The sequence below is a fragment of the Beta vulgaris genome, chromosome 4 (assembly GCF_026745355.1).
Source record: "Beta vulgaris subsp. vulgaris cultivar EL10 chromosome 4, EL10.2, whole genome shotgun sequence".
Taxonomy (NCBI): domain Eukaryota; kingdom Viridiplantae; phylum Streptophyta; class Magnoliopsida; order Caryophyllales; family Amaranthaceae; genus Beta; species Beta vulgaris.
Window position 1 is genome coordinate 36,383,598 of NC_079205.1, and position 72,089 is coordinate 36,455,686.

Sequence of the window (72,089 nt, forward strand, 5' to 3'; positions counted from 1 at the left end):
AACTTGCAATGCATACGACAGTAGGTACTCGAGACCAAATAATAATCTAATCTGTGAAACAAATTGAGAACCCATTACCAAAATTCTGAATTGAACATGATCAATTATCAAAGAAACTGATATTTTCGAACAATTAAAATAAAAATATACCAATTAAATTCTCTAAACGGTGAGCGGTGTTGAGCGAATCAAGGAGTGGGGTGATCGAATCTGACTGGAACGAATTAAGGAGAGAGGAAATCAATGAATCAAATCAAATCAAATAAATTGAGAAACGATTACCAGAATTATGAACTGAACATGATCAATTATCAAAGAGAACTAGTATTTTCGGACAATTAGAATCAAGACTAACCGATTAAATTCTCCTATTACCTGGAAGAATGACAAGATTGAACGCTGGTAACCGGAGGTGAGCGAATTCAGGCGTGGTAGTGAGCGAATTCAGGTGTGGTGGTGGTGAGCGAGTCTAAGTAAGGAGAGCGGTGTGTGCAGTAGTGTTGAACTGAAACCTAAGCAGCAGTAATAAAAATCAAGAGTTTAATCTCTTTGGCGGCTGATTAAAAATAATACAAAGTATATAAGAAATCATAATATTATATTAAAAATTACACTTAAATTATACTCTAAAAAATTACTTATCTTAAAGTGTTACTTAAAGAAAAAAAGTGTTACTGTTAAATGTTACCAATATGTATGTGTTACCTAAAGGTGTTACTATTTAAAAGTGTTACATCAAAATGTTACTCAATTAAAAAAGTGTTACTTCAAAATGTTACTTATTGAAAATGTGTTGCATTAAGTGTTACGAATTGATTAAGTGTTACCAAGGTGTTACATATATATTCGACAAAATTAAATTTTGAAAAGTGTTACCTCATACATGTTACCTTAGGCCAACTTTGTACTAGTGTTATTAACTAGCTATAATCTCAATTTTATACCTAATAAGATAAAAAATTAAGTGTAAAATTGGATTTTGGACATTACAACCTAACATAACTTGAGTATCCAATTACAAACAATCTTGAATTAACTCAAAGTTCCACACCACAATCCAAATATCCTTCAAACCATATAGTTCAAACTCGATTCAAATATTATAATCCAACTTTGAATTCAAACCATACAATCCAAACTTCTAAACTAACTATGAAATGCAACAACAAAATTCAACATAATCCAAATCCAAACAATTCAGTTCATACATACTATGAAATTCATAAATTATAATCAAGAAACTTCAAAAATGATTGGAAAGTGCAAGAGAAAGAAAGAAGACTTATGTATAGTGCGTAAATTCGCCTTCGAAATTCGGATTTCACACCTACAATCGAGCTTGAACTTCACGCTCCCCGGTTGTGTGCTAGGACTCCAACCCAAGGTTGTCTTCCGTCGAACTCGCGCACCCCCACACTAGCCTCGAAGTCTCACGCAATTCTCTGATTTTTTTCTCTCAAAATTCTGTGGAAATTCTTGCATAATATTTTCGGACCCCTCAATTGAGTATTTATACCCAATTTGCCGCCCACAATGAAGATTTTCGAACCAATTGGAGAGGAGAATTGGGCATCAAGTTTTCAGCCCTAAAACCACCTCTTTCCGGTTTGCGGCACCACTTGCGCGTTTGGTTTCGTTTGATTGGTCGCGAGTTGCAGGTGAGTTTTGTGATTGGTGGAGATGCGGTGGTGGAAGAGAGAGGAGGTGCGAAGAGGATTCGAAGAGGATTCAAAGAGGATGGGGTTTCCCCTGTTTTCTTCTTCTTTCTTTTCTTCCTTTCTTTATTCTGTCGTGCTGTTTTTCTTTCTTTTCTTTTCTTTTCTCTTTTTTTTTCTTTTCTTTTCTTTGGGATGATTTTGAAGATATGGAATTGGGCTTGGCTTTTTCTTCATTTTTTGGACCAAGCTTCATCATTAAACAAAAACATTATAATTAAGTAATATTAGTAATAAATAAAAACCTAGCATATTATATCTAATAGTACTAAAAATTTATTAAATGCATTAAAATAATAATATAAACGTACTTGTAATAATAAAATAAGGGGAAATAAATATATGAAATTATGCACTTATCACTTGGTCTCCCACACCTATACAAACTAGTTGCATATGCACGTGATGCGTGCATCGACAATCTTATGTAGTTATATATAATTGGACATGTTTTTTTTTATTTAAAATTATTTTGATAGTGATGTAAATTATTGAGGTTCTTTTGTAGATGTTATTATCTTTTTAAATTAAAGGTGAATGGTTTTTAACTGTTCAATACCGTCACTGTAAAATTTGGTCGATAATTTAATAATTTTCTTTTCAACGACTTTAGTATAGTTCTTTAACAATTATAAATGTTAATAAACCATACTGTTTGAACTTTGTAAATATGAAATATTATGTTATCATGATATATTGCCAACTTTTTTCGATTGAAGATTCTAATTGATTTCGTGAATTGATTGTGTCAATCTAGTTTTTCAAGTTATTAATCGTATTGCATATTTCATTTTTTACCTACTCATATGGCAAGTTTCATTGATTCTCATTTTCTAATTTTTTATATAAAAAAATTATTTTAAATTATTAGAGGGTATTTTAGTTACTTCAAAAGAGACTTCACACCTCCTCCCTTGGCTTATATAATAGAGATATATCAAAAGGCGTGTGAAAGAAAGCCTATGTGTCACGTGGCACTCTCCTCAAATTTCTAATGCAAATGTTTTATGTCTATGTAATTATGTATACTCTTCACTTTAAAAAAATGTGTAGGTGCAAGGTATCGAACACGTGACCTTTGAAACGAAAAGTAAGAGTTTAACCATCAATACACTATGACTTTATTGTCTAATGTTTCAAATAAAATATGATGAAGTCTTGTATAATTATAATTAACTAAAAAGACTTAAACAAGTATATACATCTCTAACACTCTTATTACATAACTTACAAGAGAATATTGGTTTCATATTTTCTTACCGCAATTCCTTTTAAGGTATTGTTTTCAAACTCAAACCTTTGAATTCTTTTTTACGACGACGTGAACTTTTCAATTTCTTAATGGACAAAAAATACGAAAAGTCGAAAAGTAGCAAAATAAATTATGAAATTTAAAAATAATAATATATTTGTTTATTGTAACTGACCCGAGCCTATCTAATTATAGTTCACTACTATCTCTATACCTCCGCCTACCTCTAGCGCACTGCCATCTTTGCTCTTTTTCCATCCCTCCCTCCCATTAAAATTTAATAATTGGAGATAGGTGAAACTTAATAATTAGAGATAGGTCAATCGAAACATTGAGGGGATTGAAGGTGCAACAAGAATAAATTGGAGAAAAAACACATTAATTCGAACGCAATTTAGCAGGTGAGTTTGAAATAATTTCAATTTTTTTTGCATGCGACATAAGCGCAAATTCGTAAATTTATTGGAGATTGTTACTGTTTTGGAATTATTGTTAACTGTAAAGTTTTTTTTTTTGTGTTAAAAAAACCGATCTGTATGAAATTGGTTCATGAAAAAATTAGTTTTTCGAATTGAAAAAATTAGTTTTTTGAATTCCAAATCTGTAAATTTATTGGAGATTGTTACTGTTTTGGAATTATTGTTAACTGTAAAGATTTTTTTTGTAAATATTTTGTTGTGAAAAACCCAATCTGTATGAAATTGGTTCATGAAAAAAATTAGTTTTTTCAAATTCTTATTGTGTGAAAAGATTTTTTTAAAAGTTTTTTTTTTTAAAATGAAATAGTTTTTGTGGAAAGAAATTTGTTTTTTCCAATTCTTATTCCATGAAAAGATTTTTTTTCTGAAGTTATAGTTCTATCTTTTTTGAAGTTAAACACTTTACTTGACACAAAAAAAACTAACACAAAAATCTCATTCGGTATTCTACTTACTCTTTTTGGGTAATTGTTTCTTTTTCAATTTGTAAAAATGCACGAAATATATAATCCCCTTCTACCTTCTTCTTACATAATGAAAATGTCACCCAACTTTTCTTTGTAAATTTTGTCAATAATGTTTTATTGAAGAATCATTTTTTTTGACGAATCATTTTTGTTAATTTAAAAATGATAAATGTTGAAAGTCGTTCTTACTGTATTTTTTTTGTTATTCCCTAATTTCACCAAAAACCAAAAAAAAAACCATTTCCAATTAAATATTAGTACATAAACGATTTGCAATCACACACTTTAGCTTGCAAATGCCCCTTTTTGATGATATTTAGTTGACGAAATTGGTCGATTGTAGTGGTGAATTATACTTTCCTTCTCCTACTGTCGTGAATGAGATCGGCACAAAACACATTATCTCTTTTTTTTGCTAAGTAAGATAAAGATTGATTGCACAAAAACGAATTAAAACCTAGCTACTTCATGACAATGCGAACCAACTAGGCTAAACCCCAAAGCCAAGAAGAGCAACACAGTTTAATCCATTACAAACTCACAAACCAATTCTGATCAACTCTAGACACCTTTGTGGCATAATAGCCATTATTCTTTGCCTAAGATTCTACTTGCACTAGGGACATCATAATTCCAGTAGGCATTATTCCTACTCTGCCAGATGAAATATATCGCAGCAGCTATACTAGCATACCATACAGTCTTTCTAAACTTAGTCTTCCTGCTTTGTTGAATTTATTGTTGCAAACGAGCCAGCTGACTAGTGACAGTTTTGATCCCCAGCCGCTCTTTAACAACTCCCATCAGTCTCTTACTGAAATCACACTTAAAAAACAAGTGTTCATGTGTTTCTACATCATTCTCACATATGCTGCAAGCATCTGAAGTGGCAACTCCAAATTGAGCTAGTTTTGCTTTGGTGTGAAGTCTAGTCTGGACATCTAACCAAGTAATATGTGAATCTGTGTTTTGGTGTACTTAGTCTATTCCACACCATATGATCCTAGTACACATGCTCCTGTTCCATAGATCCAATAATCTTATGGTACACTTGTTTAGTAGAGTATGTATTCATAGCATAAAACTCTACCCTACTAAAGTGTTGCTACAACAATTGCTTAGTTTCACTGATTTTCCTCCAATACCAGCTACCACTAGTCCTTGGAGTATAAGTCCACCGATCCCCATCTATCAAGCTAAGTACACTGCTTTTATCCACATTACCCACAGTTTTTCTTTATTTGTAGCCAAAGCCCACACATACTTGCATATACTAGCCACATTCCATATATGTACATTCCTCAAACCCCAGGCCACCATGAGTTTTGTCACAACACAGTTTCTTCTAAGCTATATTACCTGATTTAGTTGTATACACATTTCTAGACCAAAGGAAGGCTCTGCACATTCTTTCAACACCTTGTAAAACTTGTTTTGGCAGCACATAGCCCTGTGCCCAATATACATGTAAGCTCATGAGAACTGAATTAATCAGTTGGACTCTGGCTGTATAAGACAGGTGTCTTGAACTCCACACTTTAATTCTTGCAGCCATTTTCTCAATGAGAATCTCACACTGAGCATTAGAGATCCTTTTAGAACAGATTGGAACTCCTAAATATCTAAAAGGTAAATGACTCCTCTGCAGACCTGATACATTAACAATTCTCTGTATCTCATCATCATTCATAGCACAACAATAGATATCTGACTTACTCACATTTTCTTTCAATCCTGATGAATCAGAGAAAAGCTTGAAAGCTTGCAAAAGTAAGTATACTAATGAGAATTCACCCTTATCGCACAAAATCAAATCATCTGCAAAACATAGGTGCGTCAACTTGAGAGCTTGACATTTAGGATGAAAGTGAAACTGCATCATAGTACTCATCATCCCTAGTACTCTAGACAAGTACTCTATACAGATTACAAAAGGCAACGGAGACATAGGGTCTCCTTGCCTCAATCCTCTTGTTGATATGAAGTATCCTTTCATAGCACCATTAATCATCAAGGAAAATTTAGGTGTCGTGACACACTCCATTATCATCTCAATGAAATCATTAGGAAAGCCTAAGTGAGTGAGCATTTCTTGTAAAAAGCTCCAATCAACTATATCATAAGCTTTTTGTAGATCAAGCTTAATTACGCAACAAGACTTAGCAGATTTTCTACAATATTGCTTAAATATGTCCTGGACCACCATAATGTTATGAACAATATATCTTCTAAGCACAAATCCTCCCTGATTCTCAGCAATAACATCAGGTAGAGCACATCTCAATCTGCTACAAATAAGCTTGGTAATGCATTTATATAGTACATTACACATGAAATGGGCCTGGAATCACTTATAGTGGTAGGGCATTTACTCTTTCGAATAAGAGTAATCACAATGGAGTTCAGTTCTTTAAGTAACTTCTTGTGAGCAAAGAAGCCAAGAACTACAGCTGTCACATCTGTTCCAACTATCTCCCAGTTATCTTTATAAAATTGAGCCCCAAATCCATCTGGTCTAGGAGCTTTATTTCCAGGAATGGAGAATAAAGCTTGCTTCACTTCTTCAGCTGTATAGGGTGAATTCATAAAGAGCCTATGTTCATCCGTGATCAAAGGGCCACTTTTATTAATCTGTTGCATCACTTTCTTCCTATGAGCATGATTGGTACCTAGTAACTGTTGATAATAGGATAAAAATGCTTTATCCACACCATCAGCTTGATCCTACCAAACTCCTTGAGCATCTATGATTGCATAGACTTGGTTTTGCACTTTTCTAGCCTTGATGCTCTGATGAAATAATGTTGTATTCTCATCACCATTCTTGACTCAGTCTAACTTAGCCTTTTTGCCTAAGATATTAAGTGTAAATTTGATGATTCAAATGATAGTACTTGGTAGCATCAATCTCTGCATCTGCATGCTCAGTTTGACCGGGATGTTTATGCATTTCCTCCTGAGCTGCTACTGTTGGAACACAAGGTGAAACTCAAGAAGGGGGGGGGGTTGAATTGAGTGGTGAAATCTAAAATCTCTTTTATGGCTCAGTGCCTGGCACTGTGCCAAACACTCGTAAATCGCTGATTTGAGTTTTTACGAATAGTAAACTAAAAGTATGTGAGATTTCATACACAAACACGGAATATAACGTGGTTCAATCTCACCTCTGAGATCTACGTCCACACGAAATAAAACTCTTTATTTCTTTGAACCCTAAGATATCAAACTCTTGATACAATAAGATTCGCCTCACTACTAACCCTAGTAGTGACCCCCAACACTTAACTCTACGTGTTGACACTCTCTATAATGGTAAAATTACAGAAAGAAAACGATCCTCAATTATGAGCTTCTTAGTCAAGCAATTTTGAGGCCAATTACAATCGGATGAAAGTTACTTAATTTGACTCGCTCAGTGCTATGCTCAGTGTCGCAGGAAATAGTTTTCAGCTTTTAATAGACTCGATTTTTCTCTCTGAAAACGTGAGATCTAAAAGTGAATAATAAATCCCTTTTATAGAACTTGGATTGGACGACCATCCTTCCAAAGGATATATTTTAATTCCTTAATTCAAGGGATTTAATTCTCTTTTAGAAAATCAAACTTTATCTTTTTCCATCTTTATCTTAAGTCTCAAAAAGATATATTTTCCATAAAAGATTTTCATTTCAACTTCAAAAAGTGTTTTCCAAAATAAAATCTGATTTTATAAAACCTGTTCTAGTAAGATACGGTTTTATAAAATTCTTCGCAAAACACGTTTTCTTTAAAAATCGGTTTTATAAAAATCTTTTCAAAACACATTTTAAGTAAACACGTTAATTGAAAAAATCAGTTTTATAAAAATCTTTTCAAACACGTTTTGAGGAAGCGTGATTTTGTAAAATCTTTTTCTAAAACTCTTTTTAAAATACGTTTTTTATGGAAATATAATTTTTTGTAAAATTTTTTTTCTTTATTTTGAAAATTGATTTACTTTTTATATAGAGATATAATATTAATACAATTATTTATTTCCTTAACTCTAAGAAAATAATAATTATACTAATTTTATATTATCTATATTTCAACACATAGCATATCACTAAATTAGAGCATATTACATTTGAATACAAAGTAACTATTCTATGAAACTATATACTTGGACTTCATTTTTTATTCTTCTTTTCTTCAAAGTCTTCGTTTATTAATTTCTTTCTTCATGCATCTTTTGCAACTGTTACATACTTTCATACTATATTATATTATATCAATTTTCATCATCAAAACATAACATGTACATGCACAACAAAATCCCCCTTTTTGATGATGACAAACCATAAATATAATATTGTTAGATAAACATATGTTCCCCCTTAAAGTATGCATATTCTTTTGTTCCCCCTCAAAGAATGCATAGGTTATTCACCTTTTTAATACCTATCCGTACATCAGATTAATAGCATTCAATTATTCACTTGTCCCCACATGCTCATTTATATTCAATTCACATTATCTCAACCTAGGATATCATCAAAACTTAAGTCAATATTATATGCTTTCTTTTCCCCCTTTTGTCATTCTCAAAAAGTGACAAAAAGACAAAAAACATGCACATAATCAGAATAGATTCAAAATAACCCAATAGCTCAACCAATCAAGTTAGGGATGCTGGTGCTACAACCAATCACCAATTCACAATCATCAGAATAATCCAAAAGAGCATCCAAAAGTATCAAAAATAGTTTAACAAAAACCGACATGTATTCCAAAACCTACAAGGCATAGACAAAAGTACATAGCAGGACTAGGATAAAAGGAAAGTGTTTATGGTTTAGACATAAGCTGGCGATGTCGTTGTGTTGCAAGGGTATCACTGGCACGTTGACGGGCCAAGATCTGCTGCATCTGCTTCTTTAGATCACGAACTTCTTCTACCATCTTCAAACACCCTACACAAGCCTCCTTAGGTAAGAACCCCCGAAAATCTTTCTTGAGTAACTCACCATGCATTACACAAAAATCCAACTTACTGAGCATTCCAGCACTCATCACATCATTACAAGTTACTCCCTTAGAGTTTGGAGTTAACACATCAAACGCTTCAAAGATCTTAGTGAGCCACAAGCCATAAGGATAATACAGAGAAGTGTGATACAAGTTTTTCATGTGCAAGACCATAAGGTGAGGAAGGCTGATAGGTATATCATGAATTAAAAGCCACAGTAGGACCTGGTCCATGATAAGGCACTCTCCATGGTTTTCAATCCGGGGCAAAACAGATTTTGTGACCAGATTACGAAGAAGTTTATTTTGGGCTGATAGGTGCGAAACAGAGAAAATTTGGGCATGGGGCAAGGGTTGGTCGGACAATGTGCGACTGATGGTGGCGTTGTCAATCCCAGACAATAACGGCCACGATTGGTAGGGTAAATCCGAAAACCCACTAGAGGGCACTCCGAGAATTTAAGCCAGTTCAGTCACAGTGATAGTTATCACAGTATCATTAACAAACGAAGTTAAAACCAAATCCTCACTAACCGACATATTTTCATAAAATTGGTTTATCTCAGACTCATAAACTCCATCATTATAATCCATTAACTTCACCCATCCTTGAGTTTGTAATGCATCCATCAAAAATTTAAATTCCGGCCATTTAATCCAAGTGGTCGCAAAAACACGCCGGGTCAGAATCTTAATCGTAGAAGTTTTCGGCCGTTTAGAAGAAGAAGAAGATGGAGGCTTACCAGAATTCGCACTTTTTCGTTTGCGAGAGGAAGATGCTTCGGGAGCAGTAGCGGAAGTCGGTGACTTGGTCGACGGATTCTGGGTAGATCTGGTGACCGGTTTCCTCGGGGCAGGGACGTTTTTAGGAGGGGTTTTCTGGGTTGGGTTTTTGGAGGCGAACGTTTTGAACCGTCGGAAGGGTTTGGAGGTTGAAGATGGAGGAGGAAAGGGTTTCGATTGAGAAGGAGGTGGTGAAGGTTGTGGTGGAGGTGACGGTGGGGGGGACGGAATTTGTAGAGGAGATATCGGGGGTGTAGGAGTTGGTGAGGGAGTCGGAGAAGCTGAGGTTCCGAATGTTTTCTTGAGGAACCGCCGGTTAGCTACCATCTTTCTCCCCATTGTTGAAGCTTGAGGTTTAGGAAGGAGAGAGAAAATGGAAAGTGTTTAGGGTTTGAAGAAATTTGGGGGGACCGGTTTTTTTGAGAGGATGGGGAATGTTTTGTTTAGTTGGGTTTAGGCTAAAGTCCACTAAACACTTTGTAATTCCTTGCATATTTTTCAAAAAAAAATTTAAAACCAAATTTTCGAAATCATTTTAGTTTTATCAAAGCAAAATCAGTGGAGATTTTCTAAAACATGATACTTTTGTTGGAGTTTCTTATGGAATTTTTCTAAAGCAACTTAGGTGTCAGTTATCAGGACGGCATCAATAGCCTTTTCAGGAGTTTGGATTAAATCAAAAATCTGACTTAGTGTAGGTATAATCTTTCGAACTCTTGAGCATGTAAAGGGATCAAATAAGCACATAAATCAACTAAGCACTAGACATCAATCCCAAGGCTAATCTAAGTTTTTCAAATCTTTCACGAGCAAGTGGTTTAGTGAAAATATCAGCTATTTGGTCCTCTGTACAAATAAATTCAAGGGCTATGTTACCTTTTTCTACATGATCATGTAAAAAATGATATCTAATTTCTATATGTTTAGTACGTGAATGTTGAACAAGATTTTTTGAGATGTTTATGGCACTTGTATTATCACACATAATGGGCACATTATCAATCAAAACACCAAAATCTCGAAGTTGTTGTCTTACCCATAATACATGTGCACAACAAGATGCGGCTGCAACATATTCAGCTTCTGCAGTGGAAAGAGCCACGGAATTTAGCTTTTTGGATGCCCATGAAATTAAGCAAGGTCCTAAGAAGGTGGCTGTTCCAGAGGTAATTTTTTTATCTACTAAAAATCCTGCATAATCTGCATCAGAAAAACCAATCAAGTCAAAATTTCCTCCTTTAGGATACCATAGATATAAATTATTAGTGCCTCTTAAATATCTAAGTATTCGTTTGACCGCTTTGAAGTGAGATTCCTTTGGACATGATTGAAATCTGGCGCAGAGGCATACACTATGAAGAATATCTGGTCGACTGGAAGTTAAGTAAAGAAGAGAGCCTATCATACCTCGGTAGATTGTTTCATCTACTTTCTTACCATTTTCGTCCAGATCTAACTTAAGTGCAGTAGGTACAGGTGTAGGATAAGTCTTTGAATCTTCCATACCATACTTCTTCAATAGTTCCTTCACATATTTCTGTTGATGTATCATGATGCCATTATCCAGTTGCTTGATTTGTAAACCTAGGAAGAAACTTAATTCTCCCATCATAGACATTTCAAATTCACTTTCATTAGTTCAGCAAAATAATGACATAATAATTCTGTAGTTGCTCCAAAAATAATATCATCAACATAAATTTGAAACAACTGCAATTCTTCCCCCTTACTTTTCAGAAACAATGTCCTATCTACTGAACCTCTTTTAAAGCCATTTTCCATTAAAAAGATAGATAGCGTTCATACCAAGCTCTAGGAGCTTGCTTTAAACCATAAAGTGCCTTATCTAGTTTATAAACATGTTTAGGAAAATTTTGATCAATAAAGCCAGGAGGTTGTTCAACATACACTGTTTTTCTTAAGTACCCGTTTAAGAATGCAGTTTTGACATCCATTTGAAAAAGTTTAATATTTTTAAAAGCTGCAAAGGATATCAAAATTCGAATAGCTTCTAAACGGGCTACAGGGGCAAAGTCTCATCATAATCAATTCCCTCTTGTTGGTTAAACCTTGGCACACTAGTCTGGCTTTATTTCGAACAATCATCCCACTATCATCCAGTTTGTTTCTAAAAACCCATTTTGTTCCAATTACTGATTGATGAGTGGGACGAGGTTCTAGATGCCAAACTTCATTTCTTTTGAATTGATTCTCATCCTGCATAGCCAAAATCCAATCAGGGTCAGTCAATGCAATTTTATAATTAGATGGTTCAATTTCAGATATAAAAGCATTGAAAGCACAAAATTATGAAGAGATGAACGAGTTTGACTCCCTTTGATATGTCTGTGAGTATTAGGTCAGTAGGATGTGATCCTTGGTGTTTCCACTTCTTCGGAGTGAAAATTTCGTTCTGTGGCTCAGTGCCATGCTCTGAGCGTTCATGTTGTTTTCGTTTCTTCAGCTTCTGTTGGTTCTCCGACACTTCTTCTTCGACAGTTTCAGTTACTTCTTCTGCATCTTTTTCATGCTCGTCGCAGTTGTTGTTTGTTCTTCAGACTGTGCCATGCTCTGAGCCTTAGAAATTGTCTCAGTTTGTTTCGTAATGTGCTGGTTATCTCGTGCCTCTCTAATAAACAGTCCAATAAAGAAGTCTTCGTCATCATCTACCTGCACATCTTGTAATTTTATCAGATTCATCAAATATGACATGGAACTCTCCTCCATACGCATTGTTCTTTTTTGTATACTTTATATGCTTTGCTATGAGGAGAGTCCAATGAACACTGCTTCATCACTTCTTGGATCAAACTTACCCAAATTATCCTTGCCATTGTTGTGAACATAACAAGTACATCCAAAACATCTTAAGTGAGAATATTTGGTTTCCTACCTTTGACAGTTCATATGGAGTTTTATTCAAGATGGATCGTACTTTAGTTCTGTATATATATAGCATGCAGTACTTACTGCCTCGGCCCAAAATTTCTAGGTAAGCCACTTTTAAAGCATGGTTCGAGACATGTCTTCTAAAGTACGATTCATCCTTTCTACAACTCCATTCTGTTGTGGTGTTCTTGGTGCAGAAAATTATGATCAATTCCATTGTCATTGCAGAATTTTCGAAATCTGTATTTTCAAACTCAGTGCCATGATCAGTACGGACAGACAGCAATTTACAATTTGTTTGATTTTGAACTTTTCGAATATGAACAAGAAAAACATCAAATGTTTCATCTTTCCCACCAATGAATAATGTCCAAACAAATCTAGAAAATCATCAACAAGTACAACACATATTTGCTACCACCTCTACTCCTTACACGCATTGGGCCACAAAGATCCATGTGAATTAGTTCCAAGGGTTTAGAGGTGCTAACAAATGTCTTTGACTTAAAAGATGATCGAACATGTTTGCATCTAGCACATGCATTACAAATTGTTTCCCAATCAAAGTTTATTGGATGGTCCATCTACTAAATCCATTTTTCTCAATTTGTTAAGCAGTCTAGACTAACATGTCCAAGTCTTTTATGCCAAAGTAGTGGATTATCTTGTAGGCACTCATGCATGAAATTTTCTCATTAGGTAAGGTATCTAGAAGATTATTAGACATATTTTAATCTTTTACCTTCCAAATTACTTCCCTAGTTTTCATATTCAAGATTTGGCACAATTTGCCTGAAATTCAACAACATTACCTTTATCACACAGTTGTGATATACTTAACAAGTTGTGTTTCAGTCCATTTACCAACATAACATTCTCGATGGAGTGTGTTGAGATTGCCGATTTCCTATTCCAATGATCTCTCCCTTTTTGTTGTCGCCAAATGTAACACACCCTCCATTGTGGGCTACTAGTGAGAGGAATTGTGTTTTGTCACCAGTCATATGTCTTGAGCAACCACTGTCGAGATACCATAGGTTGCTTCCTCTCACGTTTACCTGCACAAGAATCACTTGTTAGTTTTAGGAACCCATATTGTTTGGGTCCCTTTTTCTTACGTTGAGCATCTAGAATGTCTTTTCTAACCCAGATTTGAGTACATGTTTATTTCTTTGCAATTCGATTTTTCTTTTTGTTACAGCTCAATTAGGTGCCATTATTTCCACAAAAGTTGCAAATAAGATATTCAGGAAGGCCAACTATTTTCTTTTCGAAAGTCTCTTTCGAAGGGTCTGGCACTGAGCCTGGCACTGAGTGCTGGTCAGAATATCCTAATCCGTTTTGTTCTGTTGTTTGTGGTGCAAGTTAGGTAATTTAGAGCATTCTTCCCATTGGTCCATTTTTCGTGCATCTTTCGAGCAATAGAAAGTTGTGATTCCAAATATTCAACTGAGGTTTTAAATCACTACTTCTTTTTCGGGAAATCTCTAAGTCCTTTTAACCTTATCCAGTTCTTCTTTTATTTTCATCACTAGGAGCTAGGGACAATTTCAGATTGTTGTCTTGATTTTTAAGTTCATCAACTCGTGATTTAAATTTTCAATTTGTTCCTCAAGACTAGATTTTCAGCTTGGAACTCAGTGACTGGCACTGAGTTTTTACGAGATTATCAACTAGAGTCTTTTTCGTGTTTAGTGTGTTTATCTCTAAGTCTTTCTCGTCAATCCTTTTTATTAGAGTTTTGTTTTCTTTCAATATCCTTATATTCGTTTCTAATCCAATTTTTAGCCTGGTCAAATTTTTTATTTCCCTTTTCATGTTATCAAAATTATCATTCATGTTTTGACAATCATCAATTACGTTTTCAAGCAATATGACAAGCTTACTTTTGAAAAGAAGATGAATTGAAGGTTTTAAAGAAGTTAGATTACCTCACTGTCTTCTTCCTCTTCAAGAGTTCGAACTTTTAGCCATCAAGCATAGATGTGAGTCGTCAGGCTCAGTGCCGTCTTCAGAGTGTCTGTACAGCATTCAGACATAATTTTGCTCGTGGCCTGTGCTGGCACTGATCTTCGTCAGAATCCGAGTCTCCCCAGACTGCGCATCATGGCTTTCTTGTACTCCTTCTTAGACTGCTCTCGTTTTTCTCTAGGCTTTTCTTCATCCCACAGAGGGCATTCTTTAATCCTGTGATCATACTCACCACACTTGAAACAACCAGAGTTAGTAGCACTTTTCTTAGGGTTAAAAGTAGTGCCTTTACCTTTGGAGTTTCCACTCTCCTGAAGTTGTTATTCCTATTCTTTTTCAGAAATTTTGAAATTTCTAGTTAGAAAGCTATTCTTCATCACTATCACTATCATCCGTTTCTACTTCAGTTTTTAAGGCCAACCCTTTATTCTTTGGTTCACTTGATTTAGAGTCTAAAACAAGTTCTGAGTCATTAAGAACCAATGAGTTGTTCTAGTGAGAGTTTTGTAAATCCTTAGCCTCTTGAATAGCAGTATTTTGGAAGCCATTTATTAGTCAAACTTCTTAACACTTTTCTAACTAAATCTTCAGAAGAATAGATTTTTCCTAAAGATCTTAGTTCATTAGTTATTAGTGAAATCTGGTAAACATATCTTTAATAGATTCGTCCTTATTCATTGTGAAATTCATATGTTGGACTAGTAAATCTATCCTAGACTTTTTACCTCTTTGTACCTTCATGGCCAATTCCAGTGTGTCCCAAATTTCCTTAGCAGTAGTACATGCGAGATTCTTGAATATTCATCAGGTCCAATTCCAGATTGGAGAATACTCATAGCTTTGTAATTCTTTTCGGCTTTCCATAGTCAACAGAATTGTACTCATCTTCTCCTTGTCGATCAGGTTTCCTTCAATCTTTGACTTGAATAGGAGAGGTCCAGTCTTTATGATTCTCCAGCATTCAAAATCAGAACCTTGAATGTAGATCCTCATCCTAGTCTTCCACCATCCTAATCCTTTCCCGTTGAAAATGGACACTTGGAATCCTGTCACGATAGTCTCTTGGTGTTTCATGATTTCTATTCTCTAGATGTAGTCTTACGAGAATAGCCTGCTCTGATACCACTTGTTGGAACACAAGGGAACACTCAAGAAGGGGGGGTTGAATTGAGTGGTGAAATCTAATCGATTTTCGCAAAAATCCTTTTAGCTCATGCCTGGCAGCTGAAACACTCGAAATGCTAATTTGAGTTTTTGCGAATAATAAACTTAAAAGTATTAGATTTGTCACACAAGAATATAACGTGGTTCAATCTCACCTCTGAGATCTACGTCCCAACGAAAAAAAACTCTTTATTTCTTTGAACCTAAATATCAAACTCTTGATACAATAAGATTCCCCTCACTACTAACCCTAGTAATGACCCCAACACTTAACTCTAAGTGTTGACACTCTCTATAATGTAAAATTACAGAAAGAAAACGATCCTCAATATGTGCTTCTTAGTCAAGCAATGAGGACAATTACAATCGATGAAATAGTACTTAACTGACTCGCTCAGTGCTATGCTCATGTGCCAGAAAATGTTTTCAGTTTTAATAGACTCGATTTTCTCTCTGAAATGTGAGATCTAAAAGTGAATATAATCCCTTTTATGAACATGGTTGGACGAAATCCTTTCAAATATCTTTTAATTCCTTATTCAAGGATTTAATCTCTTTTTAAAAATCAAACTTTATCTTTTTCATCTTTATCTTTAATCTCAAAAAGATAGTTTTCCATAAAAGATTTTCTTTTCAACTTCAAAAAGTGTTTTCCATAAAAATATTTGATTTTATAAAACCTGTTCTAGTAAGATACGGTTTTATAAAATTCTTTTCAAAACACGTTTTAAGGAAACACGTTTTCTTTAAAATTCGGTTTTATAAAAATCTTTTCAAAACACGTTTTACGTAAACACGTTTATTGAAAAAATCAGTTTTATAAAAATCTTTTCAAACACGTTTTAAGGAGCGTGATTTTGTAAAATCTTTTTCTAAAACTCTTTTTAAAATAAGTTTTTTATGGAAATATAATTTTTTGTAAAATCTTTTTCTTTATTTTGAAAACTGATTTCCTTTTTATATAGAGATATAATATTAATACAATTATTTATTTTCTTAACTCTAAGAAAATAATAATTATACTAATTTTATATTATCTATATTTCAACACATAGCATATCACTAAATTAGAGCATATTACATTTGAATACAAAGTAACTATTCTAAGAAACTATAAACTTGGACTTCATTCTTGATTCTTCTTTTCTTCAAAGTCTTCGTTTATTAATTTCTTTCTTCATGCATTTGTTGCAACTGGTACATGCACAACAGCTATCATTTCATGATAGGCTTTACCGTCATCGGCTTGTACATCAATAAAGCCTATTTTATTGAGGTTTTTCAAAGCAGCTTTCATAGATTTCAACTTAGCATACATCTTGGTTCCTTCCACCTCCTATTCCAGTACTCTCAAATGATTTCATCATGCCGAGGAGCATGTCTCCAGATAGTATAGTACTTAAATAATGGTTTTTTCCCACCATCAACTCTAGGGTAAACTTTTAACAGGGAAGGTGAATGATCAAAATTACCCTCAAGCATATAACTTACTTCAGCTATTGGGAAGGCCTCCTGCCAAGCCATATTAACCAAAACCCTATCCAGTTTTGAAAACACTCTATATACCCCTGTTGCTTATTATTCCAGGTGAAGAAGCTACCTAAACTTTTGAGATCATCTAAGCAACACATTGCACACCAATAATTAATTGGATTCATCTCCTGAGCCCTAACAAGTGCTCCAATCCTCTCATTAAGATATCTCACACAATTGAAATCTCCAAGGATGATTCAGGGATGCCTTGTCTGAAGCTCACCTAAATCATGCCATAAAAACCTCCCTATTCATGCTTTGATGAAAAGCATATACAAAAGTACAGTAGAACCCTGACACTCCACTTACAGGATCAATGAAACAATGCATTAACTGACTTGTTGCTTTGATGATATTCACCTGACATACTCCAGGCTGCCAAGCCAACAAGATCCTGCCATTAGCATGATAAATAATGTTGGATGAGAAACACCAACCTTGAAACATTCTTTGGTACATATCACTAAGGTGAACAACCTTCACCTTGGTTTCCAGCAAGCCAACTAATCCGACAGCATGCTTCATAATGAAAGCTTTCACTTTCATTTGCTTCTTTGGATTATTGACTCCTTGGACATTCCAGCTTAAGACCCTATCCATGAGAGGTGGAAGGGTCTCCCCTTCCCATGGCATCACCTCCATTTGTCTCCTCAGGCACTTCTTTGTCACCTTGCACATTCTCTTGAACTTCACATTTCAATGTCTCAAAGAGATTACTTTATATTTATAGGCTTATGCTGACCCACTCTAACTCTAATAGGCCTTATAGCTCTCTAAAACCCCTCCTGATCAACCCCATCATGGGTCCTCTATGGAGAACCACCTTTTTGGACTGCAAGAATCCTAGCCTCATATGTCTCATCCTGATTCTGGTGTGGCTTCTTCACCCATTGCTGCCTACTCTTCGACTTCTTGCAGTTAACTGTGTCATGCCCCAGAAGATGGCATACCTGACATTCTATAGGTTTCCACTCATAATGCACATCCACCTGAGTTCTAACTCCATGTTCATTAACAAAGTGGACATGATCACGAAAATCCTAAGACAATTGCACCTCAACTAGCACCCTAGCATATTGCACCTTGTCTCGCTTCCTTATGGCATCATCACGCTGCAGTGGCTTACCAATTTGGTCAACAATCTTACACAAAGATTTTTCGCCCCAATATTTGAATCCAACCTTCAATTGAATCCAACCTTCAATTGAATCCAAATACGAATCGATTTAAGCTCCTCTTTCTCTACATCCATGTCAGGATGCCATGGTTAAACAATCAGTTTGCTATCAAAGAAATAATTTCCTTGCAGCACTTTATCTTTATTATCACCAATTTTAAACCTCACAATATATATTTATTTCATAATCACTGCCACTTTATGAGCATGAAAATTCTTCTATATACGACAGATAAATCCTTCCATAACTTGAATTGGAGGATTTGATCCAACAACATAACATATCACAGCTGAATTTCAAAAATCAATTTCCTCCTGAATGTCTTCCATCTCAATTTTAACCTCATTATCACTAATTGCATTCTGATCATCTACATCTTCATCAACCAGAGGATGTAATATAGGAACGGGAGAGAATGATACCTCATTGTGCTCTTTACTCTAAGTCTTATGAAGAGAATCAAGCCACGCATTGAACGTATGTCGAACCTCCGATTGCTACTGCAAACTTTGAATTGAAGATTTTGGCATCATCACCTCACCCAAACCAATATCCAAAGCTTCAAACAATTCCCATTACTTCATCAATGGAGCGAGTCTTTAGTGCCTGTGAATCCGATGTTGGACCTCTTAGCTTTGCTACATTCTTCCCGGTGCCTCCAGATTTCCTTGCCATGGCAGTGGCAGACGTCTACCGAGAAATTTTTGGAGGGAAAGCAAGAAGAATCAATGGAACAATAAACTTCAATCATGCGCTTTTAAGTTTTGATGCGTGGGAGAAGTAAGAAAAACCTAGTTCTTATTTGCTTTACATTAATGTCCCAAGAACTTCTTTTGCTTGTTGGTGGTATAACAGTATTACTTGCAATTGAGTACTATTAGTGAAAAGTATCCCGTATGGATTCACATTGAGAAAATGAATGATTTACTTATGAAATTAAGCTATAAAGCAATGATTTATTATATGCTTACCTGATGTTGGTGGTATAATAATATTGTAATGATTTTGTGTTATTATAGCGTATTTTGTTGTGGTTTTTAGAGAATTGAGGAGATAATGGGAAGGACAAGAGGACTAATTGAAGGAGTGGTTTTTCAGATTTTGGTTGCAGTTTTTTCCCCATGTAATTAGGGGATTGAGTTGCACAATTTTTCCTTTTAATTTGATGGGGAGTTGGACAGTTAGTTGTTCATAATTTACACGTAAATTTTTTTTTATTGGTTTTCCTATTTTTTGGTGGTATTCTGAGTACGTTAGTCACTATATTTTTTTTTATTCTTTTATTTCTTTTTTGTATTTATTGGTGTTCTACCCCTCTTCTCATATAGAATAGATATTTTCACAAATTTACCAAATTAAAGATATGGAACTGGCCTGATTCCAAAACCAAATATTTCAGGCTCTCATTCGTTTTGTGAAGAAACCATACCATCTCTATTATATAAGTCAAACGGAAAAAAAACCTAGCTCCCCCTCTCTCTTTTCTCTCTAAAATTCTAGCCTCCCTTATCCCTTTATCATCAATTATGCGATGTCATGGATGATTTTGTATAAGTGTGGGAAATAATTGTGTTAACCTGATGTAGGTTAACTCTGGCATTCAATATATATAGTGTTTACAATACAGACCTATGACTTATAGAAATACCATCCTACCCTTTACATATAATATTATCCAATACACCCCCTCAATCTTTACGGGGTGAAACAACGGATAGATTGGTACGATGTTTAGTAAACAAGTCAGTAGATAGGCCTTTAGTAAAAATGTCTACAACCTGAGACTGTGTAGGAACATGTCGAACAATAAGACCTCCCTTGGCAACCATTTCTCGAACAAAGTGATAGTCAACATCGATATGTTTGCTACGATCATGATGACCTAGATTAGCAGTGAGATAAGTAGCAGAGACATTGTCGCAATAGACAATCACAGGACGACGGAGAAAATGGCCAATGCCAACAAGAAGTTGCTTGAGCCAAATAGTTTCTGCAGCTGTGTAAGCAACTGCCATGAATTCAGCTTCAGTGGAGGATTTGGAGACAGTAGGTTGCTTTTTAGAACGCCAGGAAATTAAATTCTTCCCAAGAAAAACAGCATATCCAGTAGTAGAGCGCCGTGTGTCAGGACATCCTGCCCAATCTGTATAAGAATAGGCAATAACAATAGTAGGAGAACTGCTGCTATATAAATAAAGTCCATAATCCAGAGTGCCCTGCAGATATCTGAAAATTCTTTTCACAGCATGAAGATGAATAGTACGAGGGGCATGCATAAACTGAGACACCATATTAACAGCATTGTAACACCCCCAAATTTCTCTCTTTTGGAAACATATATTTAATATAAAACTCCGTGAGAAACTTGAGAGTATTACCGCCACGTGATAACGTTAAAGGCTTTAATACTAACTACTAACTGAACTTTAAACTAATGCAGCGGAATAACTGAACTAACTTCTCTTTATAAATATAAACTTTATTGTACAATTATATAACAATGAAAATAAAGAAAATAAATAACAACTCCTTGACTAATTATGATTCCTCACTAGCTCCCCCATATGAAGTATGCATCAACCTGTAAATCTGCTCACCAAAAGGGTCATCACAGGGACAAAGCCATAAAACAAAACAAAACAAAATGCGTGTCAGTAAAAATACTGAGTACATGTATATGCGGAAATTTAAATACTTTACTAAACATTGAAAATACTCATATAAACCTTCCTTGGATACTTGAAATAATTTGTATAAACTCCTTGGATACTTGTATACTATAAAGTATATAACTTTGATAAAAATCCTTTTTCCTTGCCTAGGTACCTTGCCTAAAGTGTGCACACCCCCCAAGTTTAGTATTCCTTACTGAGTCTATTACGAGGGGAACTACCTTGTCCACATGACTTATACAAAAAGTACATGGGTAAATAATATAATAGCTACCGTTCTTGTTAATAAATAACAAGCCGTGGCCTCTTTATAATTGTGATCATAAAAGATCATATATCTAAAAAAATCTTTCGGAAATAATCCTCCTTAAAAATAATAGTAATACTTGTATGAAACTTTAGCCATATAAAGGCATAAAATTAATAACTTCTTCCTATGAATTAATCTTTAGAAAACTTTAATGACAATCTCAATAACAACAATCTCAAATTACAACTTAACTAACAATATTGTATAACAAATAATTCAAAGACCTTAATGATAAATCTTTAATATAATAAGAAAACCAAACTAATTATTTGTACAGCTCAAATTCCGTAGATTGCTTACTGCCAAAATATAACATTGGTATTTAGACTACCAAACTCTAAACCTTATTTACCTATAAATCTTAGATGCAAAGAAAAATAATACTACGAATAAACTTTGAAAGTCAGACAACATTGGTATTGCATTATTAGACTTTTACGTTGGCATTTATTAGACTCGATAGTACAATAAGAAAACCAATTAACATAGACTAACACATGGAGCATCGTTATCTTATAATAGTAACACTAGAACTTACGCAAGGCATACATGACAATAAAACTAGCAACTCTAAAAACATAATATTATGTGTGCAGAACAATATTAAAATCTACATATACACGCACCTTTAAAAATAATAACTACTAGGGAGGAAAATAGAGAAGGTAGGCTAAGAGGAGAGAAAGTTTAAACTTGAGAAAAGAGATTTATTCCTCAAATTTGGTGTGAAGAATATGGTGGGTGGAGACCCCTATTTATACTAGTTGGGTAAATAAGATAAGAATAGGAATAGGAATAAAAGATAGATTTTTGAGAAAGATAATTAATTTTAGCTAGGATAAAATATTTTTATGATAATATAGATAGAATAGAGGAATATTCCACAAGATAAATAGTCTAGATGCTAATTAACCAAAAGATAAAACAAACAAATTAACCAAAAGATAGAAGAAAACAATGTAATGTAACCACCTTTTGATAAACATTACCTTGTTTCCTGGCGGTGGAAACCAAAAGATAGAATCACCAAAATACCAATTTGGATGCAACTCACTGGCGTGAGTTTGCACCGAAATTGGTTTGCATATCTTTTTTTTTTTTTTTTTTTTTTTTTTTTTTTTTTCCTTTTGTAAATCTCTTATAAATCCTTTTTGAAATTTCTTTTTAAAATATCTTCTAACTACTTGGATTACAAGTTGTAAACTCAGGCCCAGTATATAATTTGGGCTAGAATTTATTTGAAAACCCCATAATATATCATAAAGTCTTATTTAAAACCTTTATAATTAATAAAAAGCCTTTTTAATATATAAAACCTTTTAAAAAAAAATAACTAAGAAGTTACTAAAAATACGGAGTATTACAGACTACCCCCTTAAAAGAAGTTTCGTCCTCGAAACTTAAAGCAAGCAATGCAAGAGACAAAGCAAGTAAGACACATATACCACCAACTTCCTATAAAAGTAATTGATTCACATAATAACTCATAAAATATGCCAAACAATATGGTTCTAAGTCAAACACGCGAAACTCTATCGTATTCTACCCCTCTTAAAAGGAGTTACGCCCCCGTAACTCGCTAAGGCTTAAAAACTTGGCTTAAAATTATTTACCAACTTTGTAATACAAACAATATAAAAATCATTGCTGAAAATGTAATAGTAAAATCACTTGAGAGACAACACTTTCAAAAATAACTTTTAAACTTTAAAAAGAATAACCTCTATTTCAAGGTATTAATAATATAAATAAATACCTTCAATAATAGATAAACATAATAAAGAAGGTATTTTGAATAAGTACAAAAGGTAGTTTATGACAACTAAAAAGTTATACGATTTGAGTAGGAAAATTTTCCAAATTCTTGAAATAATAAAGAATTACATACTGATACTAAAGACAAGTTTTGTAGGAAAACTATTTGACCAAATACTAATATATTACCAAAATACTATAATATAGTGAGATTAAAAGAGCTTTATAAAACCTTTCGTAAGCTTGACTTGAAAATATAATATTCAAACAACTTTTTTTCTTTTGTTTTGTAAAATACGTTTGTTTTCTCCTCAAAATTTAGTCAGCTTTACATAACTCATGAAGGTCTCACAAAGAATATCAAAAAAAAAAAAAAAAAAATTACCCTTGATCCTACTTTATTACAAATTAAAATCAAATCAAATCAAATCAATTCATCATTATTCACAAGCAAAACTTGTTAGTATATATACTAACACAACATATACTTGAAGAAAAAATAGGCTTCCTTACTTAGGTCCTCAATACTAAAACTCCTCGAAATTCATCTTCAAATTTTTTTCTTAAAATACCATAAATAATATTCTCTCAAAAATAGTCAGTAGTCAACTAGGACTTGAGATAGTAAATAAACAATCTTTTCCTCATACAATCTTCAATTCAATAAAATTAACTCCTTCACATAATATAAACTCAATGCTTAAATCCGTAATAAAATATTCTTTCCAAAATAATTACCTTGATTGAATAATTCTTCCCTTTTTCTCTTTTATTAAGCTCCAGATTTCTCCCAAAAGAATATATTTCTTCTATTATTAGAGTCACTTAATTATTTCAATAAGTGATATACCCAATTCTTGTAATCACTCTATCTTTCATATTGCCAAAACAACAATTATACACTATCCTTCAAGGAAAAATACTTTAAGACTACTCCCAAAAATAATACTTCTCTTAACACCAATAATCCTCAAAATCAACTTAGAATACATTTAAAGAATTCTAGTATCTTATTTCACCTTTAAGACAAAAATGATCTAAAGGAACCTGCTAAAGCTTCAATTATGGTCTTACTTCACACTTTCTTTGCTTAACTATAACACGATAAAAATATTTGCGATTCAGTATAGGGGAAAATTCCTTAATTAAATCCAGCTTCAAATATGGTACCTCGTATACATGTAAGATCCTCATAATATTCCTTATTTTGTCACCTTTCAAGGGTTATCTCTATATCATTGTTAAGACGGTGTTGACTATATCCATAAACAAAATATATAACTTATCAAATCTTAATAATTCCTCCAAGCTGGTATAAACCATTGACCTCCTAATTCTTGTTTCCACAAATAAGCAAATTTTCCTTCCTTACTCATGTCACTAAACATTAAAGATCATCAAACTACATAAAACTTCAAATGACTAAAATGTATTGCTTTCTTCACTCCTACTAAAAAACAACTACTAAATTTCTTTCCCTTAAAGGAATAAACTAGAACAATTTTCACCCTTAATGGATCTCAAATAGTCAACTCGGCTTACTTTGAACTCATAGGTTCTCCTAACACTTATAAATCATCAGAAATAAACATATTGATGCTTTACACAATGTATATAAATCACTTTGCATGAATTGGATCACATGCATACATGTCATATAAGACAATAAAAAACCCAAGTTCAACTCATAGAAAATATACATGCCAAAAAAAAAAAATCGTAAGAGATAGTAATCTCACAACTTGCAAGTAGCTTTTCTTAATAATATGTCATGAAAGACAGAATAATAACTCAATTCTTATAATAAGCACTTTCTTTTGCATAATAAGCACTTTCTTTTGCTTATGAAAAATACGAAGATTTTTCATATTAACTTGACAATAAGTCAAACTTCCTTAAAATATATTCAAAATAATCATATTACAAATAGAATAATAAACACTAAACAATTCTTTAAAAAAAATCAATACTTTATAAAGAAGTTTTAGCTTTATAATTTGAATAAATATATATAGATTTATAAGATAAATACAGATTGCATGTTGAAATAATAGTCAAAATAAAAATATCATTTGAACTATTATTTGAAATGAATCGAAAAATAATTGAAATTCCTATAAAAAAAAAAATTTGTTTGATATCCTTGAAAAATACATCCATTTGAGTACTAGGCTTAGTGTATGAATAATTAATCGAGTGAGTTCCCAGGAAAGAGAGGTGCGGCACAAACGGCCAACTTAAGTACCAAGTCTTTCCTTAGCCAGAACTTTCCTCAGAAAAATAAATCCACATACTTATTCCGTTCTTCAAAATATAAATCGAAAAATATTTATACTTGAAAATATAACTATTTGCTTAAAAAAGAAAGAAGAATTTTTTTTTTCACAAAATATAAAATGTCAAAAAAAATGCAAATAGAACGCGAAACTCTAGCTTATATGCCCAACCTAGATCTACCCATACTCTCATTGACTGTTTATTTTATTTTATAAAAGAACCTGGAAAACTGATTATTTTTGAGAGAATATTATTTATGGTATTTTAAGAAAAAAATTTGAAGATGAATTTCGAGGAGTTTTAGTATTGAGGACCTAAGTAAGGAAGCCTATTTTTTCTTCAAGTATATGTTGTGTTAGTATATATACTAACAAGTTTTGCTTGTGAATAATGATGAATTGATTTGATTTGATTTGATTTTAATTTGTAATAAAGTAGGATCAAGGGTAATTTTTTTTTTTTTTTTTTGATATTCTTTGTGAGACCTTCATGAGTTATGTAAAGCTGACTAAATTTTGAGGAGAAAACAAACGTATTTTACAAACAAAAGAAAAAAAGTTGTTTGAATATTATATTTTCAAGTCAAGCTTACGAAAGGTTTTATAAAGCTCTTTTAATCTCACTATATTATAGTATTTTGGTAATATATTAGTATTTGGTCAAATAGTTTTCCTACAAAACTTGTCTTTAGTATCAGTATGTAATTCTTTATTATTTCAAGAATTTGGAAAATTTTCCTACTCAAATCGTATAACTTTTTAGTTGTCATAAACTACCTTTTGTACTTATTCAAATACCTTCTTTATTATGTTTATCTATTATTGAAGGTATTTATTTATATTATTAATACCTTGAAATAGAGGTTATTCTTTTTAAAGTTTAAAAGTTATTTTTGAAAGTGTTGTCTCTCAAGTGATTTTACTATTACATTTTCAGCAATGATTTTTATATTGTTTGTATTACAAAGTTGGTAAATAATTTTAAGCCAAGTTTTTAAGCCTTAGCGAGTTACGGGGGCGTAACTCCTTTTAAGAGGGGTAGAATACGATAGAGTTTCGCGTGTTTGACTTAGAACCATATTGTTTGGCATATTTTATGAGTTATTATGTGAATCAATTACTTTTATAGGAAGTTGGTGGTATATGTGTCTTACTTGCTTTGTCTCTTGCATTGCTTGCTTTAAGTTTCGAGGACGAAACTTCTTTTAAGGGGGTGTAGTCTGTAATACTCCGTATTTTTAGTAACTTCTTAGTTATTTTTTTTTAAAAGGTTTTATATATTAAAAAGGCTTTTTTTAATTATAAAGGTTTTAAATAAGACTTTATGATATATTATGGGGTTTTCAAATAAATTCTAGCCCAAATTATATACTGGCCTGAGTTTACAACTTGTAATCCAAGTAGTTAGAAGATATTTTAAAAAGAAATTTCAAAAAGGATTTATAAGAGATTTACAAAAGGAAAAAAAAAAAAAAAAAAAAAAAAAAAAAAAAAGATATGCAAACCAATTTCGGTGCAAACTCACGCCAGTGAGTTGCATCCAAATTGGTATTTTGGTGATTCTATCTTTTGGTTTCCACCGCCAGGAAACAAGGTAATGTTTATCAAAAGGTGGTTACATTACATTGTTTTCTTCTATCTTTTGGTTAATTTGTTTGTTTATCTTTTGGTTAATTAGCATCTAGACTATTTATCTTGTGGAATATTCCTCTATTCTATCTATATTATATAAAAGATATTTTATCCTAGCTAAAATTAATTATCTTTCTCAAAAATCTATCTTTTAGTTCCTATTCCTATTCTTATCTTATTTACCCAACTAGTATAAATAGGGGTCTCCACCCACCATATTCTTCACACCAAATTTGAGGAATAAATCTCTTTTCTCAAGTTTAAACTTTCTCTCCCTCTTAGCCTACCTTCTCTATTTTCCTCCCTAGTAGTTATTATTTTTAAAGGTGCGTGTATATGTAGATTTTAATATTGTTCTGCACACATAATATTATGTTTTTAGAGTTGCTAGTTTTATTGTCATGTATGCCTTGCGTAAGTTCTAGTGTTACTATTATAAGATAACGATGCTCCATGTGTTAGTCTATGTTAATTGGTTTCTTATTGTACTATCGAGTCTAATAAATGCCAACGTAAAAGTCTAATAATGCAAACCAATGTTGTCTGACTTTCAAAGTTTATTCGTAGTATTATTTTTCTTTGCATCTAAGATTTATAGGTAAATAAGGTTTAGAGTTTGGTAGTCTAAATACCAATGTTATATTTTGGCAGTAAGCAATCTACGGAATTTGAGCTGTACAAATAATTAGTTTGGTTTCTTCTTATTATATTAAAGATTTATCATTAAGGTCTTTGAATTATTTGTTATACAATATTGTTAGTTAAGTTGTAATTTGAGATTGTTGTTATTGAGATTGTCATTAAAGTTTCTAAAGATTAATTCATAGGAAGAAGTTTATTAATTTTATGCCTTTATATGGCTAAAGTTTCATACAAGTATTACTATTATTTTTAAGGAGGATTATTTCCGAAAGATTTTTATTAGATATATGATCTTTTATGATCACAATTATAAAGAGGCCACGGCTTGTTATTTATTAACAAGAACGGTAGCTATTATATTATTTACCCATGTACTTTTTGTATAAGTCATGTGGACAAGGTAGTTCCCCTCGTAATAGACTCAGTAAGGAATACTAAACTTGGGGGGTGTGCACACTTTAGGCAAGGTACCTAGGCAAGGAAAAAGGATTTTTATCAAAGTTATATACTTTATAGTATACAAGTATCCAAGGAGTTTATACAAATTATTTCAAGTATCCAAGGAAGGTTTATATGAGTATTTTCAATGTTTATTTGATACCACTTTGTAACACCCCCAAATTTCTCTCTTTTGGAAACATATATTTAATATAAAACTCCGTGAGAAACTTGAGAGTATTACCGCCACGTGATAACGTTAAAGGCTTTAATACTAACTACTAACTGAACTTTAAACTAATGCAGCGGAATAACTGAACTAACTTCTCTTTATAAATATAAACTTTATTGTACAATTATATAACAATGAAAATAAAGAAAATAAAATAACAACTCCTTGACTAATTATGATTCCTCACTAGCTCCCCCATATGAAGTATGCATCAACCTGTAAATCTGCTCACCAAAAGGGTCATCACAGGGACAAAGCCATAAAACAAAACAAAACAAAATGCGTGTCAGTAAAAATACTGAGTACATGTATATGCGGAAATTTAAATACTTTACTAAACATTGAAAATACTCATATAAACCTTCCTTGGATACTTGAAATAATTTGTATAAACTCCTTGGATACTTGTATACTATAAAGTATATAACTTTGATAAAAATCCTTTTTCCTTGCCTAGGTACCTTGCCTAAAGTGTGCACACCCCCCAAGTTTAGTATTCCTTACTGAGTCTATTACGAGGGGAACTACCTTGTCCACATGACTTATACAAAAAGTACATGGGTAAATAATATAATAGCTACCGTTCTTGTTAATAAATAACAAGCCGTGGCCTCTTTATAATTGTGATCATAAAAGATCATATATCTAATAAAAATCTTTCGGAAATAATCCTCCTTAAAAATAATAGTAATACTTGTATGAAACTTTAGCCATATAAAGGCATAAAATTAATAACTTCTTCCTATGAATTAATCTTTAGAAAACTTTAATGACAATCTCAATAACAACAATCTCAAATTACAACTTAACTAACAATATTGTATAACAAATAATTCAAAGACCTTAATGATAAATCTTTAATATAATAAGAAAACCAAACTAATTATTTGTACAGCTCAAATTCCGTAGATTGCTTACTGCCAAAATATAACATTGGTATTTAGACTACCAAACTCTAAACCTTATTTACCTATAAATCTTAGATGCAAAGAAAAATAATACTACGAATAAACTTTGAAAGTCAGACAACATTGGTATTGCATTATTAGACTTTTACGTTGGCATTTATTAGACTCGATAGTACAATAAGAAAACCAATTAACATAGACTAACACATGGAGCATCGTTATCTTATAATAGTAACACTAGAACTTACGCAAGGCATACATGACAATAAAACTAGCAACTCTAAAAAATAATATTAGTGTGCAGAACAATATTAAAATCTACATATACACGCACCTTTAAAAATAATAACTACTAGGGAGGAAAATAGAGAAGGTAGGCTAAGAGGGAGAGAAAGTTTAAACTTGAGAAAAGAGATTTATTCCTCAAATTTGGTGTGAAGAATATGGTGGGTGGAGACCCCTATTTATACTAGTTGGGTAAATAAGATAAGAATAGGAATAGGAACTAAAAGATAGATTTTTGAGAAAGATAATTAATTTTAGCTAGGATAAAATATCTTTTATGATAATATAGATAGAATAGAGGAATATTCCACAAGATAAATAGTCTAGATGCTAATTAACCAAAAGATAAAACAAACAAATTAACCAAAAGATAGAAGAAAACAATGTAATGTAACCACCTTTTGATAAACATTACCTTGTTTCCTGGCGGTGGAAACCAAAAGATAGAATCACCAAAATACCAATTTGGATGCAACTCACTGGCGTGAGTTTGCACCGAAATTGGTTTGCATATCTTTTTTTTTTTTTTTTTTTTTTTTTTTTTTCTCTTTTGTAAATCTCTTATAAATCCTTTTTGAAATTTCTTTTTAAAATATCTTCTAACTACTTGGATCACAAGTTGTAAACTCAGGCCCAGTATATAATTTGGGCTAGAATTTATTTGAAAACCCCATAATATATCATAAAGTCTTATTTAAAACCTTTATAATTAATAAAAAGCCTTTTTAATATATAAAACCTTTTAAAAAAAAATAACTAAGAAGTTACTAAAAATACGGAGTATTACAAGCATAAGCAATATCAGAACGAGTCATAGTTAAGTACAGCAATGCACCAACCATACTACGATAATATGTGGGATCAGCAAGAAGTTCTCCATCAAGCAGAGACAATGTTACTCTAGAGACAACAGGAGTGGTGACTGGTTTAACAGTATGAAGATGGAATTTACGAAGTAAATCAGAAACATACTTATGTTGGGACAAAAATAAACCAAGGGAGTACGCACAACCTGCACACCTAAGAAATAATGAAGATCCCCTAAATCCTTCATAGCAAATTGAGAAGAAAGGACAGATATGAATTTGGCAACAAGAGGAGGACTACTACCAGTAAGGAAAATGTCATCAACATATAATAGAAGAATAATGAGTTGACCACGATATTTGAGAGTGAACATAGAAGTGTCACAACTACTGCACTTGAAACCAATAGATAAAAGAAAGTTGCTAAACCTGGAGAACCAAGCTCTAGGAGCCTGTTTCAAACCATAAATGGACTTACGGAGACGACAAATATGAGTAGGTTTAGATGGATGAATGAAGCCCAGAGGTTGTCGCATATAAACCTCTTCATTGAGAAAACCATGAAGAAACGCATGTTTGGCATCTAACTCACAAATAGACCATTTAAGAGAAACAACAATAGTAAGAACCAAGCGAACGGTAGTAGGTTTAACAACAGGACTAAAGGTTTCAAAGTAATCAATACCTGCCTGCTGGTGATTGCAAAAAACGACAAGTCTGGCTTTGAACCGCTCCACAGAACCATCAGAATGATATTTAATCCTGTAAACCCACTTACTACCAAGTAAATTCCTATCATAGTTGCGAGGTACCAACTCCCAGGTGTCATTTTTAATCAAAGCATTATATTCATCTAACATAGCTTGACGCCAACGTGAGTCTTTAGAAGCTTGTTTAAAATTAGTAGGTTCAGACTCCACAATTTTAGTGTTCAGGTTCATTAAGACACGAGGCTTAGACACACCATCTCTAAGACGGGTAACCATGGGATGTTTGTTAGCAACAGACAGAGACGAAGAAGGAGGCAAGGGAGTTTGAGACACAACACAATGGGACACGGGAGGTGGGGAGACGGGACTGGCCATAGCGGACGGGCTAGCAGGCGGGCTAGCAGCACTCGGCGAGAGAGTCGAGGGAGGCCCAGCAGGGGGCCGACCAGCAGCCGAGAGCGTGCTGTGGGGAGGACTAGCAGCAGCACGCTGCGTATGCGTGCTAGCGATAGAGGGAGGTGAAGCGGGCCGGGCAGCACAAGGCGTCGCTGAACCAGCGGGCGCTGGGGAGCCAGCGTGCCAACCAGCAGCGCGCACGTCCAAGGCCACTAAAGGTGAGTGGGATGGCCTAGCGGACGACACGAGTGGAGGGGAGGGAGTCACATGCCTGGGCGAACCAGACGATGCACGAGACACATCAGCTACATTGGTTAAATTCCAGTCATAGGTAAGGACCAAGGGCGATGTATAAGGCACGGGAGACGTAGGACCCGCTAAAGCACGATATGGGAATTTATGTTCATGAAAAAGCACATGACGACTAGTGTAGACTTTCTTGGTAGTAGGATCAAAACATCGATACCCTTTATATTCCAATGCATATCCAATAAAAACACATGTTTTAGATTTAGGTTGCAGTTTGTGATTTTTAGAGTTCAGAAACAAGGAAAGCATTCACATCCAAATGTTTTAAAAATTGATAGGAAGGAGGACGATGAAATAATTTTTCAAAAGGAGAAACACCCCCTAAAACCGATGGGTAATCGATTGATAGTGTAAGTGGCAGTATATGGGCATCAACCCAAAATTCCGCAGGAAAGTCAGAATGAATAATCATAGTACGAGCCATTTCAATGATATGACGATGTTTGCGTTCTGCAACACCGTTTTGAGCTGGAGTATGGGGACAAGATTTTTGAAAAATAATACCATTGTCATAAAAATGTTGAAGTAGAGGAGAATTGTCAAATTCCTTCCTCCATCACTTTGAAATATTTTAATTTTGCAATTAAAAAGATTTCAACCATCTTTTGAAACATAAGGAATTTAGAATAAGCTTCCATTTTCGACGTAAAGGATAAATCCAGAGAATAGACGCGAAAATCATCAACAAACACAACATAATAGCGAAATAACTGATTTGACAAAACAGGATATTGCCAAAGATCACTACGAATTTTATATAATGGATATGAAGAAATATGTTCAACAGAAGCAAAAGGTAAACGATGTATTTTTCCTAGCTTACATCCTACACAATCATCATGAAATTTAGAGGTACATGTGATGTATTTATTTGAACATAAAGTTCGTAAAATGCTAGAAGATGTATGACCCAGTCGAGCATGCCACACGTCACCAGACTCCTTAATGGCTAGGAAAGCAGGAACAGAAGGATCAGGAGGGACAATGCTGGGCTGAAGAGGGTAGACACCTTACTTACAGGTTCCCTGAAGCAGAACTTCCCCCTGTTATCTGGTCCTTAACATAAATAAAATTTTTATCAAAACTCACAACACAATCATGTTCATGACACAACTTGTTAACTGATAATAAATTATGTTTTAAGTTAGGAACATGACAGACAGCGAAATGAGGGGACGACTTGCAGTTTTTAAGTTAAATTCCAGTACTTTTAATAGGGAGTAAGGTACCATTACCAACTACAACAGAACTAGACCCAATATAAGGAGTTTTAATAGAAACGTACCATCCTGATGAGTCATATGAGAGGCAGCTCCCGAATCCGGGTACCAGACTAAGTCATTAGCTTTACCACCAACAGATAGTGCAGCTAAGGCTCGAGTGACACTTTCAGTGGAGGAGGGAACAAAGCTGGAATTGAAACGTTGAGGACAATAGGCAGCTTGGTGACCTGGAAACCAACATAAACCACATGTATCGGAAGTAGGGGTAGAGGTAACATTGTTACTACTTGATGAATTACTCCCTGCAGACGACAAATTATTAGTAATATAATCTAGGCAAGGCATACTATAGGATGACAAGTTAGAATATTTACTCATACCATTTGAGCATCCCCGATTACCATTGTTGTTGTTGTTTCCTCCAGAGCCACGATTATTATTGTTTCCTCCATTTCCACCAGTATTTCCACGACCATTTTGATTGTTGTTACCCCCACGATTATTATTACCACCTCTGCTTCTGTTATTCCTCCCCCGATTTCTCCCTCCAGAACTAGCCGGAGGAGGAACTTGATCTAGAACCAGTAGATTTAACAGCAAATAAGGCATGATGAGAATCAAATGCATCCTTAGAATTTAACAATCTTTGTTCATGCAGTAGCAACTTGGGACGCAAATCATCAAAACTGATTGGGAATGGATAATGCATGCAGGAGAGTGGTAACTATATGATCGTACTCAGAATCACGATCTAGGCCAAAGAGATTATACTGCACTAAATCCTGGTTCGATACAGGACATTGAATAGCAGCAAGGGAATCAGCAATCACCTTAATCTCACGTAAATATCCATCCATGGTCTAGGAAGCAGTCTTTTTAATACGAGTTAATCGGCCCTTTAATTCCATTGATCTGGCCATACAAGCATGCATAAATCTAGATTGTAATCTAGTCCAAATTTCTACAGAGGTAGATAAATCATGAACATCCACAAAAACATCCCTAGATAAGGTGGCAAAAATCCACGATTTTACTTGTTGATCAATACGCAAATATTCATAAAAGTGAACATTGGGAACATTATGACCAGAATCATCAATAAAAGTAGTAGGAGGAATAACAGCAGTACCATCAACAATGCCTTGTAATTGATGTGAAAGTAGTAGGCAAGTTACTTGCGTTTTCCATAATAAATAATCTTCAGGAGAAGATAAAGTAATGGTTACCAGATTCGTCAAATTAGGGGTCGAAAGATGCGGAAGGGTGAAAACAGAGGACAGATTGGACGTCCCTACCAGCGGCATGGACGTGTTGGTGTACGACCAGGCAGGAGGAGTGGTCGGCAGGGTGGAGTAGATTGCAGGTGTTGCACCGCCGAGAGTGGTGGCCGGGGCTGAGGTTGGAAAACCGGGCAGAAACCGTTGGGTGGCGTGCGTCACTGAGGCAGGGGAAGGTACTCTGGCCGACCAGGGCTGGGAAAATAGGATCCAGCAAAAAGATCCGAGGTCACAGCAGCGGCAGAAGGAAAAGAGAGTCGCTGTGGACTGTGCTGCGTGAAGGAGGTGCCGTACAGAGGAGCGACAACGGTGCTGCTCGCCGGCGGAGGCAACGGAACCCCGGAGGTCGACGCCGACGAGGGGGAGGCAGCGGTGACAGGCGCGGCGGAAGCAGGCGCAGAAGTCATAATTGTAAAAAAAAAACAAAAACAACAGTGTTTGGAAAAAAAATCAAAGGGTTAATTTTTGTTGTTTTTTTTCGTTTGTGTTTTAGGAAAACCTAAGCTGTGATACCATGTACAAGTGTGGGAAATAATTCTATTAACCTGATGTAGGTTAACTCTAACATTCAATATATATAGTGTTTACAATACAGACCTATGGCTTATGAAAATACCATTCTACCCTTTACATATAATATTATCCCTTTACATATAATATTATCCAATATATTTCATCCATGGTAAGCCCCGTTTCCCCTTTTATTTTCAGTTTTTAGTTCATTTTTTTGAATAAATTAGTATCTCTTTATGAGATTTTTTCAAACCCTGTTATAGGGTTTAGTCTCTGTTGTGGAGATCTCCTTCTCACCTATAGGAGTTGTGAGTGTGCTTTTTTTGTTTTTAGGTATGAAAAATTATTTTTATTGGTTGAAGTTCGAGACTCCATATGAAGGTATTGGAATCTCAGATACGGTTAACATGACTCGATCAAGAATGCTCTTCCCAAATTGTGTTAGAATGATAGACGTCATCATCAATAGCTGCTTGATTCAGCAAATACGAGGGGGTTGCGCTATATAGTTTGATCTGATTCATTATAGTTTCTTCGAAGACGAATTTGATTTAACCTTGTTTAATTGTATCTTGTTTTTCTTTAGTATTTATTGTAGATGTCGTTTGACCTTCAATTAATGGAATTTCACTGTCAAAAAAAAATATTTTAGACTCTCAAACACTTAGATTGGACCAAATCCATCATTTTAAATGAAATGACTATTGCAGCAAATCATTAATGAAGTTAAAATCACAATCGGATCTAAAGTCGGGTATTCGGGTCGGATTAGTGCCTCCTATGGTATCCGATATTTCCGTGCAACTTCCCCACTCCTTCCACGAACGCTTTTACGATTTATACAAAATATTTGAACGTAGACCTTAGTCAACCCCAGTCTTCCCTCTCACTCTCATGATAGTAACCAATAACCAATGATCTTCTCTCTCACTCTCATGAGTCATGATAACCAATAAAAAGCACGGAAACAACAAAAATGAAAAACCAAAAAACCGTCATATACTTAATCGCAAAGCAAACCAAAAATAGGGACAACATTGTAATTATTTTCTATCGATCTTTCTAGAACACCACTACCCCTTTCAAATACCACTACATTTCTCATTTTCACTCTACCAAAAAAATTCAGAAGCAATTTTACTTTATTAAGTAACAATGGAGGATAATTACCGTTACGGAAGAGGTCGTAGTCGTGGCGGTGACAGGGGTCGTGGCAGAGGCGGCTTTGACGGCGGAAGAGGCGGCTTTGATGGCGGAAGGGGCGGCTTTGATGGTGGAAGAGGCGGTCGTGGCGGAGGAAGAGGGAGAGATAATCAACACTTTCATCAACAACCACCACAATTTTACCATAATTACCAGCAACGTCCTCCGCAATTCTATCAACAGAGGCCGCAACAACATCATCAGCCACAACAACCACAGCAACCACAACAACAGCATCGGCAACAACCACAACAACAGTATCAGCAACAACCACAACAACAGCATCAGCAACAACCACAACGACAACAACAACCACCACAACAACAACCACAACCACTACAGCAACGACAGCAACAGGATTTCCGTCAATCTTCATCGGGAAATCAGTTGGGTTCTGGCCCGGTGGGAACGGGCCGTGGTGGGATTCAGTTTAGGCCCGGGAATTATGGAGTTGGTGAGGGGTCTTCTCGTGGTCAACAACAGAAACAGTTTACTGCTGACAGTTTTGCTGCTAAATTGCGCCAATCTTCTGATCGTGGTATATACTTCGCTTTTTTTTTTTTTTTTTTTTTTTAATATATATATATTGTTGTACAGGAATTTATTGTTATCTGGAATTTATGAGATTTTATTTGTGAAAATGATTAGGATGATTTTTATGAGGATTATTTGCATGAATTTGTGTGAAACGCTTAGATCAGAAATCTAGGAGCGTTGTCCTTTTCATATATTATGATCTGGAATGAGTAAGAATATTTTAGTTTAGTTTTTAATTTTATTGAAAATACAAGTTCTGATCACGTTTTTCTTTTATGGATGAAACTTGTAATTTACATTAATTTACTTGCATTCTATCAAGTACGGTGAAAATGAAATAAACGTGAGGTTTTTCTAGTCTACATAATGTTTTTGTTCCCGAGAACCCAGTCGCTTCCCAGACGATTCATATTAGCCGATCCCATATCATTTTGGGAGGAAATCTTTGTTGTTGTTATATGTTTACATTTACTGATTTACATCTACTATTGAGATTTTAGTAGATGGGGCTAATAATATTTTGACACTGACATTTCTTTGTGGTCTTTGGAAACTATAATTTGTGGTCTGTGATGGTTTTAAGACTATGTATGGAAAATGGTACATTGATGAATCTGACGGTTGTTGTTTTTGCTCTGTAATCTAATTATGTTATAGTTTGAGGAGCTTGTGCCAGCATTTTTTACTTACTGAGTTGCTCTAGTTTGCAATATCAATATGTAATTGCATTTTCATTCTTCAATTTATCTTGTTACAGAAGTTGTTCCGAAGATGCAATCGTTGAAATTGTCTGAAGGGACTTCTGAAGCTGGTGGAGAAATGGTTCCTATCAGACGACCCGATAATGGTGGTCAAAACAGGATTCGCAATGTCAACATCCTGGTCAATCATTTTCCGGTCAGCTTTAATCCTGAAAGTGTAATTAGACACTATGACATTGATGTCAAACCTGTAGCACCTGTCAGGGGTCATCCTGTGAAGATATCAAAGGCTAATATGAGTTTGCTTATGGATAAACTCTACTCTGATTATCCAGAATTCCCTTTGGAAATGACTGCCTTTGATGGTGAGAAGAATGTATTTAGTGCGGTTTCATTGCCTGTTGGAGACTTAAAAGTGACACTGTCACCTGAGGTAGATATTAGGTGCCGTGAATATATGTTCAAAATTACTCTTGTGAGTGAGCTGAAGCTTCATAAATTGAGGGATTATCTGACTGGAAATTTACTCCAGCTTCCCCGTGAAGTATTGCAAGGGATGGATGTCGTAATGAAGGAGACTCCAAGGAGGCATATGGTCAGCATTGGCAAAAGCTTTCACCCAAATGACCCCAATGACTCGCCTCTTTATGGAGGACTTGTAGCATCACGAGGGTTTCAGCACAGTCTGAAGCCAACTTCACAGGGCTTAGCATTGTGTTTGGATTATTCAGTTTTGGCAGTTCGTAAGCGGATTTCTGTCCTTGAGTTTCTTAGAGAGCATGTTAACCTCAGTCAGGTTGATTTCAACAGCTTTCGCAGAAAGAGGAGTGATATTGATTATGCTCTGAAAGGACTTAAAGTTACAGTAACCCATCGTCGGACAAAGCAAAAATATATCATATCTGGGATAACTGACCAAAAAGCTTGTGAGATTTCCTTCACTGTTGAAGATCCTAATGGCGAGCATCCTCCAAAATCTGTGCGTCTTCTTGATTATTTTCGGGAGAAGTATCCTTCTGCTCAAATACAGCATAAGGACTTACCCTGCTTAAGTTTGGGGAGAGGCAAGAAAGCAAATTATGTTCCGATAGAGTTATGTGTCTTGGTTGAAGGTCAGAGGTACCCTAAGGAGAATCTAGACCGTGACTCTGCCGTTTTGTTGAAGAACATGTCACTTGCTGCACCGGCGGACAGAAGAAGGACAATCTGTGGCATGTTGCAAGACAAGCATGGACCTTGTGGGTATGTGATCACAAACCTTGTGGTATTTACATTTGCTAGTATTTCTAGGCCGGTTGTCGTTTGCTGTTATCAGCTTTTCTATGTGCTATACTTGCATTCTTTTTTGATAATTCTGCTATACTTATTGGGTTAAGGCCTTTTGTCTTTATTGCACACAATTATTATCATCTGTTACAATCTATTATCAACGCTCCGACTTCTTATGTCAGTGCTGTTTTCTCTTCGAAACTTTTCTGATGTCTTACCTAGACACGGATAAAGTGTCTACTCGAATACAGGTATCCAAGTGTCCGACACGATTATTTTGTAGAAAAAGTCAAGTTTTTAGTTTGACATCAACTATCCAAGTGGAGTGTCGTGTTCGGACACGATACGACACGACACACGATTTTTGTGGTACATCAAGGTGTTGTATTAACATACTTGAAGGTAGACCAGGGTGTGTAGAATCTTAATCTGATGATAGCTTCTTGTGGTTTTACAGTATTGTCCTCTATTTGGCTCGAGTTCTGAATTAGGTTTTAATTATATAGTGAGAAACACTAGTCTGAAGGGTCAGTAAGGCTACTAAGTCCAGACTAAACAGTGTGATTCCTGCCTCTGAGTGGAAAACCTCACTATTGTTCAATCTACATAGCCGAATCTTGAACATTTCCTCTGCCACATTTGCAATGGTGGGGAGAATCATGCTTGTCACTAGTGACTAGTAATAATGCTCCTCCGTGTCTTGGAAAGTTAGGTATTGTTTAGTTCACCTTAATTTGAGTTTTTTCAGAAATATGAAGTCAATTTAATATTAATTTAGTTCAAGATAGGTTTTAATACGTTCCTATAAGCTCAAATAAGTTCCAATAAATTTTATGAAGTCGTACTAACTAGTTCCAATAATATAATTTTTTTCATATAAGTCCCAATTATAATAATTATAACAATTTGACATAGTAGTAATTTACTTCTATTATCATTATTCATTAGTTATTGTTATCATGGTTGAAAAATAAATATTAATGACTATAAAAGAACATTTGAAATCAGAACTAAGATATAATTATGTAACTAGTATTTTAGATATAATTATCTATATTGATGTTTGTATGTAAATTAGCTAATTAGTAATATTATTATTGATAATAATTGGAGTTTCCATGATAGTTCCAATAAGCTCTAATAAGTGTTTAGAAGTTTAGATGACTCTCGGTAAGTTCAAATAAGTTCATATAGGTTAAAAACTTGAGAATGTTGTAGATAAGTCAATTTTATTGAGTTGACATGTGCTTTGAAAAGGGAAAAAAATAATTTTGATAAAAGCATTTTTTTAAGTGATTCTTATTACTCTTTTTGTTTCACGTAAGTGTTAAATTTTGTAACTTGACACTATTTGCATACTCTAATTCGACCATCATTTGTGATCATAGGTATAGAACGATGTAGTTTTTTGAGGTCTTCTTAGATTCAATTCAATATATATTTTCGAATATTAACATTTTAACACAAATTAACGATATTAATAGGCAATGTTTGACGTTTTCACAATTAAAAAGGGAATGGAGTACATTTTCATCTTATTTTATATATGAGCTCGGGTGCATCTTTTACTATTCCATTGGAACTTTTTGGTTATTCCAATCAAAAGTTATATCATGGGATGTTAATATAAAAACTACTCCTATTATCTTTATGGACGTTGTAGTTACCCTCTGACATGACTGAAATTTTGCAGGGGAGATGTCAGTAAAAATTTTGGAATCGATGTGACAATGAGTATGACCCAAGTGAATGGTCGTGTGATAGAGCCACCAAAACTGAAGTTAAGAACTCAACATGACAAAATTAGTCCCATCGTTGTAGATAGAAATAATTGCCAGTGGAATCTTGTGAACAAATTAGTTGTTGATGGCAAGTCTCTTCTGCGCTGGGCTGTTGTGGACTTCAGCTATCATGAAAGACAAGGTGATCGTTTAAATAGCGATTTCATTCCGAAGCTTGTTGCGCGCTGCAACAAACTAGGGTTGAATATGGATGGTCCTTTGTTCACTGAAGAGGCTAGCATGCGTCTTCTGGGAAGTGCTGAGTCACTAACTCCTCTTCTGGAAAAAGTTCAACGTCGAGCTGATCAGGAATTTCAAAGCAAATTACAGCTTGTGCTATGTGTGATGACAAGAAAGGATGCTGGTTATAAGTACATCAAGTGGATTTCTGAGACAAAAATTGGGATTGTTACCCAATGTTGCCTTTCAAAAATGGCGAATAAAGCTCAGGACCAGTATCTGGCTAATCTTGGCATGAAAATAAATGCTAAGCTGGGGGGCAGCAATGTTGAGCTTTTTAATCAATTTTCTTTATTTGATGAAGATGCAGGCCCAGTGATGCTTATTGGTGCTGATGTCAATCACCCTCGTCCATTGGATTTTTCAAGTCCATCAATAGCTGCTATTGTTGCCTCATTGAACTGGCCGGCTGCAAACAAATATATTCCTCGAGTTAGTCCCCAGGGTCGTGGTGTGGAGGAAATTGAAGACTTTGGACGTATTTGTCTAGAGCTTATTCAATGTTACGAAACCATCAATGGAGTCAAGCCGCGGAAACTTTTGATATTTCGTGATGGTGTCAGCGAAGGGCAGTTTGACATGGTTCTCAACAGTGAGCTTTTGGATCTGAAGAAAGTCTTGGGAGAAGTGAACTACCATCCTACCATAACATTAATTGTTGCTAGGAAGCGCCACCAGACGCGCTTATTTCCAGAAACCGAGAGAGATGCAGGTAGAAACGGTAATATACCTCCTGGCACAGTAGTGGACACGACAATTGTTCATCCATTGGAGTATGACTTCTACCTCTGTAGTCACTATGGGAGCATTGGTACAAGCAAACCGACGCACTACCATGTCCTGTGGGATGAGCACAATCTTTCTTCTGATAAGTTGCAGAAATTCATATACGACTTGTGCTTCACTTTTGCTAGGTGCTGTAAACCTGTTTCACTGGTTCCTCCAGTGTATTATGCTGATCTTCTAGCCTACAGAGGACGATTGTATTATGATGCTCAATCTGAAAGACAGTCTTCTTCAGGACTTTCATCGTCTTCCTCTATAACGTCAACTTCAACTTCTGCAACTTCGGTTGATCTGAATGTGCTGGTTCTCTCTGGCAGTGAAAACTTCATGTATTTTATCTGACAGGGGTTCGGCTTTCCTAAGATCGCTTCTTCCTTTTCTACATGGATTTGGGAAGGAGTCTCGCACAGCTCATGCTTTTAATAGCGTTGCCCTCATGCAACTAAAGGGTGCGTTTGTGCGTGAATCTAAAACTCTTAGTTTTTGTGTGTTTTTAAAGATAAGGATACTTTCTCAAGTTCCCTACAAGGATTTGTTAATGTGTGTTGAACTAGCTCTACATCTTCTGTAAGCCCAGCCTATACTTACCGAGTTGCCGTAAGGCTGTTACAGCTAGGAATGTTTTGATGGTTTTATGTTATTAATATTAATGTGTGTGTTTAAATATGTTCATGATTTATGTATTTTTGTTGATGCGTCCTTCTGTTGCTGGTTTGTAGTTTACTGTTTGCAATTGCTTCTTCCTGCACTATTTGTAGCAATGATAGTCTAAAAATCAGCCAGTTGTTCCTTTTCGCCCTCGTACCAGTTGATGATCCAGTATGATATTGCTGATATCATTTGCTCATTTTATTGGATACTTTGTAGAATAGATCAGCAGGTTTTTTAGTGGTTATAAGACATTATTACGAGGCAACCAGCAGTGTGTTCATAATGCTGAACTAAAGTCACTTCAATAATATTACGGTTTCAATCTTTTGACATCATCTAAAATATATGTTCCGTTTCTTTAAATCTCTTATTGTTAATTTCATAGGTATTACATTCTTTATTGAAATACTAATCTATCTATGTGACTTTTATCTAAACATTGCTAAGTTGTGGGATTATTATAATATTGTGTTCTCTATAAACTCTTATATAAGAAGATAACATTGTGGTTGGGATGAAGTTAGAATTAGTTCTTTGTCTGGTTGGATTAATTTCGGTTCAGATCAATTTTGAATTATATGCTTTCATTATTTGAGGGTTTGATTAAATTTAATTTGGATTTGGTTCAAGTTGAGTTGGGAAAAAAATTAAATGATGTTGAAAAAGATTAAATGTGTTTGGATAAAGCTCTAGTCATAACAATTGTTATCAATGCCATGGAAATGTTGCTCGTGAATAGGTAATACCTGATGATATAATTAACACGGTTCTAAGGTTTACTCCTGCACATGTTCAGGATCCGTGGGGGGATGTCATTAGGGAGGAAGTTAAAGCTGCTATTTTCCAAATGGGTGAGCCAAAAGCCCTGGGGCTCGGACGGAATTCATGCTCTGTTTTATCAAAAACACCGGGATTAGTGCACGAGGATACTTTTCATGCTCGTAAAAACTTCTTCACAAATGGTCATATGCTTAGCGAATGAATCTACACGCATATCTATTTCATTCCAAAAATTAACAGATCAGAGGAGGTAGTGTAGTTTCGGCCAACTAGTCTGTGCAATGTTATTTAAAAGATTGTATCCAAAATTATAACCAATAGATTGAAACCGGTTATTCGAAGCGTTATTCCTCTGATGCAAAATGCTTGCTTGGCCGATTATTGTCAAATTATTGCCTGATTGCTCATGAACTTATTACGAAGTTGAGGAGGCAAACAAAGGGGGTAAATTTTTTGGCAGCTTTGAAAATTGATATGTTCAAAATTAAATCGGCTGGGATTTTCTCGAATGGTTGCTTCAGGCAATGGGCTCCGTGACAACTCTGACAAGTGTGTGCAATGGAGAATGCACTGTGTAACAATAGTCTAATTTTCTATCTTAATTAACGGAGAACCATCGCAGCAGTTCGACTTGCTTGCGGGCAGCGACAAGGTGACCTCCTGTCGCCTTACTTGTTCATTCTTGTCATGGAAGTGTTCTTAAGAATGTTAAAGCAAGCAGAGAGCAAAGGTGAAATTCAGGGGTTATGTGTCTTGGACTTGGTATTTGTTTACGAGAAATTGAAAAATTGGGAAGATAGTTTTGGCTTAATGCGTTATGGTGCCATGGTGGTACTTAAAACACCAATTTTTTTAAAGAGTAATAATCTCCTAAAATTGGATTGCAACTTAAAACTAAATACTAATATATGATATAGTATAAAAATATCCTCGAGAGGTTCTCTCTCTAAACTCTTTCTCACTCTAAAATCGCAATACACTTACTTAATATCTTACTTTCTAATCTGCACCAAAGAATCTCCTTTCAAGAATTATCCTAAAGGTCCATAGATAAGCAACAACTGGTTTTTAATGGAGCGTAATCTGCATCAGTGGTTTCATAGGAAGAAAGGGCCATGCATTAAGGCCCCTCGTGAGATTATGGATGCTAACAAGGAAGAGTTCTAGGTCTGGTTGTTGGGAAGTTCATAGATTCTAGAGACTTCGAGGTAGAAGAAATTCAAGACTGGGTGAATTCATGGATCTCGAAGGATCGAATAGCAGTTCGGAAGGAGGGGAAATCTTTCCTTTTCTTTTGTCAAAGCCTTGAAGATAGAGAGGATTTGTTGGTTCTTTATGATACGATGAATTTCAATGGTGCATTACTAGTGCTGAAGCCCTGGAGATTAGAGGCCTCCTCCCGCTCGTTTAATTTTTCAGAAACAGCCATGTGGGTGAAGGTAGAAGGAGTTTCGGTCGCTCTTAGCTCGTCAAGGTTTGTTGAGCAGGTGTTTGGAAAGATAGGAAAAGTCATGATGTTTGATGCTAAATCAAGTGAACCAGGACCAAAGAGACATTTCAGGGCTCTATTATGGCTCCGCATTAAGGCTCCCCTAGTTCCAGGGGCGTTTATTGAAGTGCACCAAGGGAAAACAATATGGGTTGATTTTCGTTATGAGGGTGTTTTCAATTTTTGCAAACGGTGCGGACGTATTGGTCATAAACAGCGATGGTGTCTAAAACCATGGGAGGTAGCTCAAACTGAGGTTGATCAACCTATTGTATCGGTGTGTAATAGGGAATCAAGTCTGGTGATAGGTCCAATGAATGCGCCTCTTTATTAATCCAAAATATATGGTCTGCCATTTACCACTCACTTCACAACACACACGGGTTCGTTTGGATAGAAAAAGGATGTCGCCCGAGATGGTTTCTTCGAGCAGTAGTTCTCACCCTTCAGAGGGAGATGATAACGATTTCGATGGAGATGATACAATGGATCGCGAGGAAGAAGACGATAATGGGGACAATGGTGATGCACACATGGAAGATCCAAATTTGTCTGATAGTGAAAGTCATCATGGGGAAGGGGGACAAGATGTCAATCATTCTCAGCCGCCATATCAAGATAGGAACTTTTGGAGATCTAATTTTGATTCCTGAGAAAGGGGGGAATGTAGTAAGAGAGGTCGTCATTTGAGTGAATCTAACAAATGGAGCCAAAGGTCAGGAGTTCTAGGGAGTAGTGCTAACACTAAGTTTGTAAATGGCAAGAGTAGAAAGATTAAAAAAAGAGGTGGTAAATCAAATAAAAAATATAAGTCTTCTAATCTTAGTAAAAATCTTCGGGGGTTAAAAGAAAAGAAGGGGGCGGAAGTTCTTGGGAAGCGTGGAAATGTTTTAAAATGGTTTTTGGCTTTGGATGGTTTACCGAGAAAAGAAATGGACATGTGGAGGGAGGGGGTTAATTTGTGGGAAAGCAGAGATAGGAGGAAGGCGTTTAATAGAGGAATGCATGTGGAGAGTGATGAGGCTGGGCCTTTATATATTACTCTCACTCCACCTGGTACCCCCCCATTTAAAGAAAACTTCCCCTTGTCTGATCATTATAAAAATCCAAAGCATCAAATAGCCCAAGAAAATAACTTCTCCCCACCACGTGTTGCTGGTACCTTTGATCCCATGAACACATCAGCCAATTTTAACATGAACCCACTGCCCTTTAATGAGGATTTGCCTTTCCAACCCTCCCTTTATGAGGAGGATATTCAACTTTTATCATCGGCCTTCCAACCACAAGGGACAGATTCTCAACAATGGGCCCAACCCATATTTGATGCGCAAGGAAATATTATATATGGATTGGGATTTTCGGGGGACTCAGGGACTCCAGCCTTTTCGTCAGCACCCCTCATCTTCTTTCAATGCTTCAGGCTCCCAACGTATGGGCCTCTTCCTCTGATTCTGACCCTACAAATGGGGTCATAGATTGGCATGCTTTTTGGGAATCATACTGGGGTGAAGGGGTCAATATTAGAAGGAACTCCCCACAAACTCCTCTTGTCTATCCTGGGTATAACTCTTCTCTGCAAACTGGATCATCCAGTTCATTTCACCAACCTGCTCTAGCTCCCCCAGAGAGCCAATCTTCGCAGCTCCAGATTTTACCCATGACGGGTTTACCTGGAGCGAATACCAGAGTGGGTGAAGAGCTGGAAAAAATCAACATGCCTGGAAAATTTTATTCGGGGCTCGAGATTCAGAGAGATGAGGTGAACAAATATCTGAAGGGAGCTGCGCAGGCCATGGTGGGGGATGAACTCAAGGAAGAAGCAAACAAGGCTGCCATCAATCAAGCTCAAGCGGTGCAGATTAACAATGAAGTAGGTGGAAAATCGAAAGGTGAAGATGTGATGGTGAAAAAGCGAATTCCGAAGAGGTTTATAAGCTTTGATGATTCACATAGTGATTTTGTATTAAAAAAGCCAAGGCTTTCTGGGATTCCTAGGGCCCCTAGGAGGAAATATGTGGTGGTCCAAGCCTTGCCTGCCCCTAACAAAAGAGGCCTTGAAGAAGTGATCCCTGAAATGGAGAATGTAATGCAAGACATGACTGCGAAGGTGGAGGAGATCAAGGCAATGAAGATGCGTATGGATCATCTAAGCCGGGAGGCTGGGCTTGAGCAGCCTCACCCAGAGCCATGAAGATAATGTTCTGGAATTGTAGGGGCTTAAATTCAGCGGACTCCCCTACTATTCCATATCTGTGTTAGCTAGTCCGCAAATTTTCCTCGATCGTTCTGTTCCTAATGGAAACAAAGGCGGATAGTAGTTTAATTTCTGCAGTGTCTAGGTCGTTAGGTTTTGCCTGTAATGTAGTCTCTAGTGCAAGGGGTTTATCAGGAGGTTTAGCTCTTTTTTGGAATGGGTCTGTGAACCTTAGTGTTTATAATAGCTCTTTGAACTTTTTTGCTTGTAATATAAAGGATGTAACGGAAGGGAATATCTATGAATGGAAGATTATAGTTTTGTATGGATCACCCTATATAAATTCCCGGCAGGAAGTATGAGAGAGTGTTTTAGATGTGTTAAGTGGAGTAAGGGAGGACTTCATTATTTGTGGAGATTTTAATCAAGTAGAATTTAATGAACAAAAACAAGGGGGGTTGAGGATTATTCAGGGAAGGGAAGAGTTTTCAAGTTGGAGGATAAACCTAAGGATTAATGAGTTGCCATTTGTAGGGCCGAGATTCACATGGTGCAACAATAGGTCGAATGGAGACAGGATCTATGAAAGGTTGGACAGAGTTTATGGCTCGGAAGAATGGATTCACAAGCACCCGAATGCAGTTTCGCTTAATTTACCAATCATGGTTTCTGATCATAGTCCTATCATTCTGTTCACCAATCCGCAAAAACCAAAACGAAAAAGCCTAATCAAGATTGAATCATGGGCTTTGAATTTTAAAGAGGTGAAACAGGTGATTGAAGAGAAATGGAGGAGACCTACTAAAGGATCTCCGATGTTTAAGGTTGCTAGGCAATTAGGAGAGGTCCGATATCAACTTTTCAAATGATGTAGAGATTATAGGAATGAAACGGGCATAGTGTGGGATGAATTTTCAAAACATTGTGAGGAAGCTTAGCTGAGGGATCATGAAGAGACATTTGGGGAAAATGAGGCTGAGGTGCGTGAGGATGTCTGGAATAGGTTAAACATTCAATTACAATACTGGAGACAAAGAGCTAAAGGTAAATGTTTGGCTTCTGAAGACTGATACTGTAAATGGTTTTTTAGGAAGGCTAGATCAAGGAAGCAAAAAAATGAGATTCTAATGATAAAAAATGATAAAGGCGACTGGATTTCAGATAGGACTGAAATTCAGGAAACAATTCTAAGCTTCTACCAAAATATCTTTCAGACGGATCAGTATAAGGGTAATGGTGCATCATGGGAGGAACCTAGGGACCTAATTAGTCTGCTCCCTCGCATCACTAATCAGCATCAAGCTGAGAGTCTGCAGGAAAAATTCTCTAATCAGGAGATTAGCGAAGCAGTGATGCAGATGGCACCCCTAAAAGCCCCAGGACCGGATGAAATTCTATTGCGATCTTTTATCAACGTCATTGGGAGACGATGGGCCCTGATGTTATGGCGGCAGTGCACTATTTTTTTTTTGACAAGGGTTACATTTTGAGAGAATGGAATACCACCCTGATCTGTCTAATTCCTAAGGTGGATAAGCCAGAAGAAGCAGGACAGTTCAGGCCTATAAGTTTATGCAATGTTATTTATAAAATCATCTCAAAAATGCTGGTTAATCGTCTGAAACCTATCATTCAAAAGCTGGTGTCCCCATTCCAGAATACATTCATCCCTGGCGGCCTTCTGTCCGATAGTGTTCTGATTGCTCACGAGATGGTTGACAAAATAAAGAAGGGGAAAAGGGGAAAGGCCTTCATGGCGGCTCTGAAGATAGATATGTTTAAGGCTTATGATAAGGTCAACTGGAAATTCCTGGAATGGCTTCTAGATAACATGAATTTTCCACCACAATGTAGACATTGGATCGTGCAGTGTGTTACTACGGTAACCTACTCCATTCTAGTAAACGGAGAGCCAACCAGGAGTTTCAGACCGGCGTGTGGACTTAGACAGGGAGATCCCCTATCGCCATATCTATTCATCTTGGTCATGGAAGCCTTTTCTAGAATGATTGTTCATGCCGAAAGACAGAATCTTTTTGAAGGTATCAAAATCTCTCGATGTAGTCCATCTATTTCTCACCTGTTTTTAACAGATGATTCCCTTCTTTTCTTCAAAGCCAGTCCTCAATCCTGTGCGACGATTAGGAATCTAATAGAGGAAATTTAGCAGAATCTCGGGGGAAGTCATCAATTTTTCTAAATCAGTTATCATGTTTAGCCCCAATACGCTGCAAAGGTTTAAAAGATTCTTGAAGAGTATTATTGGCACTCCGTCAGCGGATGAGTTAGGGGCGTATTTAGGAAATAACATTGAAGTTGATGGTAGAAGTTCGAGTAAGTTTCAATATTTGACTGAGAAACTTCAAAAGAAAATTGGGGATTGGAAGCGACTGACACTATCTCATGCGGGGAGGGCTCTGTTCATCAATGCAATTCTAGCTTCGATGTGTCAGCACGTGTTATCAGTTTTTCTTCTGCCCAAGAAGACAGCTGATAGTATAAGTAAACTCTTTGCAAGCTTCCTTTGGAAAAACAACTCGGAACGAAAGCCGATTTTTTGGAGGAGTAGAGGGATAATTGAGCTGCCAAAAGGAATGGGAGGCATGGGTATTAGGAATGTGATAGCTTTCAACTTGGCCCTATTGGCTAAGCAGGTAGTGAGAATCCATGAGAGGAAAGACACTCTAGTATCCAAGCTCCCAATATCTAAATACAAGCAATCACCGGTCACGTAGGGACTAAAAGGAGGAAAGACTCCAGGAGCTTCCTGGGGTTACCAAGGAATGTGTAAGGCGGTCTTTGCTTGCAGGAATGGCTTCAGGAGGATAATTGGAAATGGTCGCAACACTAGAATTATGGAGGATAAGTGGATTGAAGGTACCCCTTTGAAAGTTATGAATAACACAACCTTGGTCCAGGAGAATCTTCATCTTGTTGCTGACTTATTGGAGGCACATACGAACAAATGGAATAGTGCTCTAATTTGGCGTGTGTTCCAAGCGGAGTCAGCAAATAGGATTTTAGGAATGTATGTCTCACAAGATCGTGATCGAGAAGATATGATAGTGTGGAGCAGGAATGAATCAGGAAACATTAACTCCAAGGATGCTTACTCACTGCTAGTGGAGGATTCCAAATCAAGGGAAAAGACGTTTTTTGGAAAAAAGTTTTGGGGCAGATTGTGGGGTATGAAAATTAAGCCTAAGTGGAAGGTTTTTGCGTGGAGAATTTTGAATAAGGCATTAGCGCTAAACGCGAATCGTGAAAAGAGGGGAATTGCTTCTCTTGGCGGATGCCAATTGTGTCATGCAAAGGTGGAGAATGAAGAGCACCTTTTCAGGGATTGTGATGTTATTGCCCGAGTATGGTTAGGGTCTTTCCTTGGGATCCAGCAGACTCAAGGAACATCATTCATTCCTCTGCGAGATTGGATAGCAAATTTTTTGAAGAAATTCTGGGAAGAAGAAGGGATAGCAAGTGAGCGAGCAGTGTGGTTTTGTGCAATCTTGTGGTCTACTTGGATTCATCGAAACCACGTCGTTTTTCGTGGATTCATACCAAACCCGTATCAGATTCTGCAAATGGCAGGGGAGCTTGTGACCGAACAGCTCCGAAAACTGGAGGAGGACAACAGGGAAAATTCTAAAGAGAGACTAGAGGAGGAAGTAATACAGAAGGAAAAAAAATTTGCATATGGTTATTGCCGAGGCCGACAATGTATTATTACCGTGGATGGTGCTTGAAAGCGCGTGAAACGGAAAGGTTATTCAAAAGCTGGCATTGGCTGGGTAGCGACAGAGAATTCGAATGTCCTCTTTAGAGGAAATTGTAAGGTCAAGGCGAATTCAGCGCTACAATGCGAAGGAATGGTTGTGCTTGCAGCAATTCAGGATGCTCAAAAAAGGGGAGAATCGGATATTAAGATCTTATCTGACTCAGAGATGGTGATTCGTGCTTTAAATAAGATGATGTCGCCTTTTCATATTGTTAACATTTGTAATGATATTTATGACTGCTGCAGGAATCTTAATAGTTGTGAGATAGTTAAGGTGCATAGGAGTCTGGTCAAGGAAAGCCATGATCTGGCGTCAAGGCTAGACAGGGAGTTTTAATTTAACTTTAGGTTATGTCTCATGTGTGTACTTGTTGCCAATATATATATATATATATATAGTCCCTTTATTTTTTGGCTATGTTATGTTCAACTTATTTTCAATCCTTATTGCAAAAAATAAGTTCAGATTCGTTCAAATAAGATCAGATAAGGTTTGATAAAGTCTAATAAAATCATATAAGTTTAGTTCAACAAAAATAAGTTTTGGCACACTCGCAAATAAGGTTTGCTATAGACTACATTGACAATAAGTTTTAAATAAGTTCATATAAGTTCTGATAAGGTTTGCTAAGGTCTAATAAGATAAGTTAAGATCAGATAAGTTCAGATAAGTTTGGATTAGATGAAATAAGTTCAGATAAGATCAGATAAGATCAGATAAGTTCAGATAAGAATTGAAAAGAATGAACCCTTTATTGTTTGCCCCAATTTTTGGGAGTCAAAATTTTAAACTTTGAATGAAAGTTACAATGATATAGCATAATAATATATATGATCTTGTTAGATTCCTTAATGCATTTAGTTTCCAAATGATAAAGTTTAGGAAAATTTCACACGAAATAAAAACAAAGGAAAGAGGAAGAAGAAAGGAAATCGGTGATCATGCCCAGTACTCCCCTGTCTTCTTCAAGATCCCATAAAAATTTTTGCATCAATTATTCCCTCCTAAAATTCCTGTTGTACATGATATGGAAATTAGAATCAGATTTATTTAGAGAACAAACCTTTTATATGTGCTATTTTACGAGAAACATCCTTTTAATTTTTTGTATGGCAACTTGAGACATTTAAGCAAAAGAATATTTGTGAGAAACAACCTTATACCACTTTTCAAGCATTTACGAAACAATTACATGTATGGCTGTTCAGAGTGCGGTTTGGACCGCACCAAACCACAACCCAAACCGTTTTTTTGCGGTTTGGGTTGGTTTACGGTTTTAAAATTGCGGTTTGGGTTATGATTTCAAGCAAACCGCGGTTTGTGATTTGTGGTTTGAGTTGGTTTTTAATTTTTGTAAACCAAAACCGCACCGCAAATCGCAATATTAAATGATTTTTTTTCAAAAAAAATTTAAATACACTTGACAAGGTGGCATACAAGTATACACAAAAAAAGAAGTGAGGTAAAGAACTTTAACACTTTTGATATCTTATTATTTATGTTTAATTACATATTTATTTGGACTCTTATTAACAAATTTTTTTCTTTTAGATTACAAAATTAATGTCGCGGAGGAAAAAATGGTTAAACCGCAAACCAAGCCGCACCAAACTGTTTTGTACGGTTCAATTTGGTTTGGTTAGGGCAAAAGTGCGGTGATGTTTGGGTTGGAAAATTGTCAAACCCTATATTTGCGGTTTGGGTTGGATTACATCTCAAACCGCACCAACACAAGCCGCACCAACCCAAACCACGAATTCCCAAGAGGTTGATTATCAATGCAAAGGATGTGCTTTGTTATTTTCCTATTTCCACTATTTTCATATTCCACCATTTTCCTCCAGCTTTATTAATAGTTGGAGGGAAAAAGCTTAGTTAATGAATGAAAATGGCATTAAATTGTTTCTCGCAAACGAATTTTGTTTTGAGGCCTTAAATAGTGAGAAAATATTAAAAAGTTGTGTTTTGTAAAAAGTATTATATAAAAGGTTTTTTTTAACAAATTTTCCTAACTTATACCTATTTTTATTAAACATAATATGAGGTTAGTAGCAAATGTGTTTTTTTGAAGATCATAATAGAGCAAATGAGGCAAACAATTGAGCACAGAGAAAGTAATAAATTTAACCAATCTCATTAAAATAATAGACAATATCTAAGAAACACAAATAAAAACACACTTTGTGTATATAATTCCAATGTGAAATGATAATATTTTTCTCTTTCTTATGCAAAAGCATCTAATATTTTCTCTTTCCTCGTTGATTAATTTTCCTAGCTAGGCCGGATTAGATTATATGAATAAAAAAATATGATATGTTCTTGTTATTTAGCACCCGTATGCATCTTTTAGCTTTTGTCTACTAACATTTAACTCATTTTTTTGAGGTCTTATGTGGCTGCCCACTATGCATAAAGTCATAACCGTCCTTGATAAGGAAGGAGAACTATTATTTGATCTATTAAAAAGATCATATGTTAAATTATTCAGCCGTTGTGATCAGAGTAGACAAATAACATAGAAGAATTATGATTATGTAAGTTAACTAGTGAATCATAGTTTTAACTCCTTTTATAAGTTCGTCTAAGGTCTTTAACCAAATTTTCTCTTTACCCCAATTATAGAGATAACCTTTCCAAACTTTTGCGTGGTTGTTGCCATTGATAGTTCACGAAGAATGTCATTTTTATAAGTTAAATTCTTTTGTAAGTTTCACTTTTACTCACATATGTTTGATTTACCTTATGTACCTTGATGTCATGTTTGTTTACATAATAGCTTACTTTAAAATTTAAAGATCATAAGTAATAATTTTAAAGTTTTGCTTTAGATTAACAAGGTAATTTTAAGGAGGAAATAAGCCCATTAATTGACATATGACATGCTTGATATCTAATGGTTAGGTGAGTACCTAACAATGGTAGTATGAATGTATAGGTCTTTCCTATACTTTCACCTTAACTGAAGCATACTTCCAATTTATCTATTTCATGCTTAGATATCTATCACCGTCTCCCAAATATGTTTGTCGTGTCATTTTTTTCTTAATAAGGAAAACTAAATGAAGAGTTTTTTCTTTCTAGTAGGAGGAAGGCCTAACCCATTATTGTGGGACTCCAATTGATATTGAAATTTGATAGCCTAAATATTGATACTGAAGACTACTTTTAGTACCAATTTAACATTTTTAGTTTTGATTTTATAAATTGGTACTTCAAGTGTTTAATTGATACTAAAAGGGTTAACATTGATATACCACTTTCACTAGTTTCAAGGTTACCAATTTTGTACCAATCTCTTGTGAAAATGACCCCCAAATACCTATGTGGGAGTCCGGTTTGGACTCCAGGGTTTTGGCCTAATACCTCCTCTTCAACGAGAGCCTTTCGTGACCACTGATTCTTTCACCAAGCCACAGAAGACACCAGGCACTTCTAGGGTCCACTGTATTTTTTTGATAAAAATGTAAGAGATATTATTACCAATTAGCAGTAAGAAGCCAGCAACAAACAAACAAACACCAAAGCAAACACATCCCCAGAACAACCAACCCTAACAACACCCAGAAACTTCACCCAAGAACCCAGAACACCGACAGACCTCTGGTTCTCACATTACACAAACAGAAAGAGCAAGAAAAGCTTAACCAGTTAGCTCAGCAAACCACAACTTATCCCTGTCCTTCCAACTATGACTAATTTTACTTTTAACTCTAAAATAACCACTTCAGGTCTCCAGACAGCAGCTTCCCATATTGAATGATTTCTGGTTCTCCAGATATGATACACAGTAGCAGCCAAATAGGCATATGCAACCTGTTGTTGTGTTTTGCTTCGAAATTTCCTCCCCCATTTCCTCCAGTGACTGTAGACACTTTCTTGTGCATTCATCCTTAGGTGCAGCCAGTTCATAATCCCCCAACACACTTCTTTGCTGAAATGGCATTGAAAGAATAGATGGGTACAAGAATCTTACCCCTGCTGACATAGGAGACAAGAAGTATCCTGACAGATTCCAGCCTGCTTCAATTTTTCTCGAGTTCTAAGTCTTCCCAGCATAGTGAGCCATGCTATGAATGAGTGCTTGGGGATATTAATTGAGTTCCAGACCCAATGTTGCCACCTTACATTCCCTTGATCTCCCCTGAGCCATTTGTAACCCTGCTTGACAGTGTAAGCTCTACTGCCATCCATCCAGAGATTATTATGGTAGGCAGTTTTGAACTTATCCTTCATTTGGAAAATTACTTTCCAAGACCAGCTAGCAGAGGAAGGAGCCACATATTCCACCAACTCGCATTTTTAATATAGATACAATGCACCCATTTAATCCACAGGGTATCTTCCTTTTGAGCTATTTGCCAGGTATACTTCCCAATAGCTGCCATATTCCATAGATTACAATCCCTGACTCCCAAACCTCCATTTTTCTTGGTCCTACAGGCCCAATCCCAGCTAACAAGAGGAGATTTACTAAGATAGGCCTTGCCCTCCCACAAGAAAGCTCTACAAAGTTGCATAATCTTCTGCATCACCCCTTTAGGGATTATGAATACTTGAGCCCAGTATAAGTGGAGACTAAGCAACACTGAGTTTACCAACACATTCCTACCAGCATAGGAGAGGTGCCTAGAGGTCCAGCATAAAAGTCTATGCAGAATCCTATCAACAAGGATATCACAATCAGCAGTAGAAACTCTTTTAGAAGTTATAGGGACCCCTAGATATCTAAAGGGGAACCTACCTTTCTTAAAACCAGTCACTTGCAGAAGTCTTGTTTGAACCTCCCTAGTGAGGTTACCAAAGTAGATAGTTGACTTCTCATTACTAGCAGTCAACCCAGATGCTTAAGAGAAAGAGTTTAGAGCCTTAGTCATAAGCACAACAGATCTGACATACATCTCGTTTACAGAACAGCATTAAGTCATCAGGAAAAATAAAGGTGGGTAAGCTTAAGAGGTTTGCATCTAAAGTGATACCCAAACCCAGGCTTAGTGCTCATCTTCTTCATGAGTCTAGTGAAGTACTCCATAACCACCACAAACAACGGAGGGGATAGGGGATCCCCCTGTCTCAGCCACTTCTTGCCTTTGAAAAACCCACACAAGCCACCATTTATACTAATGGAGTAAGAAGGGCGGGTGACACAAGTCATGATCCACCCCCTGAAAGTGTCAGGAAACTTCAATTTGATAAGGAGCTCACCTAAGAAAGACCAGCTAACAGAATCATAAGCCTTTCTTAGATCAATCTTCACTGTACATCTAGAAGGCTCACTCTTCCTTTTATAGTGGCTTAGAATATCTTGACAAATCAAAATATTATGCATGATGCTTCTATTGGCAATAAAAGCACTTTGAACCTGATCCACTATATCTGGTAATACCAACTTCAGCCTGGAGCATAACATTTTAGATATTACCTGGTACAGCACATTGCTGCATGCAATGGGACGAAATTGACTCACATCTTCAGGTTGATCCACTTTAGGGATTAAACACAATCTAGTTGCATTAATCTGCTTAAGTAATCTCCCAGTATGAAAGAAATCAAGGACAGCTTCCACAATCTCTTGACCCACACATGGCCAACTTTGTTTAAAAAATCCACTGGAATAGCCATCAGGGCCAGCTGCTTTCCCATCATCAATATCAAAGAGTACCTCCTTAACATCAGCACAAGTGAAGGGAGCACACAACTCCTGCTGTTGCTGGCTGCTAATTACTTCACCTTTAGAAATAATAGAGTTACTAACTCTGTTATTAGCATCACTTTCAGAGCCTAATAACTTCTCATAATAGCTGAGAAAAGATGCTTCATATCATCTGGTTTTTCTTTCTAGCTACCAGAGGAATCTTTTATCCTATACACATGATTCTCCTGTCTTCTCTTCCTTAAGCAAGCATGAAAGTAGGCAGAGTTCTCATCTCCCCCCTTTATCCAACTACTCTTCACCTTCTGTTTAAGAAGACTAAGTATAGCCTTTGTCACTCTATCATCTGTTATAATAGTTCTAGTTCATGATTGTTCTCAATTAAGGGAGCATTTGGTTTAAATGATTATGGTATGAGGTATGAGTTTAGAATATGCAAAATCCATACATAGTGTTTGTTTAATAAATTGATAGATTTTAAATCCATACCTCAAACCTATAAGGTATGGGATTTAGAAACCTATGAGGGTAGGTGGGTATGGCTCATACTATATATTTAGGTATAAATTAAAATAAAATAAAACATTTCATTCCCAAATTAAACCAAACACATGGTATTATGTATCAAGTTCCAAACTTATACCACCTTTATGTCATTCTTGATTCCAAACTCATACCACCATATGAACCAAATCCCCCCTAAGTAGCTTTGAGGTAAAACCCAATTCAAGATTATATTCTTATCGACACTTTTTTTCTCAGTCTGATAAATAAACTACTATGAGGCGTTTTCAACTTGACATGTACTATTCTATAGCTTACCAATGTGTCAATTCCTTCTACTCTTTATAGTTCTGATAGATGTTCTAAACTTCTAATAGGAAAATCAGGGATAAACATCACATTAAATTTTTTTTGGTAGTTTTTGTTGTCATGCTTCACTGAGTTAAAAAGCTTGACCACAATTTGTAAAATTAGAGAAACACTATCTATACCATTGTATGTATACTATCTTACCTCACTCGTCTGTTGCAACCAACGTTTCCCCTACAGATACCAAAAGCAAGCTGAGAAAACTAACTAAGTCCAACAGGACTGCCCATCCCAGTCATCTGATTTGCTTGTAGTAGTTAAAATTGAAGTTGTACCAACAAATTAACTGAAAATAGTAATGGTTCTATCATCCTCTGGCCTCACCCCTAAAGTGAGTTGAAGACAACACAACAACAAGAGTTGTTGAAGAAGGGTTATATTAGGCCTAGTGCATCACCTTAGGAAGCTCATGTGTTGTTTGTTAAGAAGAAAGATGGGAGTATGAGGTTATGCATCCACTATAGGGATGGAGTTGAACAATGTCACCATCAAGAACAAGTATCCTTTGCCTAGGATAGATGACTTGTTTGACCAGTTGAATGGAGCGAGCATGTTTTTCAAGATTGATTTGCTTCGGGGTATCACCAGCTGAGGGTACTTAAGAATGCGTTTAGGACTCATTATGATCATTATGAGTTCAATGTAATGTCATTTTGATTGACCAATGCTCCTTCCATATTTTGGGGTTTGATGAATAGGATTTTGCATGAGTTCTTAGATAAGTTCGTGGTGGTATTCATCGATGATATTCTGATTTATTTAAAGAGTGAACAAGAGCATGATGAGCACTTGAGGGTTATATTGGAGACGTTTCGAAAAAATCAATTGTATGCCAAGTTCTCTAAGTGTGAGTTTCATTTGGAGAAAGTAGCATTTCTAGGTCACTATGTGTCTAAAGAAGGAGTCTCTGTAGATCCTGCTAAGATTCAAGCTATTAGTGAGTGGCCTACTCCAAAGAATGTGTCAGATATCAGGAGTTTTCTAGGCCTAGCTGGCTATGAAAGGAGATTTGTGAGAGGTTTCTCGAAGATAGCATGACCAAGACCAATTTGATGAAGAAAGAATCAAAGTGCGAGTGGAGTGAGAAGTATGAGGAAGCTTTCCAGATTTTAAAGGAGCGTTTAACCTCTCCACCTGTTTTGACCCTTCCTGATAGGAATGAGAGATTTGAGGTGTATAGTGATGCTTCAAAGAATGGTTTGGGATGTGTCTTGCAGCAGAATAGGAAGGTGATCGTGTATGCATCGCGTCAATTGAAACCGTATGAGGCTAATTACCCTACCCATGACCTAGAGTTAGTTGCGATCGTGCTTGCCTTGAAAATTTGGAGACATTACCTTTATGAGGCAACCTGTAAGATCTTTACTGACCATAAGAGTTTGAAGTACATTTTCACTCAAAAAGACCTCAAGATGATATAGAGGAGATGGTTAGAGATGATTAAGGACTATGACCTAGACATTCAATATCATGAAGGGAAGGCGAACATAGTTGCCGATACTTTGAGTAGAAAGTCGAGCCACATCATGAATGCCTTGGTAATTCCTGAGAAATCGTGTCGAGATATGCAAAGGCTTAGCCTAGAAATCTTAAATCTTGGGGAGATCGAGGCAAGATTGAGTGCTTTGTCATTAGTGTTCGCAGTTTTTGACGAGATCAAAGAGGGTCAAGTTGGGGATGAGCACCTAGATAAGATTAAGGAAAATATGAAGCAAGGTAAGGAAGTCGACTTTAAGTAACATGATGATGGAAGTTTGAGGTTCAAGGGAAGGTGGTATTTACCACAAAAATGTAGTGAGCTTAAGAGACGAATTATGGATAAGGGGCATAATACTCCATATTATGTGCACCCTATGGGTCACAAGTTGTATAAGGACCTTAAAGAGATCTATTGGTGGCCAAATATGAAGGGTGAGGTCGTTGAGTTCATGTCTATGTGTCTGACCTACCAGAAAGTGAAGATAGATCATAAGAGACCCTTGGGGAAGGTTCAATCCTTAGAGGTTCCTAGATGGAAGTGGGATCCCATTTCAATGGATTTTTTGACTGCTTTGCCAAAGACGAGAAATGGTAATGATACTATTTGGGTTATTGTGGACCGTATGACGAAGTCTGTCGTGCTCATTCCAATTGAAGAGACATGGAAGAAGAAACAACTTGTGAGGATGTATACCAAGCATTTAATGAGATTGCATGGGGTTCCAACAGATATAATTTCAGGCCGTGATTCGAGATTCCTCTCGAAATTTTGGTAAAAGGTCCAATTGAATCTTGGGACAACATTAAAAATGAGTAATGCCTTTCACCCGGCAACCTATGGTCAGACTGAGAGGGCTAAACAGACCATGCAAGATATGTTGGGATAGAATTCAGCCTCATGTCAAATTGATTCAGGCTAGAATTCAAGCTACTCAAGATAGGCAAAAGAGTTATGCTGATTTAAAGCGAAGAGAAGATGAGTTCACAGTAGGTGATAAAGTGTTTCTGAAAGTATCACCAACTAAGGGAATGATGATTTGGAAAAAAGGGAAAATTGAGTGCCAAATATGTAGACCCATATGAGATCTCGTAAAGAATTGGGAAGGTAGCTTATAAGTTGGCTTTGCCGATGGAATTTGAGAAAATGCACGACGTGCTTCATATTTCCCAACTTAAGCGATATATCCCTAATGAACATCATATTTTGGAACCTGAAAGAATCCAAATCGATAGTAGCCTCACATATGAGGAAAGGCCTGTGAGAATTATTGATAAGAAGGTGTGTAGTACACGCAATAAGGATGTAAATATCGTGAAAGTGGTTTGGTCTAACCATGAATCTGAATAGGCAACGTGGAAAGTCGAAGATGAAATGAAGAAGAAGTATCCTCATGAATTGTTCCTTGAGGTGAGTTACGAGGGCGTAACTCGTTTTCTTTAAAGGGGGGGGGGGGGGTAAGAATACGATAGAATCTCGTGCTTTTTACCTTATTTTATGGTATTTTTATGCTTATTTTGATGATTTGCACATAATGGTGCAAAATAAATAGATTCTATGCATGAAAATTATGTTCATGAGTAACACAAGTGATTTTAAAGTTGGTAAAAGTGTGCACATGAGTGACACAAGTATTTCTCAAATGAAAGTTGGAATAAAAACTTTTGAAAATGTGCTAGTTTTCTTGTCAAGTTTCGGGAAGAAACTTCTTTTAAGAGTGGTAGACTGTAATTTCCCGTATATTTATGAATTTTATAAGTATATTTAAATGTATAGTTATATATATTTAAATATATTTTAGTATTTAAGTGATTTATTTCTTCAAAGGTTGACTATTTGAAAGTCAAAGAATTATTCTAATGATTTAAAGAAGTTAAACATTTTGTTTATACATGCTTTGTAAAATATTTGAAAAGCTTAAAACACGTTTTGGATTTTCAAAAGGATTCCTAATTGGGTATGAATAACCTAAACACTAAATTCATCAATAATTAAACTCTAGTTTGAACTCAATCACCTTTTCCTAAGCCTACAATGGGAACCTATAGAAAAGCTCATAAACGCATTTTTTTCGACACAACTTTATTTTCTCTCTTTTCCTTTTTCCCCAAGATTTTTGGCTCTCTCTTTCTTTTCTTTTCTTCTTCCTATTCCGTTGGCCTTCACTCCTCTTTATGGCTCACGGCCACCGACCGACCACCACCCAACCGACAGCCGTGCCGCGCCGCCGCCGCCACCGCTTCTCCTCGTCGGCGTTCTTTCCTCCTCGTCCTTTGGCGAAGAATTCTCTTTAGGCGACTTTTAAGGTTTTCAAAGTGGCCTCTCAATTTGTCTACACAAGGTACATATATACATACATATGTGGTGATTAGGTTAGTATCATGGTTCTAAGGACGAGAATTATGTAGTATCATATATAGGGACCTATTTTGAGTTCATATGTGATTGTTATTAAGTTTGAATCTGCATGTTTTATGTCGTTGTGTGAAACGTGATGATTATGATATTTATATTATGTTTGTATGGAAGATTGATGCAAGCATATGAGTATTGAGAACATTATTTAATTAATTCATATGAGCATTAAAACCTAGTGACTCAAACTTTTTTTTTACCTAAAGTACCCGTGTCCAATCCTGTAATTCTAGGACATGATACTTAACAATTTACGCTTTACTTTAGACCAAGAATTCAAAAAGTTTTCATAAGTTGACTTGTGGAAAAATTTCTGACTCTTTTTATCTCAAGTTCACTATCTGACACTAATAGCTGAGTTCCCTTGCATAGGGTATAAAATAACTAAACGTAAGTGGTGGTGATATTGTCGTAGTTGTTGTTGGTATAACTTTTAGGGGATGAAATTGGTAGCTGCTACATTATTTCTGCATATTGTTTTAGGTACGTTGGATTCTACAAGGGAATGCAGAGTGCAGGGGCAACAATTGTTTGGCAAGTTGATGTGCATTATGTTTCCTACCTAAATCAGTAGATTGTGAACTGGGTACTGACTACACTCAGCTATCCCCTCCTACTTCTGCTTGTAATCATGGGAGTGAAATGTGAAAACATTATGATGAAGCGCAAATCATTGTGAACTGTGTTATTATTGAACCCCATGTATGTTGTCCACATGTGAGATGTCCCACATTGGAGAAAGAGGAGAGAAAGTACCATAATATAAGCTAGAGGAGCTACTCCTACTATTGCCAATTGGTTTTAGTATGGAACCTCCTTTGGGCTTGTATGTGGACCGAACTCTCCTCCTCCGTACTTGATTGCCCAAGCCCATTTTCAGTCATATGAAATTCATTAAACAATAAAACTCCCTTAGAATGCTTGACAACTCATTCTCCTTCTTTTGATATCATTAAAGTCTTTGGTACCTTATGTTTCGCTCATAATCATAACACCCATGGTGACAAATTTGAAAAGAGAAGTAGAAAGTGTGTCTTTGTGGGTTATCCGTTTGGTAGAAAGGGGTGGCGTTTGTTTGATCTTGAGAAAAAGGAATTTTTTGTTTCTCGAGATGTTAAGTTTTTTGAGGATGTTTACCCTTTTGGCACTCCGGAGAGTGTAGATTTTGTTCCGGCAGATATTGTTGATATTGGGATGGACCTTGATGTTGATGATGATTTTTCTCCTATTACCTTGCCATCAACTGCTACTTTACCTACTGCCCAAATCACTCCTACATCTCTTTCTACTTATAAGCCCGTCCAAACTCCTCAAATGGATTCCCCATATTCCGTTTTTCTAAGCCCACTTTCCTCTCCCTCACATCAGCTCAATCCCGCTTCCGCATCTCTCTCACATAACACTCCACCCAATTCCTCCTCATAAAATACCCAGCCCAATCCTGCTGGGCCTTCTCTCCTTCCCTCACCAAATATACCGCCCGCTGCTACAAGGCATTCGCCCGCCTCTCTCGCTGATGGGCCATTAGCCCATTCCTCTTCTCCAGCTCCTCTCTCCACTACTGCCCATATTGGGCCTGATTCCCTGGACCCAGATTCGGTCACCTATGCTGCCTCCCCTGGGCCAGCTTCATCTGAGCCATCCATTTTGGTTTCATCGGATACTACGGACCTTGGACATGGGCTTCGTACCAAGGGTCCTTCTGTTCGTTTACGTGATTATTTCACCCACAGTGTTGCCACTAAAAGTCCTCCCCCCGCTTCATCCAGTTCTCGTCGCTCCTTAGGTACTCCTTATCCCCTTGCACATTATGTCAATTGTGATAATTTTTCTGCAAATTATCGTGCTTTTCTTGCAGCTCTAACCACTACTCCTGAGCCTAAGTCTTTTAAGGAGGCTATGAGAGATGAGAATAGGCGTTGTTCTATGCAGGAGGAAATTACTGCTCTTGAGCCTAATGGTACTTGGGCTATGGAATATCTTCCTCCTGGTAAACGTGCTTTGGGCAGTCAATGGGTGTATCGTAACAAATATGACTCTAATGATCTTCTTGACAGGTGCAAATCTCATTTGATCGTTCTTGGTAATCATCAATAGGAGGCTGCTGACTACACTGAGACTTTTGCTCCTGTTGCGAAAATGGTTACTCTGCGTACATTTCTTGCTATTGCTGCCTCTAAGCATTGGGAACTCCATCAAATGGATGTCCGAAATGCTTTTTTGCATGGTGATCTTGATAAAGTCTATATGAGACTTCCTCCTGGTTTTGGTGCGTCTAATCCCAATCTTGTGTGTCGTCTTCGAAAATCTTTATATGGCTTGAAACAAGCCCCTCGTTGTTGGTTTGCCAAACTTGTTACTGCTCTTCGTCACTATGGTTTGCTTCAGTCTTACAATGACTACTCTCTTTTTACCTTCACCAAGGAAAGCACTCAGATCAATGTTCTTGTCTATGTGGATGATCTTATTATTGCTGGCAATGACTGTGCTACCTTACAGGTCTTTAAAGCATATTTGAGTGACTGTTTTCGCATGAAGGACTTAGGTCCTTTATGTTATTTTCTTGGTATTAAGGTGGCTCGCAGCACTATAGGTTTGTTCCTTTGTCAGCGCAATGGACATTGGCTTGTTAGGTGCTAAACCCTCCGCTTCTCCTATTGAGCCGAATCACAAGCTCGCTCTGGCTATCGGCTCTTATCCACCAGATCCCGCGATTTATCGACGACTTGTGGGTCGTGTCATCTATCTTGCTGTCACTCGTCCCGACTTAGTGATAAATCATTTTTATATATAGTTTTTAGGTGCATTTAGGTTGCATTTTAGAGCATTTAGTTTCATATTTAGGTTCATTATTGCATGATATTCTTAAGTTATGCTTTTCTATTCCTATTCGGTATGTTTTCTTGTTTTTGATGAATTTCAGGCATTGAAGACGTATTAGGAGTATGATTAACTAAGCTTGAGGATTAGGAGCACTTGGAAAGAAGCTACAATGAATAAGGACCGTATGGATATGTCATAGTACAAGTTTGAGCGAAAACGAAGCGGAAAATCATTAGAAGAAATGTGAAAAAGAGTCACGTCTACTCTTCTAATCATAACTGTTGATGTGCTTATTAAATGGAGTAATTACAACAGATTTGGAAACTATACTTGAAGATCTTGCCAACGACAGGTGGCACGCCTCGAGGAAACTTCTAGTCAAGGAGTTATGCCTTTCGGAAGATTGCACTGTTTCTGCTGGAATCTGCCACGCGTACGCGCGAATCACTAATCTGTCTATTAATGATTTATTTAAGACTTTCCTTATCTTGTAAATTACTTTCCTAGTCATATTAGGTGAATAATATTTAGATAGGTTTTCATTCTTTCTCTCGCCCTCTCCCTCTTTCACGTTATATTTAGTTTCTCTTTAGAGTTTTTAGTTTTCTCCTCTCTTTTCTCTTTAGTTTTTAGAAAACCCTAATTTTTTTTCTTCTTCATTGATTCATGAATTCTATTAGTTTCTTTCATTGATTTCTTTTATTATGTTTTCTTTTATAGTTTTATATTTCATCTTTTATTTCATGATAGAGTAGTTTTTATTTCTAGGGTTTTGGGAATCCATGTTTATATGCTATGATTTGATTGATATTTATTCATGGTTTGATTAGCTATTAATTTCTCTAATTAATTAGTGTTTTATTGTTAATCTTGCAATTTGATCAATTATTTGATTAAATATTGTTAATATCGAGTCATAGATCGAGAGATAATACTCTTTAGCAAATCTGATTATGTTGAGCGACCGTACTAGCATATGTTGATTTGAGAGCATTAATGGCTGACCAAGGATTAACCTGTGCTCTAAATACCTGATTGATTGAATTATTGATGCTATTTTGATAAATTATAGTTATAAACATGGTGAACCATTACCCTAGATCCTTTTTAGTTTGATTTTCGTAGTTTGATTAGTTTAGAACTTTAATTCAAATATCTGTGATCTTGTTTAGTTTCTCTATACCTTATAAACTAGATAAAACGACCATCTCTCTGTGGATTCGACCCTACTTACCCTACTACATTATTAGAAGGTTTTGCATGAATTATTTTTGACGGGTGTACGACAACCTATCAAATTTTGGCGCCATTGTCGGGGAGACGGTATAGTTTTATTTAGTTTTTATTGTTGGTGAAATTAAACTGTGTATATATTTTTTTTTTCTTTCTCTTTGAAAAGCTTTTTTGTTGTTTTCCTCTCTGTTTTAGTGTGTTGTTATGGAGTCTTATAATTATAGTTCAGATGGGGATGTTTTTTCTAATTATCAAGGGCAATATGATTATTCTGGGTATTATAATGCGAAGGATTATGTTTATGATGCATCATATGATTGTCAAAATTTACAAATATGTGCATGAATTCTTATGAATATTCTCATTATCCTAATGAGTCTTATGTGCCTGATTATACCCAATGTTATCAACCTGAAGAGAATAATTATTTTCAACCTAAAACATCAGAGCATCAAGAATTTTTTGACATGATGAAAAAGTATATTGTCAAACAACATGAAGTTTTAAATGAATTAGCTCATGATTACCAAAACATAGCGAAATCTATTGAATTTTTTGTTGTGCAGTAATCTACTAACCAAGAGGTGATACTTGATAATACTGATATTAGTGTTGAGAATTATGATTCGAAAGAGAAAGGCGTTGATATGACTCATGATAATTTGGTAGAAGGTAGTTTGTGTCTCCATGTTGACGAATCCATAGTTGAGAGTGAAGTGTCTGACACTTTTTTGATAAACTTTTCATCAACATACGAGTCTAAAGTTGAGAGTGAAATAGTGCATGAGTCTTTGTCGGTTCCATCTGATACTGTTTTTGAGTCTCATGTTTCATTCTTTGAAAAACTTGACCTTATTCCTTCTTCCCCTATATTATATCTTTCATCGTTCCTTCTTTTGAATGATTTTCATGATAACGTAAATAATATACATTTAGTTTCTTTTTCTTCTTTTGAGTCATGTAAAAAGACTAATAATTTTTCTTTTACTTCTTGTAGTAAATATAATTTTTCCTTTGATTTTTCTTTTTGTAGTTTTAGTAATTCTTTAGTACTAACTTTTTCATTTTTTCTTTCAATTCTTATATAATATGCTCTGAGATGTCTGCAGGAACATATGATAAGCTTCTTAGAGCATTGAACTATTATGAGTAATCTACTAGTCTTGAACGGTCATGCAAGACCTTAAATTTGCGTTTCTCGGGAAGCAACCCGAACATTAACTTATTTTCTCCCTTCTAATGTTTTTACCCACTTTGATGTGTGTTTTTTTTTTTAGGTGGAACGAGTTTAAAAAAAAGAAAAAAGAAAAGAAAAGAGTGTGTCGAATCTCTGGTTGCTCGGTCGACCGAGCAAAATAGCCCCACCGGGCGCGCAAGCACATTTTGAAGATTTTCCAAAAATTGCACAACTGTTTCTTGCCCGGTTGACCGGCCCAAATGGCTTGACCGGGCGGATTTTCAGACTGACCGGGCGAGAGATTTTCAAAAAAATTTGCTTGCCTTCCTTTCCTTCGTTCACTCCTCGTACTCTCTTCTTCCTCAGCCATCTCTTCGTCCTCCAACCTCTGCCATCTTTCTTCACCATCGCACCACCACCATCACATCACCGATACATCTCCACCAGCGACCACCGCCACCACTTAACGACAGTCCAGCAGCCTTTTCTTCGCTTCGAAATTTCGGACACTCCTCTCTCCTTATCCCACGTCGTTTACCATATCTCCAGCGCCGTCAACATCCGTCCCTCTTACCGCACCACTCACCGACGACCACCAAGAACAAGCGCACACCATCCTCACTAACACCGCGCACTACCACCGGACTTATCGCCGGTGTCCACACTGCACACTACCTCATCTCATTCTCCCCTTCTTGCCTTTCCTTCTTTCGCCCCCAGGGCCACACCGCACTCCTTCCACCTGCGCACCACCTGCTCCGACCGTCTACCCCCCTCCTACGGCCTGCCTTCTCATGGAACTATCGCACCTTGCCCCTTGATTTTCTCGATCTTCTTATTTCTTCTTTCTTTCTTTCATCTTCTTTTTCTTTTTATGTTCTTTTGTATTAATCATTTAATCTGTTTCTTTTCTTTTTTTTCTTCTTTTCTTTTTCTTTTTAATTTTCTTTTATTATTACTTTCCCCCATGAGTTTCTAATTTTTTTTTTATCAATGATTGTTACAGGATTTTGTCAAGTAGGCACCAACTAGATTCAAGTTCGCCTTTGTGAAGCATTACGACATGATTTTTGAGCATATTTGACTCTTCTCCCAATTAACTGGGTAGTAAGCATTTATTCTCACTTGTACCTGTTGTTTATGTTCATTCCAAATTTTTGCTTGGATTTTTGTTTTAATGCCCTCTTGTGAGAATCTTTTGCACACATTGATTATATTTTTTAGATTATTGGAGTTTGTTTATGGTTTTCGTGATGTGATATGGTTGTTGTTGGGTGACTTTGGTGATTTGGTGATCCCGTGGTTTGGTTCTGGTTCCTTTTCTAATCTTGTTTCTCATAGTGAGGACACTACAGTTTCTAGATTGGGGGAGGAATATTTTATCCTTTATTTGCTTTCTAGTGTAGATTTTATTGCTTTTGTAGGATGTTGCATGGTTTGTACCACTCATTTGGAGTGGAAGTTTACGTGTAACCAAAAAAATTGTATTGCTTTCTTAGTTGCATTAGGATATTTCATCTAATATTAGATTTCATCTCATTTTAGTTGCATAACTGGGACTAATGCTAACACTTTTTGAGAACCTTGTTGATATTTTACTACATTTGTGAAGTGTCACTCATCTTGTTCATGATACCTCATAGTACGATTGTTTTGCAATTGATTGTTTGTGGTAAGATTGATTGATCTCTCTCTGGCTCGATTTAACATTAATATGCAGACACCTTAACCTAAGTGAGCTTTTGTGCCTATAAACTGACATATCTGTGTCAGTTCTGTTCTTTCATGTGTGATTAGTTCCTCGTTGTTGCTTTGATCTTGAATTTGACCTGATAATCCTTGATATTTGATAATGCATACATTTTGATATGATTGAGGCGTTTCAATTGATGATCCTAGCTCTAGAGTTATTCTTGTCTTCATATTATCCGTCCTTTAACCCCCCACTAAGCCTTTTCTGACTTTATCCGATTGTTACCTACATTACAAGCCTTGACCTCATTTGATTCTTGTCCCAAGCCTAGCTTGGGGGAGCGAGTATTAGTTTTGTTTTGGTTTGTATTGAATTGAAGTGCTCTATTTGTGGTAAGAAGAATGGAAAAGTATGTTTGGTAAGCTTTGAAATTGAATTGAAAGTGTAAAAGAAACACACAAAAAAGGTGAAAAATGAAATGAAAAAAGAAGTGAAAAAGAGTTGTGAAGTTAAGTGAAATAAAAAGGGTTATGATAGAATTTCTTGAGTGAAAAGGTTGTTGATTATATTTGGAGATTGTTGGTTGTTGCATGGAGTTTTTGTGACCTTTCATGGTCATGTTTTCGATTATATGATGCTCGGTGCTCCCCCTCATTGGTTTTTCCACCACAATTCCCAAATTATTTCCATACATTTAACCTCAGTCCCACTACAACCCTTAAAAGTCCTCTTGATCATTATGTATTGTATTATTGAGTATTAAGTGAGTCAAAAAGTCAAAGTTAAAGGGTATTTGCTTCATCTGAGTCGACTTATTTAGGTTAAGAGTCATTATTTAACCCTTAAACACATAAATAATTTATTTGAGTGCACATAACTATAGTCAGGTATGTCAGGTTTTATGAAATCCAGCTTGGGAGAGATGGTTTGTGGTATGATTGGAAAGTCGATTGCGATACATGATATGCTATGCGGCTTTGTTCGAGATTGTTTCGATGCTTGGTTTATGTAGTCATTATATCTCTTGTGTTTTCAATTGAGTGTTTAGCCATGTTGTAGTCCTATATTCTAGGTTATCTAACTTTTTCGATGGTTATGTCTTATTGCTTGAGGACAAGCAATGGTTTAGCTTGGGGGAGTTTGATAAGTCATTTTTATATATAGTTTTTAGGTGCATTTAGGTTACATTTTAGAGCATTTAGTTTCATATTTAGGTTCATTATTGCATTATATTCTTAAGTTATGCTTTTATATTCCTATTCAGTATGTTTTCTTCTTTTTGATGAATTTCAGGCATTGAAGACGTATTTGGAGTATGATTAGCTAAGCTTGAGGATTATGAGCACTTATAAAGAAGCTACAATGAATAAGGACCGTATGGATATGTCATAGTATGAGTTTGAGCGAAAACGAAGTGGAAAATCATTAAAAGAAATGTCAAGCAAATCAATTCAACCTGATTGCTCCCTCTTATGATCCTACCACTGTTCAGTTGGCCGATATCTTCACTAAGGCTCTTGGCACACCTCAGTTTGATTCTCTTCTTCGCAAGTTGGGCATTTTGGATCCTCAATCTCCAACTTGAGGGGGGTGTTGAGATAAACTTATGTAAATATATCTTTTAGGTGATTTGTTGATATTGTAAATATAGTTTCCTTATTAACTTAGGTAACTCCTGTGTATATTACCAATCACGTTCAATGAGAAAGCCAAGCAAATCAATTCAACCTAATTTACTTCTCTACAGTTATTCTTGTCTTCAGTTGATCTGTATAAGTTATAGGATAACATTGAGAAACTTTTATCAGCACGTGAATTCAAGTTTTACATCTTAAGTCTGAATTCAGTGATTAAGCTGTTTATAACAACTTGGCTAATTGAACTAAGTGAAAGCGTGTTAAAAATTCCAGTATATAACGTTGATGGCTGAGAAGACATGTCGTATATCACGTTAAGTGTATGGGGGCGTACTAATGTACCATTCTCTATATTTGTATAAAAAACATAATGTGCAATGCAAAATGATTATATATATATATAGGGGTAGGATCCGCTGAAAACAACTCTTAATCTGAAAACTGAAAACAAGGGTAACTTTAGGGTAACTTTTGACTCTTTTAGGATAACTTTTAACGCTTTTACGGTAACTTTTGCCATTTTTGAGGTAACTTTATTATGTTAAAGGTAGTTCTATATATTTCAAGGATAACTTTATTTATCATAAGAGTAACTATTACCACTTTTAGGGTAACTTTTACCATTCTTACGGTAACTTTTAGCAATTTTCGGATAATTTTATATATATTTCAAGGGTAATTTTTAGCACTTTTAGAGTAATTTTATATGGTATAAGAGTAACTTCTTCCACATCTAAGGTAACTATATATATTTCAAGGGTTTACTAACCTTATATGTTAACTTTTGTTTTTGGGCACGTTTAATTTTGTTTTATTGAGCTCATTTCTACTTTTGAGTTGTTCATTTATCGGTTCTAAAATTATCAAAAAATTAACAATTACTCATCAAACCACATAACTCTCAAACCAGAAAACAGAGAAATTTAAAATTATTCAACCTCAATCAATAGTCAAGACAGAGATAATTTGAAACAATGAAATATGAAAAGTCAAAAAAGAAAAATCGAGAAAGAACACTCATAAATCAGAATATAGGAAAAAAGATCAAGAAGAAGAACCCTAAAATTAGAGGAAAGGATAAATTTGATGATGAATTGATGAAAAAGCTCTGAAAGAGGTCCACAAAAGAGAGAGAATATGATAAAGATTCGAACGAGATATCACCAATTTCACCTACTATTTTCACCATTATAGGAATTGATCTAAGCTTGTGTCTCTCTTTCCTCTCGATCCACTTGTTGTCGTTGAAGTGTTTCGTGGTACACCTACTGCCCCGATCCCCGCGTGTTGGCGTTGTTGATGCCGCCTTGTGGTGGTCCGACAAAGTAATAAAGGGAATTTCCCTTCCCTGTGTTGTGTGTGTTGCGTTATTGTTGGTGGTGGTGGTGGTGGTGGTGTTGCTGGAGTTGTTGTTTTGGGATGCATCAGTAGAATAGCAGAGGAGTAAAGAGAGAAGTAGAGATGCAAATCTTAACTGCCATTGATGAAGGATGAGAGAGAAAAAAAAAGGAAGGGTTAAATGTGGGTTAGATCTTTAGAGGAGAGAGAAAGAGAGGGGTAGAGTTTTATGAGCAGAGAGGGAGAGTGTTAGAGTGGGATAGAGGGAATTGAAAATATTGGTCGCACGATCAAAATCAACGGCCCAGATGTCTTGTTTTCAGTTTTCATATTAAAAGTTGTTTTCACAAGATCTTGTTCCTATATATAAAAAAAATGCAAAAAAATTGCAACCCTTAAGTCCGGGAATCATTTAGGACTAAAAAATGCAAAAAAAAAAAATTTTTTTTTTGGGGCCACAAGGGCTGTGATTTAGACCAAAATTGCAACCCTTCCGTTTTGCCCAAGGGTTGCGGGCCAAAAATGCAACCCTTAAGGCTATTTTGATCGCTTCCCTTGATGTTTTTTCCACTATTGACACCATTAATCTTGTGATCTTGCCTATCCCCATAATATAAACCAAAAGTGGCCGCATCAAATGTGAAGATGATACCAATTAAAACCCTTTTAGGAAGAAGAGGACCACACCACAGAGCCGGATGGCTTCATGAAATATCACAATAATTTACAATTACATATTATAATAGCGGAGTGTTCAAAAAATTTTAACTGGGAATTTGTTCTTTTGACCTTATTTTTTCTTAACTTATCTAGAATATTTTTTTTCTAGAACTTTTATAAGCTTTATGAATTTCCTAATTTTTCTGGACTTTTCTTTAAATAAAGTGAAAAGAAAAAGGCCCTAACTTGATTAGGTCTTTCCCTAAATCTAATAACTTGAAAACTTTTCTTGTATGTAATGAACCTTTCAATTTTATTTTATTTTCCAATCTCTTGCATGTAGGGGATCTAAGGATTCTTATACAAGGAGTTAGATTAAATCCTCAGATCTCTATGATTGGAAATAGAGGTGGCAAAATGGACCCAAATATACCCAATTTCAGACCCGTTTTTCACTCGAAAAAAGAAAACTGAAACCCAAAATAAACCAACTCGGACTCGTAAGCAACTAGACCCGAATATGACTTGTACCCGAAACAAACCGATCCGAAGTGACTTGAAAATTGTGACTCGAACCCCACCCAAAAATAATTATGCGATATTTTTCACGAACATTAAAATTTAAACTTTAAGTTTAACAACCAGATAAAAATATATAAAGAAATATAAAAGATTTTAATTCTGAGCAAAGTCTTAATACCACATGACAGTGTGACAACATTAATCCAAAGTATTCCGTTAATGTAAAAGAACAAATGTTAGTCTAAAACTATGTAACTAATACTAGCACTAGAAATATAAATGGAAAACCAAAGTAAAACAAATTTCTTGATCATGAATCTTCACTAAAACCTAGGCAATGCGAGTATTTGGGGTTAAAATTCTAGACTTATTCCAT

At 35.8% G+C, this 72,089-nt stretch overlaps 2 protein-coding genes and 1 long non-coding RNA gene across 7 annotated transcripts in view; 1 reads left to right on the top strand and 2 right to left on the bottom strand.

Annotated features, from left to right (window-relative positions):
- Positions 1–1,682, bottom strand: part of LOC125496951 (uncharacterized) — a 5,249-nt gene extending 3,567 nt beyond the window's left edge. The window contains exons 1-3 of one of the 2 annotated variants that reach the window (XR_007273402.2): positions 1,328–1,682; positions 376–512; positions 151–214 (exon numbers count right to left, since the gene is read on the bottom strand). This is a non-coding gene — a long non-coding RNA (uncharacterized LOC125496951). The remainder of the gene's footprint in view (positions 1–150; positions 215–375; positions 513–1,327) is intronic. The other variant, XR_007273403.2, reaches the window with a different exon arrangement.
- A 30,840-nt stretch (positions 1,683–32,522) lies between these two features.
- On the bottom strand, positions 32,523–34,907 carry LOC125496386 (uncharacterized). 3 transcript variants are annotated; one of them, XM_048641848.2, is made up of 3 exons: positions 33,393–34,907; positions 33,075–33,314; positions 32,523–32,845 (listed from the first exon to the last, which is right to left on the bottom strand). In XM_048641848.2, the coding sequence occupies exons 1-3, from the start codon at positions 33,637–33,639 to the stop codon at positions 32,739–32,741; spliced, it is 594 nt and encodes a 197-aa protein (XP_048497805.1). In that variant the 5' UTR covers positions 33,640–34,907; the 3' UTR covers positions 32,523–32,738. The 3 variants fall into 3 exon arrangements, with proteins under 3 accessions (XP_048497805.1, XP_048497804.1, XP_048497803.1); XM_048641847.2 differs by having other exon boundaries at positions 32,523–32,839; positions 33,075–34,907; XM_048641846.2 differs by having other exon boundaries at positions 33,075–34,907.
- An 829-nt stretch (positions 34,908–35,736) lies between these two features.
- On the top strand, positions 35,737–41,985 carry LOC104907430 (protein argonaute 2). 2 transcript variants are annotated; one of them, XM_048643076.2, is made up of 3 exons: positions 35,737–36,543; positions 37,303–38,485; positions 40,206–41,985. In XM_048643076.2, exons 1-3 carry the CDS (start codon positions 35,958–35,960, stop codon positions 41,659–41,661), a joined length of 3,225 nt encoding a protein of 1,074 aa, XP_048499033.1. In that variant the 5' UTR covers positions 35,737–35,957; the 3' UTR covers positions 41,662–41,985. The 2 variants fall into 2 exon arrangements, with proteins under 2 accessions (XP_048499033.1, XP_010694664.2); XM_010696362.4 differs by having other exon boundaries at positions 35,740–36,543; positions 37,300–38,485.
- The last annotated feature ends 30,104 nt before the right edge of the window (positions 41,986–72,089 follow it).

Bases quoted from the DNA above. Each gene is read 5' to 3' on its own strand.
- LOC125496386 (XM_048641846.2), bottom strand. From the start codon at position 33,639: ATGCATTTGATTCTCATCATGCCTTATTTGCTGTTAAATCTACTGGTT. The intron at 32,846-33,074 runs GTACGTTTCTAT...ATTTATGTTAAG, and splicing joins TCATATGACTCATCAGGATG to GACCAGATAACAGGGGGAAG.
- LOC104907430 (XM_010696362.4), top strand. From the start codon at position 35,958: ATGGAGGATAATTACCGTTACGGAAGAGGTCGTAGTCGTGGCGGTGAC. The intron at 36,544-37,299 runs GTATATACTTCG...ATCTTGTTACAG, and splicing joins GCGCCAATCTTCTGATCGTG to AAGTTGTTCCGAAGATGCAA. The intron at 38,486-40,205 runs GTATGTGATCAC...GAAATTTTGCAG, and splicing joins GACAAGCATGGACCTTGTGG to GGGAGATGTCAGTAAAAATT.